Genomic DNA, 72,089 nt, shown 5'->3' with positions numbered 1-72,089 from the left:
TATACATAAAGTCATTTCTAATCAATATCTGTAATTATTTCCATGGTAAGACACATATTTGCATCACAGTTTTTCTGTATCATACTCTTTTAATGGATAAACCATTATTTAATATAGCTTCTGATATTTAATTACTATAAATATATTAAAAATTTTATATAAGCATCCTTATTTCCTTAGCTTAATATTATCAGAAGAGGAATTCCTGAGGCCTACATTTTAGAATTCTGAAGTGTATTGTTACATTTTGCTTCCAGTGTAATACAACTTGTTTATCATGAAAGCATTTGGGTCTTTCTTTGGTACTGCTGGGATTATGGGATCTGATGAATTTCACCCTTATTTCTTATTTGAGTTCTGAGTCAACTAAAGAGAGAAAGTAAGCAAGTAAATGAAGATTAAAATATTAGTTTTATTCTGTAAGTATTGAAAAGATGGCTTTGAATATCCCAGTAAGAAAATCTCAAGTTAGTGAGTTTTCTATTTCCCTAGATAGACAGTACTAGAAATCTAATTCCATCCTACTACTTGGGACAAACCATTTAAATGACTTTGAAGAGTCTGAAATATGTCTGTAGAAAAGGCAATGTAAAGAGGAAATGGAATAGGATGGATGTAATATATCACGTTGTTCAGTCACTAATTCATGTCTGCCATTTTGCGCCCCCATGGACTGCAGCGTGCCAAGTTTCCATGTCCTTCACTATCTCCTGAAGTTTGTTCAAACTCAGGTCCGTTGAGTCTGTGATGCCATCCAGCCATCTTGTCCTTTGTTGTCCCCTTCTCCTGCCTTCAATCTTTCCCAGAATCAGAGTATATTATGTGCTGTACTTAATTGCTCAGTCATGTCAGACTCTTTGCGACCTGAAGGACTGTAGACCACCATGCTCCTCGGTCCAAGGGGATTCTCCAGTCAATAATACTGGAGTGAGTTGCCATGCCCTCCTCCACGGAGGATATATCATATTCTTGTTCAAAATCCACCCATCTCAGGCAGAATAGGTAGAAGTCCAGAAATTGCACAAATAAATGATTGGAAGAAATGTCCAAATCTTAGCAATAAATAGGAAAGTGTCTGCCTTTCTTTACAATCTAATTGTAAATATATTCATCTAAAATAATTTAATTATCAGGAAAACGAAATTACTTTCTCCTTCAAGTTCAGACACTGTAAAGTGATACATAAACTGGCACGAATTAACATTTAAATAGTTAAATAGCTATTTAAATAAATAGCTATTTAAATAACATTAAATACTTATGGCACTGTTTAATATTAATTAAATTCCGTTCAGTTTCTAATAGATACTGAATAGCAGTCTTTTCGGAGAAAGCAATGGCACCCTACTCCAGTACTCTTGCTTGGAAAATCCCATGGACGGAGGAGCCTGGTGCTGCAGTCCCTGGGGTCACTGCGAGTCAGACACGACTGAGCGGCTTCACTTTCACTTTTCACTTTCATCATTGGAAAAGGAAATGGCAACCCACTCCAGTGTTCTTGCCTGGAGAATCCCAGGGACGGGGGAGCCTGGTGGGCTGCCCTCTATGGGGTCGCACAGAATCGGACAGGACTGAAGTGACTTAGCAGCAGCAGCAGCAGCAGTCTTTTGATTATATGCTGTTCCTTGATTTCTCCTCTGAAACGGCAGTCATATGATTGCTTAAATTATTTTAAATTAGTAAAATAAAATACTATACATGTGTTCATTGAATAATTGTATGACTCATGTATTTTCTAACTTCTGAAAATTATTATATAATAGGAAAAACCTCCACTTAGGGAGAATATGGAGAGTAGAGACCATATATTTCTTCCTAATATTTACCACATTTCCAGTAACTATTTTTCTTAATCAAATTGGCTTCATTTAAGCCAATGGTTAACAAATCATATGATTATACCCCTCAAGAGAGAAGATCAGTTCTCTTTAAGACTAAACAACTTCCACCTTTACCATTTTATTTTCGCATCATCAGTTCCTTTGAATATTTTTCTGGGTCTATGGTGGACATATTAGAATTTACTCCCAATATGGGTACTAAATAAATTGCCAAGGCCACTCTAAACCCATCAATTAAAATTTGTGTCCTAATATTTTTCCAGTGCCTAGTATTTAGATATTATATCTAATACACATCACCTAAGATCCAATGACAGTATAGATACTCTAGTGATGACCCTGAGGAATGGGATGGGGAGGGAGGTGGGAGGAGGGTTCAGGGTGGGGGACACATGTATACCCATGACTGATTCATGTCAATGTATGGCAAAAACCACTACGATATTGTAAAGTAATTAGCCTCCAATTAATGTAAATAAATTAGTTAAAAAAAACCTCCATAATGTTGATGTCCCAAGTTTAGATGATTAAATATTTTTCCAGTGTATAGGTTCATACAACTTATAGGTACAGATTTCTTAGAAAATATTCCTAGAATGTTAATTTGTGAAATAAAATTATTTAGCACCAGTGCATTAAAAGTGTAAAGAAGATTACAAATTCTCCCCAAGTTTCAATTCTGCTTTTTTCAGCAGCTTTATTGGGAGGTATAATTGATGTACAAAAGTGTGCACATGTAACATATACAATTTGATGAGTTTGCACTTATGCATACATCTGTGAAACCATTGCCACAGTCAAGGTAGATGACACATCCATCAGCCTCATTTGTAAGGAAAAGGTAGCTGATGTTTGGATAGAATTTGGATTTTTTTCTTTTCAAAGGTTAAAGCCTGGATTGGTATCTTCTAAACTGGATTAATTCCTTCAAGGACTTAAAACATGTGAGTCTAACTTGCCCACACTTAAAGAGTCTGAAGTGATAATAAAACAATGGAATATTATAGGACTCTTTCTATTCTTTATTTTCAGATAAAGGAAATTTACAGAAAAGAAAAACCTTAATCTTTTTAACTGTTATGCCAGGAAATATTACTTTTCCCCAGAAATTTTTCTTGTTTTAAAAATTCTCTCTATATTTAAATACTGTAAGGTTTTATTATTATCACAGAAAATGTGTATTTAACTTTTTAATCTATTTTATCTTTTATGCATTATTAATTACAGCACTTTCAAGAATACATATCATTATTTTTATTAGTTATAAAGGACACTTTATTACTTTTTTCTTTTAGTGTTGGTATACTGGTGATGAATTCACCTTGTTTTTGTTTTCCTGGAAATTTCTGTTTCACTTTTAACAATATATTGGTATATAGCACATTACTATCAGTGCAAAAAATTGAGTTTTACTGGTCAACTACTCTTTATAAATATAGACAACCATATAACCACCAACAATCAAAATAACTTTATTTTAACCTCTGCCAAGATTCAATCAAAAGTAGCTGCTATTCTAAGTTCTATTACCATATATTACATTGGCTTGCTTTTGAACTTCCTCTAAAATAATTAATACACTATGTATTTGTATGCATCTTCTTTTGTGCAATAAGTTTTGTTTGTGACATCCAAAATCCCTATCAAATTACCAATGGTGTTTTTCACAGAACTAGAATGAAAAGTGTTACAGGTTGTATGGAAACACAAAAGACCCTGATTAGCCAAAGCATTACTGAGAAAGGAAAAAAAAAAAAAAAGGCTGGAGGAATCAACCTTCTTTACTTCAGACTATACTACAAAGCCACAGTAATCAAGACAGTATCATACTGGCAAAGAAGCCAGAAATATAGATCAATAGAACAAGATAGAAAGCTCAGAAATAAATCCATCCACTTAGGGGCACCTTATCTTTGAAAAGAATGGAAAAATATACAGTGGAGAAAAGACTGCCTCTTCAGTAAACGGTGCTGGGAAAAGTGGACAGCTATGTGTTAAAAAAAAAAAAAAATTGAAATTAGAGCACTTCTTAACACCATACACAAAAATAAACTCAAAATGGATTAAGGACCTAAATGTAAGACCAGAAACTATAAAACTCTTAGAGGAAAATATAGGCAGGCAAGTTTGACATAAATTACAACAAGATCTTTTTACATTCATCTCTTAGACTAATGGAAACAAAAACAAAAGTAAACAGTTCAGTTCAGTTCAGTCGCTCAGTCGTGTTAGACTCTTTGCAACCCCATGAATCGCAGCACGCCAGGCCTCCCTGTCCAGCACCAATTCCCGGAGTTCACTCAGACTCATGTCCATCGAGTCAGTGATGCCATCCAGCCATCTCATCCTCTGTCGTCCCCTTCTCCTCCTGCCCCCAATCCCTCCCAGCATCGGAGTCTTTTCCAATGAGTCAACTCTTTGCATGAGGTAACCAAAGTACTGGAGTTTCAGCTTTAGCATCATTCCTTCCAAAGAAATCCCAGGGCTGATCTCCTTCAGAATGGACTGGTTGGATCTCCTTACACAATTGAGGTTAATTACTTTACAATATTGTATTGGTTTTGTCATACATCAACATGAATCCACCACAGGTATACACGTGTTCCCCATCATGAACCCCCCTCCTCTCTCCCTCCTTGTACCATCCCTCTGGGTTGTCCCATTGCACCAGCCCCAAGCATCCAGTATCATGCATCGAACCTGGACTGGCGACTCGTTTCATATATGATATTATACATGTAAGGAGTTTTATAGTAAAGATTCAAAGAGCAAGGCACGGTCAACTTGTGGACTTTCTTCTGATTGGATGTTGTTGAGGTAATGGGGAGTTAGCATTATCAGCCTTGTGGGTCTAAGGAGTCATGTAAGGTCAATGTACTTGTAAGCGGCACACAGTTAAATTCTTCCATATGGTGGGGGTTTCAGTATCTGAACAACAGGTCAAAGGACATGGTTCAAGATTATTTTCTATAGTCTTTCAGGAAGAACTAAATGTCCTTGATTTTGTTAAATGGGTAAAGTATCATTATTTTGTCTTGCTTGACTGTTATAATTCTGCATTTATTCACTGCTCTGATTCAATTTGTTCTTTGACTATTTTTTTTTTTTTTCTATAAACAAAAGTTAGACAGAGCACAAGGTTGGTGTTTTTTCAGGAGATCTCATAAGGTCTTGCTTAGTGACACTCCTAAGTTTTATGTCAAACTTAAATAAATTAAAAATTGAAGAAATATATACATGCATTTCAAAGTTATGTTTTCCTCAAGCACAGCTTATAAATTCTATACTTAGAAAGGGAAAAAGTTAAAAAATCAACTGTGACTGACCGATTCTAATGATTGCAGAACTTTGTGGTATCTGTTTGTGCTAATTTGCCATATAGTCTTTTAACTGGTTCTTAAGTTTTTGTTATTGCTTGTTTATTTCATTTTCCGCTCCACTTGGACCAAAGCACAGATTAAATAAAGCCATTTCTCTACAGTTTATTCTCTATTTCATTTCTTTCTGTTCTAATCTTTATTATTTTTCCTATACTTCTATATTATCTTGCTTTCCCATGTTTTAGGTTTAGCTTTTCCTTTGTCTAATTCCCCAAATTGTAAGGTTATGCTCTTGATTTAAGATCTCTCTTCTTTATTGATGGGTATTTACATACCTAAATATCCTTTGAGCACTGCTTTCTTGTCACTTGGGCCAGTTTTGAAAGTTATCCTTTGATTTACAGTCATCTTTAAGTATTTTCTAATTTCATTTGTGATTTCTTCTGTGGCTTATTAGTTGTTTATTTTGTTTTGTTTAAAATATTTTTTGTTTTATTTTATTTTATTTTTAACTTTACAATATTGTATTGGTTTTGCCATATTTTATTATTGATATCTGGCTTCATCTCATTGTAGTCAGAGTAAATACATTATATGATGTCAATGTATTAAATTTGTTGAGACTTGTTATGTGACCTTCGATGGAAGTGAGTAGAGAGGCCACTACCTTGGGGGCTAGAGATGCTGCTGCCACTGGGGGTGAAGAGACAACTTTTGCTGGATCGAATTCTGCAGTTAACCTTCAGCAGTTTCTGCCTTAAAGCTATAGGAGATGAGGCTCTCCTTCAGAGCAAAATGGAACCTTTAGGTCATAGGTTCTGCAATCATTAGAATCGGTCAGTCACAGTTGATTTTTTAACTTTTTCCCTTTCTAAGTATAGAATTTACAAGCTGTGCTTGCAGAAAACATAACTTTGAAATGCATGTATATATTTCTTCAATTTTTAATTTATTTAAGTTTGACATGGAGCTGGGAATTTGAATACCCTATCTCATCCTTTCCCTCACTACTTTTATTAATGACTTTAAGACTAACCACCCAAAGTCATTATATCCCTTAGTTTTCAAAACATGTTCAAAAATATCAGAGTCACTTAGCTTCTTCTTTTTTTTTTTATGTTTAGTGATTTATTAAGAGTTGTTCTTGTTGTTCAGTTTACCCAGTCACGTCTGACTCTTTTCAACCCCATGGACTGCAGCATGCCAGGCCTCTCTGTCCCTCACCATCTCCTGGAGTCTGCCCAAGTTCATGTTAATTGCATCGGTGATGCTGTCCAGCCATCTCATCCTCTGACACCCTCTTTTCCTTCTGTCCTTGATCTTTCCCAGCATCAGGGACTTTTCCGATGAGTTGTCTGTGCACATCAGATGACCAAAAATACTGGAGCTTCAGCTTCAGCATCAGTCCTTTCAGTGAATATTCAGGGTTGTTCTCCCTTAGGATTGACAGGTTTGATCTTGCTGTCCAAGTGACTTTCAGGAGTCTTCTCCAACACCACATTTTGAAGGCATCAATTCTTTGACATTCTGCTTTGTTTATGGTCCAGTTCTCAGAACTGTATGTGACCACTAGGAAGGCCATAGTCTTGACTATTTGGATCTTTATCAGCAGAGTATGTCTCTGCTTTTGAACACACTGTTGCTTCTTGATCCACATACAAGTTTCTCAAGAGGCAAGTGAGGTGGTCTGGTTTTTTAAAATTCTCTTTTAAGAATTTTTCAGAATTTGTCATGATCCACACAGTCAAAGGATTTATGGAAGTCATTGAAGCAGAAGTAGATGTTATTCTGGATTTCCTTGCATTTTCTGTGATCCAATGGGTTGTTTGATCTCTGGTTCCTCTGCCTTTTCTAAATCCAGCTTGTACATCTGGAAGTTCTCAGTTCACTTACTGCTGATTTTGAGCATAACCTTACTGGCATGTGAAATGCATGGAATTGTATGGAAATTTGAACATTCTTTAGCATTGCCCTTCTTGGGATTGTAATGAAAACTGACTTTTACCAGCCCTTGGCCGCTGATGAATTTTCCAAATTTGCTGGCATATTGAGTGCAGCATTTTAACAGCATAATCTTTTAGGATCTGAAATATCTTAGCTGGAATTCAATCACTTCCACTAGCTTTGTTCATAGTAATGCTTCCTAGTGCCCACTTGACTTCACACTCCAGGATGTCTGACTCATGTAGATGAGTGACACCATCAAGGTTATCCAGATCATTAAGACCCTTTTTGTATAGTTCTGTGTATTCTTGCCCCCTCTTCTTAATCTCTTCTGCTCCTCTTATGTCCTTACCATTTCTGTCCTTAATTGTGCCCATCCTTGCAGGAAGTGTTCCCCTGATATCTCCACTTTTCTTGAAGAGATCTCTAGTCTTTCCCATTCTACTGTTTTCATCCATTTCTTTGCATTGTTCATCTAAGAAGATCGTTTTTTTTTTTTTTATCTCTCCTTGCTTTTTTTTTTTTTTGACCTCTGCATTCACTGAGTATATCTTTTCCTTTCTTCCTTGCATTTTGATCCTCTTCTTTCCTCAGTTCAGTTCAGTCACTCAGTTGTGTCCGACTCTTTGTGACTCCATGGACTGCAGCACACCAGGCTTTCCTGTCCATCACCAACTCCTGGAGTTTGCTCAACTCATGTCCCTCAAGTTGGTGATGTCATCCAACTATCTCGTCCTCTGTCCTCCCCTCCTCCTGACTTCAATGTTTCCCAGCATCAGCGTCTTTTCCAATGAGTCGGTTCTTTGCATCAGGTAGCCAAAGTATTGGAGCTTCAGCACCAGTCTTTCCAGTGAATATTCAGGACTGATTTCCTTTAGGATTGATTGGTTTGATCTCCTTGCAGTCCTCAGCTCATTGTAAAGCCTCCTCAGACAACCACTTTGCCTTCCTGAATTTTTTCTTGGGGATGATTTTGTTCACTGCCTCCTGTACAATGTTACAGACCTCAATTGATAGTTCTTCAGGCACCCTAGCTATCAGATCTAATCCCTTGAATCTGTTCATCACCTCCACTGTATAATCATAAGGGATTTGATTTAGTTCATACCTGCATAGTCTAGTGGTTTTCCCTACTTTCTTCCATTCAAGCCTGAAGTTTGCAGTAAGGAGCTCATGATCTGAGTCACAGTCAGCTCCAGGTCTTGTTTTTTGCTGACTGTATAGAGTTTCTCTATCTTTGGCTGCAAAGAATATAATCAATTTGATTTCTGTATTGATTATCTGATGATATCCATGTGTAGAGTCATCTCATCATGGTAAAGGGTTTTGCATAACTCTATGAAGCTATGAGCCATGCTGTTCAGGGCCACCCAAGATGGATGGATCATAGTGAAGAATTGTGATGAATGTGGTCCACTGGAGGAGAGAATGACAAACCACTCCATTATTATTGTTCATGGGGAGAACCCCATGAACAGTATATAAAGTTTTATCTTCCAATTAAAAAAAAAATACTTGAGGCATATTGCAGTAGTTCTTTTTCAATGCAGTGTAATATCTCAGTGTACAATTATGCCAAAATTGATTGGTACTGCTGTTAATGTACACTGAAGATACCAGCTCTTGGTTAACTCCAATAATTGTGTACATTTGTGGTGGTAGCATACCTAAGATTCAGTTGTTAGTCATGCAGGATATTTTATAAAGTGCGAGTACCAATTGCACTCCTGTGAGAAGTGTGTAAGGTTTCTTATTTCTCCACATCTCCTTACGGGCTTCCCTAGTGGATCAGATGGTAAATAACCTGCCTGCAATGCTGAAGACCTGGGTTCAATTCCTGGGTTAGGAAGATCCCTTGGAGGAGGGCATGGCAACCCACTCCAATATTCTTGCCTGGAGAATCCCCATGAGAATGCACATCTCATTAAGAATCTTTATGGATGCCTCTTTGTCTGTCTATAGTCATATCTCATTTTCATATGCTTAATTGCCATTTAGTTTAGTTTTTTTTTTTTTTCACACCCTGCATGACAGACTTTATTTTCTTGGTCTCCAAAATCACTGCAGATGGTGACTGCAGTCATGAAATTAAAAGACACTTGTTCCTTGGAAGAAAAGCTATGATGAAACTGGATAGCATATTAAAAAGCAGAGACATTACTTTGCCAACAAAAGTCCAGATAGTCAAAGTTATTGTTTTTCCAATATCATGTATGGTTGTGAAATTTGGACCATAAAGAAAGCTGAGTGCCAAAGAGCTGTTGCTTTTAACTGTGGTGCTGGAGAAGACTCTTTAGAGTCCCTTGGACTGCAAGGAGATCAAACCAGTCAATCCTAAAGGAAATCCACTCTGTATATTCACTGGAAGGAATGATGCTGAAGCTCCAATACTTTGGCCACCTGATGCAAATAATTGACTCATTAGAAAAGACCCTGTTGCTGGGAAAGATTGAAGGCAGGAGGAGAAGGGGAGGACAGAGGATGAGATGGTTGGATTGCATCACTGACTCAATGGACATGAATTTGAGCAAGCTCCAGGAGATAGTGAAAGACAGGGAAGCCTGGCGTGCTGTAGTCCACGGGGTCATACAGTCGGACACAACTGAGTGACTGAACAACACAATGGAGTGAAAGATCTTAGTTCCCTGACCAAGAATGGACCTGTGCTTCTTACAGTGGAGTGTGCAGTCTTAACCACTGGACAAGCAGGAAAATCACAAGATATTTCTTTATGTGAAATACCTGCTGAAGATATTTTCTTTGCTTTTAAAATCGATGTTATTAGAGTATAATTTATACACAATGAATTGCAACCATTCTAAGTATAAAGTTTGAGAAATTTTGAAAAATACATCTATTTAAATAATCACCACACCACAAGTTGCTAAGACCTATGATAACTGTGTTTAATTTTTTTTTCAGTTTTTATTTTTTAATTTATTTACTTTAATTAGAGGGTAATTACTTTACAATATTGTATTGCTTTTGCCATACATCAACATGAATCCGCCACGGGTTTATGTGTGTTCCCAATCCTGAACCACCCTCCCACCTCCCTCTCCATACCATCCATACAGTATACTAATTCATATATATGGAATTTAGAAAGATGGAAACAATAACTGTGTTTAACTTTATGTGAAGCTGTATCATTTCATGTATGCCCAACAGCACTGCATGATAGTTCCAGTTGCTCTCTGTCCTCGTTATGACTTATATTTGACAATACAGTCTACATTCTAATTGTGACCATTCTAATGAGTGTTAGACTTGTTTCAATTTGAGTATTCTAATGTTAATGATATTGAGCTTCTTTCCATGTGCTAATTAATTTGCTATTCATGCAATTCCTTTGAAAGTGTCTGCTAAATTTTCCTGATAATTTTTATTTATTTGTGCTTTGATAGTAAATTGTTAAGGATGTTTGCATGTGTGATCATGAGGGGTTTTGGCCTACAATTTTAGTCTTATAATTTCTTTGCCTAGTATTTGTATCAGGTTTATATCAACTTCACAAAAGACTAAAAATGTATAATTTCTTCATGTGTTCTGAAACAATATTCATAGAATGCATTATTTATCCCTTTGATGGTATTCATCAACATCATTTTGAGTCAATATGATTTTGATGTTTTCTTTGGGAAAAGATTTTTAGATATTAATTCAATTACTAAAATTGAAAAGTACCCATATTTTCTGTTTACTTTTGGGTCACTTCTCAAATTTTATCTTTTAACTAACTATTCTATTTCATCTAAGTTTTTGACTATATTGGTTTAACATTCCTCATAATCTTCCCTTATTAATATGTTGATATCTGGAGAATCACCAGATGGATTGTAGCTAGACATATTGTGGTGATGATTTTACCATGTATAAAAATATAAAATCATTTTGTTGTACACTTGAAAGTAATAAATACTGTATATCAATTATAATTCAGTAAAAATGGCTTCCCCCCTATACCGATATTATGAAATATCTGGGAAAATCACTTAAAGAAGTAAAAGGAATGACTTGATCATGGTAGGGTCTCATTAAAGAATTGTGAGTGAAATATTTTGTTTCTCATAAAGCAATATTCAATAATTAGTTGTTTAGTATAAGAATGGAAGGGGAAATTAAAGATTAAATGGTTCTGAGATCAATCTGCTTGGTTATAAGCTAAGAAGTTACAATATAGTTTCTTGGCTTTATGTAAATGATAAGATAGATGTGTATCCTTTCAGTTGATTTATCAACATGTTTATTTTACTTTCTTAAGAGAAATGCAGCTTTTTTCAGTGAGTCATTAAAGGCTTGTTTAACTTGCTTATTCCTCAAAGTATATATAAAAGGATTCAGCATTGGTGATATGGAAGAAATAAGCAGTGACACACCTTTGTTAATATTTCCCTCTTTTGCAGATGGTTTGACATAGATGAAGATGCAGCTGCCGTAAGAGATGGAAAGTACAATCATGTGGGAAGAACAGGTAGAAAAGGCTTTTTTTCTTTGCTGAAGAGAAGGGAATTTTAGAATTGTCCTTATGATGTATATATAGGAGAAAACTACACATATGAGAGTGATGATGAGGATCAGTACAGAACAGGCTATTACCATCTGCTCAATTAACCATGTGTCTGAGCATGAGATCTTCAGGAGAGGTGATGCATCACAGGCAAAATGATCAATGACATTAGAATCACAGAATTCCAGATGAAAACCTAAGCTGAGTGGTGGGAGGATAGTCATAAGTGCCACCATCCAGCAGCAGATGATCATTGTTTTGCACAGTTTGTTGCTCATGATTGTCATATAATGCAAGGGTTTGCAGATGGCCACATAGCGATCATATGACATGGTCGCCAAGAGAAAAAATTCAGTTACTCCAAAAAGATATGTAAAAAATAATTGAATCGCACATGCATTATAAGTAATGGTTCTGTCCCCAGTTGATATATTGTATAGGAATCTTGGAATACAGGAGGTTGTAAATGAGATTTCTAAGAAAGAGAAATTTTGGAGGAAAAAATACATGGGTGTTTTAAGGTGAGGATCTACCAATGTTAGGGTAATGATGGTCAGATTACCAGTTATACTCAAAATGTAGGTGAGAAATAGAAAAATAAAAAGCAAAACTTGCAACTGAGGATCTTCTGTCAGTCCTAGAAGAATGAATACTGTTACAGTGGTGTGGTTTCCCATTATTGACTCCTGGATTTTGCCAAACCTACTTGTAAATGTCAGAAATGTTTGAACTGCAGAATTCAATGACATCAGCCAATAATGAACACTCTCTTGCTTATTTGGCTCATCCAGCATCCATGGTTTTTACTTGTTGATTTGAATGATACATTTCCTATTTTACAGTGAGCTGAGCCACCCAGTCTATTTATACATTATGACCAAAGGAAATTATTTTATAAATGTGAATTTGGAGATCCAACCAGTCCATCCTAAAGGAGATCAGTCCTGAGTATTCATTGGAAAGGCCGATGTTGAAGCTGAAACTCCAATACTTTGGCCACCTGATGTGAAGAGCTGACTCATTTGAAAAGACCCTGATGCTGGGAAAGATTGAGGGCAGGAGGAGAAGGGGATGACAGAGGATGAGATGTTTGGATGGCATCACGGACTCAATGGACATGAGCTTGGGTAAACTCTGGGAGTTGGTGATGGACAGGGAGGCCTGGCATGCTGCGGTTCATGGGGTTGCAAAGAGTTGGACATGACTGAACGACTAAACTGAAGTCAACTTTTGAATTACAGTCCAATTTTATATTTTTAGAAGTTTTTTTTTTTTTTTAGATTCCACATATAGTTGACAGCATAGGATGTTTTTCTTTCTCTGTTTAACTTATTTCACAAAGCTTTGAACAATGTCTTTCCCACTTTTTTCTCAGCAAGTAAATCCTGTCTTCTGCTACTATTGATCTAGTCGACTGGGTGAAGTGTCCACAGCTGACAGACCCCCATCGCAGACAGGAATATTAATTAAGGCTCAGGGTAGATAAAACTTGATGGAAGACTGATACCCTCTTGGGCAGTGCATTGTCATCTGTTGGTGACCATAACTCACAATGCGAATCTCTGTCTTTTTAAAGTCCTTTTTCACCACCAGTAGTTCCCTTTATTGGAGAAGACAATGGCACCCCACTCCAGTACCCTTGCCTGGAAAATCCCATGGACAGAGGAGCCTGGTAGTCTGCAGTCCATGGGGTCGCTAGGAGTCAGACACAACAGAGCGACTTCACTTTCACTTTTCACTTTCATGCATTGGAGAAGGAAATGGCAACCCACTCCAGTGTTCTTGCCTGGAGAATCCCAGGGACAGGGAAGCCTGGTGGGCTGCCGTCTATGGGGTTGCACAGAGTCAGACATGACTGAAGTGACTTAGCAGCAGCAGCAGCAGTTCCCTTCATATTTGATTCAGTTTTGCTTGGGTCTTAAAACAATTTCATCTTTAAAAATCAATCTTTTGCTTTTATCTGCATTCAGTCTAACGTAAGTATTAAATGTTTATTAATGATCACATATTCAAATTGACTAAAATCTGCCTTAAGAATTTAACTTTCACAAAATATTTTAATTTTGCAAAAGATCAAAAATGAATAAAATCTCTGCTATTGATGTGTGCAGGTGTGCAATGGATTTTATTTTTGTGTTTCTTTGGGGATTTTATTTCTGAATATTCAGCAAAAATCCTATTAATGGTTTCTAAGAGCCATCATTCTAGTAAAATGACTGTGGGTTATTCCTGTCAAATTCTAACATTGGTATTCATTGCAGTGTTTGGCTATTTAAATATTACATGGAAGAGAAGGATAAATTGGAAGATTGGGACTGACATAAATGCACCACTATATATGAAATAGATAATGAGCTTCTGCTTAGTTGTGTCCAACTCTTTGCGACCCTATGGACTGTAGCCTGCCAGGGTCCTCTGTCTATGGGGATTATCCAGGCAAGAATACTGGTGTGGGTTGCAATGACCTCCTCCAGGGGATCTTCCCAATCCAGGGATCAAATCCAGATCTCCCACATTGCAGGCAGATTCTTTACCAACTGAGCCACTAGGGAAGCCCAAAAATACTGGAGTTATACTGGAGTTGGTAGACTATCTCTTCTCCAGGTTATCTTACTGATCCAAGAATTGAACTGGGGTCTTTTTCATTGCAGGAGGATTCTTTACCAGCTGAGCTACCAGGGAAGCCCAGATAAGTAGTAAGGATTTATTGTATAGCACAGGGAACTCTTCTAAATACTCTGCAATGGCCTATATGAGAAAAGGATCTTAAAAAGTGTGGATATATGTATATGTTTAATTGATTCATTTTGCTGTACAGCAGAAACTAACACAACAATGTAAATAAACTGTACTCCAATAAAAATTTTTTTAAAAGTGAATTAAAAATTCTAACACTTTGCTTAGAGAAATCTATCATAACATTCCTCACCCACCTCCCACTTTCTGCTAGAATACACATGTACATACTGTGTATATAACTGAAGCAGCAAACATTTTCATACTTACCCTTTAAGCAGTAAATTATTTCTTGGCACCTGTTGATAGTTTATTTGAAGATACACACGCTGAACAGGAATATGCTAGAGGAAACGTGTGACTGCTAGGTTTTCTTAGGGAACCACACTCAGCTAGAAAATCCCTGAAAATGCTCAGAGCTCTCCTATACCATACAGAGCTTCCTCTGTGAGAGGTCCTGTGCCATTTTACTCTGAGAATATACGTTCTTCTCTTGCTAGCTAAAAGGAAGGAATGTCTTGTCTAAAGGGCTAGGTGTACCATGGGTGACTAAAGAATTAGAGATAATTGATCTGCTGAACTTGTTGATCAGGAAAACGTATTTGGGACCAAATATTATGGTTAGTTAATTTATGTATCCCATTCATAACAATAGTCAATAGAATCAACAAACAAAAGAGTCCTTAGAGACCCAGGTTTAAAAGTCACTAAGGGATAAAAAGTTTTGGCATCCAACCTCACACAGGTAGCAGTGAGGACAGTGCCTTTGAGAACAAAAAAATGCAACAATTGCATTAGACACACCAAGATGGTGCAAGATAATAGAAGTCAAGTGATATAATATTTGATGTTTTCCTTGCAGTAGTAGTAAGGCAATGCAATTGGCATAAGAAGACTTCTGCCACTTTCTTCAGTATCTCATGGATACTATGAAAAATATGAAGGTAGAAAGGAAAAAAGAATGACATAGAGATTGCCATCACAGATTATTTTACAAAAGTAATGTCAGAGATTTTCCAACTCAAGCAAAAGTACATAAGTAAATTTGTAAAAACTATTGTGATCTACCATTTACATGCAATCTATCTTTAATTATCCTCATACAGATATTTTATACTAATTTTTCATGACAGAATTTATGTGGTTTTAATGTTTTTAATAATAAGTACCATGAGTTTGGAAACTTCTATTGTTTATATTTCTTCTTTTTATAATAAAAATGTTGCTCTAAGTTTTTATATATCTTTATACATGTGATTGCTTATGTACACAAGACCAAAGGAGGCAGTCTTAGTTTTAGGTAGAAAAGTTTTTATATTTGCATAGTTTTTAATATATATTTCACACTAGATGTATTAAAAATATATTTGGTCTCAATCTCAGAGAAGAAATTACTAGAATGAATGTGATTGGATAGATGATCTTCATAGTTTTTTTAAAAAGTCTTAGCATCTTTGTACCAGAAAGAGTTATCTTCAACTACACAAAAATAGATGATTAATAGAGAGTTCAGTTCATAATTTTGTTTTCCTTAGTCTAATTAGACTTCCTTAGTCTAATATCTATAGAGGACCCTGGGAAGAATTGCTTCCAATAATGATTATAGGAATCAGAGAATCAAAAACTAATACTGCTATAGCAACAGACTATTGAGAGGGTGTGTGACTTTAAGAAAAAAGCCAGCAATGTGCACTTACCTCATTGAATGCTTTCTTATTTGTATACTCCAGCTACTATCACTTCTTTGCTTTTTTTTTTTTCATTTTATAAAACACACTGTTAATTTACTGTCAATATTTATTGAGAACCTACTCTATATTCTGTGCCCTGTATCTCTTCAGGTTGAGGTGACTTTGGCTGAAAATGAAAGCCTACTTTTATGCAAATTCAGGGCATATGGCATTGTGATGACTCAGCTAAATGGCATCAGAGAGACATTGTCCAGCTTTGGGGACAACAGCTTGCATTTATGGCACATGAAAAAATTTAGTCAAATGATGGGCAGATCATTCAGGTGCCTTGACTAGGAATAGTAGACATAGGGTGTATACTCCTGTGACTTGACTTTGAATTATGCATATACAACCATGGGAGTTGTAAATAAATCCATTTTTCTCAGGAAAGGTTGAAGTGAAATTCAATATTTACAGAAGTTTGTGTGCTAAACAAAATTTTCTATTAAGTGGCAAAGGAACTTAGTTCCCCATATGTGATAAAACATTGAACTGGTTCTAACGTTAGTTGTCAGGGAAGTGTGTAATTTCCTCAGTTCTGTCTCATCACAACAAAAATTTGAAGTGATGGGCCAGCATTACAGCCCTTGGACAGACCATGTCGCAATTCTCGGACAGATCAATGTTACAGCTCCGTGTTACAGCTCAGTTTAATTTAGAAAATAAAGGAAAATACATCCTTGAGGCGTTAGGGCATGCCAACCCAAAAGACATGAAGAAGAGAGAGAGAGAGAGCATGTGCATGCAAGAGAGCGAGACTGACCCAAAAGACTTGAAGAATAGAAAGAGAGTGCGTGAGAGAGAGAGAGCGCCCACGAGGGAGAGAGCGAAGGGAGAAGGAGAGAAACCTCTGGCCCTTTAGCTTCTCTTTTCATGTTTTTTTCTCCTCCCCTGGGCCTGCCCTATGTAAATTGGGCTAGCCAGGAGTGCTGTTTGTTCTACCTGATGTCCTCACTCCAGTCCTTTGGTCTTCCTTTGTTCTATTTTCGCAGGCTTTTCCCTTCCTTGTCTTTTAGCCACTGCCATTCTGGACTCTTTTTTCCTATTCTAACTACATAACATTCCCCTCTCAAGAGGTGAGAGGCCCAATTCTTTGGGATTAGGGGTGTCAAGGTCTTTCTGGTTACTTCCTGCTGAACTGGGATGGCGAGGGGCATTGGGCCTCCCCTTCTTGCTAGTCTCAGGCCTCAGAGTCCTTGTAGCGGTGTCCTTCTAAGGGTGAGTGATATTTTCTGTGGTCAGCTGTAGTTCTGCATATCCTTGTTGAACTGGCATTGCATGTTGTAGCTTGTTGACTTGGGCAGAAACAAAACCGGTTAGACAATTGATAGTACATGGAGCAATCATTAGCAGCATCAATATGATGATAACAAGCACTAGTAGGGGCATTAGCCAACTCCAAATTTCTGTCACCAGGAGGATTCCCCCAAAGAGAGATTGTAGCCACCCCGAGAACTCTCCAGCTCGTTCTTTGAGGTCCAGAAGGTCTGAATGATTTTCTTGAGGACTGTGAGACTTTCTTTAACTTAGCTGGAGGTATTTACCCAGAAACAACATGTCTCATTCAAGATGGCTCAAGTTCCTCCTTGTTCAGGGATCAGAAGATTTATCTCCTGTCTGTTTTGGAGTGCAACCCCTGCCAAGCTGTGTTGGCTCTTTAGAGCTGTCCTGAGAAGTCTTATCCCCAGAACTTGATTTTGGGGGTGTTCATTAAAATGGCACTCATCTGTAGTTCTGAATAGGTATCTGAGATCTCCCAGGGCCTCATAGGTGTATTGAGTGTCCTCTTCTGTTTTCTTCCACAGCTTGACTTGTGAGTAGTGAATCCAGGAGTCATGTCCTGGTACCTTGACTGCTGTGGGGGTAGAAAGTATTACAGGGTAGGGGCCCTTCCATTGGGCTGGAGTTGAGCCTTTGGGGACCCATCTTTCCAGACTTTAATTAGGACTTGGGTACCTAGAACATATAGCAGTGACTCTTTAGAATCTTTTGAGTCCTGGTTGACACCCCACAAGCGTATATCTTGTTGGAATTGCCCAATGGCCATGGTATAAGACCAGAGGGTCTGAGCCTCTGGATCTAGGAAGAGGTCATTGACATAAACAAAAGGTCTCCCATATAGCATCTATAAGGATGAAGACCAACCTGTTTCTTAGTGGCTATATGGGTGTGGAGGACATTGGTAAAGCCTCCTTCCATCCCAGGGAAGTCTCTGGGTTATCTTTTTTGTTGCTGATTTTAAGAATTGGTTGGCTCTTTCTACTTTTCCTAAAGACAGAGGCCTCTAGCACAATGGAGATAATAAGTAATGCCTAATGCTTTAGAGACCCCTTGGGTGACCTTAGAAGTAAATGATATCCCGTTGTCACTATGTAATGACCTGGGCAGACCAAATCTCAGAATGATTTCTTGGAGCAGTTTTTTTTTTTTTTTTTTTTTACCATCTCAGCTTTTTCAGTCCAGGTGGGAAAGTCTTCAATCCATCCTGTGAATGTATCTATCATGACTAATAGGTCATGACTTATACCTGGGTGAAGTACATCTGCCAGTCTTGTCCTGGGTAGGTCCCACATCGTTGGATAGGCTGGGCCAGCTGGGGTCTTCGAGCTCCTTTGGGGTTGTTTAATTGGGAAGTGGGACAAGAGGAGACCACTTGCCTTATAGTCATTTGGAGGCCTGTTCCTCTGAAGGACCTTTTTAGTAATCTTTGGAGGGCCTCTTCCCCTAAAAGAGTGGTGGCATGTAAAGAGTTAACCAAATTCCACTGGAGGTTCTCAGGTAGAAAAAAGAGTCCCTCCTTTTGGAACAACCCTGTATGATCTTCTTGAAAGCTCTCACTCTTAGCTTTGAGTCTCACCTTCAGTATATGAAGGAGTTTCTGGCAAATTAGTCTGTGGAACTAGGGTGTCAATCCTTATTAGGTCATTGTTCTGTAATGCTCGTCTCTTAGCTGCCTAATCAACTGCTTGGTTCCCTTGTGCCACTTCCGTGATCTCTTTTTGTTGTCCTTTACAGTGGGAGACTGAAACCTCAGTGGGTAGATGAACTGCCTCCAAGAGTCTAAGGATTTGATCACCATATTTGATTGGGGACCCTCGGGTTGTCAAGTGGCCTCTTTCTTTCCAAATAGCAGCATGTGCATGTAGCACCAGAAAGGCATACTTGAAATCAATGTAATTGGCTACTCTTTTTCCTTTTTCCAGCTCTAAAGTTCAAGTCAGGGCTATGAGCTCAGCTAATTGGGCTGAAGTACCTGGTGGCAAATGTTTAGCCTCTATGGTCTCAAAATTGGAGACTACTGTATATTTGTCTCTTCTTTTTTCCATCCAAGACAAAGCTGCTTTCATCAGTGTACCATATTTCCTCAGGATTGGTCAGAGGATCTTCCGACAATCCCTCTCAGGGTTTTGTTCAGTGGCCCAAGGTTTTTAGGCAAGAGTGAAAGGGGAGAGAGCCCTTGGGGGTAGGCAGGAGGGTGGCTGGGTTAAGAATCTCAAAAGGGTATATAGTGAGGCCTGGATTTTCCATCAGCACTAGATATCTGAGGATTTTTTGATCAGACATCCATAAATGGCCTCTCCAGTTTAGGAGTTGTTTCACTTGGTGACTAGTAAAAATAGTCAGTTTGCCTTTAAAAGAGAGTTTTAAAAGATCTTCCATCAGGACTGCAATAGCTGCAAGATTTCGAAGGCAGGGAGTGATTTCTTCCCAATAAGGGAGGACAGTCAGGGACCGCTAGAAACTGGTGGGAAAATATTTGTCCATCCCAGCAACAAGTGTTCAGGTGAATCTTTTTGTAAATGTTTTTTTCCTGTAGCACCCCAAATTGTATAGGTTTGGGAGGAGAAGGCTCTGGAGTAGGAGGTCAGGACAGAGTAGGTAGCCTGTGTGTCTACCAAGAAATTCTTGGACCTACCTGCCACATCCAGTTGCACCCTTCACTCCAGTCCCATGATGGTTATCTGTGACAGGCGGGTTGGCTGGAGCAGGCCGCTTCAGTCCTGTTGAACCATCGTGAGGGAAAGCTTGGCACTTGACCTTGAGGCTCTTGGGTCCCAAGGGCAGAGTGCCACCCAGTGTCCCAGTTGTGGTATTTGTAACAAGCCATTTTAGGAGACTTGTCACAGGTGTGGAAACTCTTTGACTCAATGCCCCGCATGTCTACAGATTAGGCATTTGCTTCGTGCTTTGTCCTTCAAGGACTTGGGGTTTGCCATAGCACTTCCCTGGAGGGCTGCCAGTATCTGGCCATGCCTTGTCTCTTTCTTTTTCTCCCTCTCCTGGGCCTCCCTCTCCTGTTCTCTGTTACAAAAGTTATTGGTGGCTGGCTGGACCATCTCATCTAAAGAGGCAGCAGGGTCCTGCTGCTGTAGCTGTTATAATTTTATCTTGATGTCTGATGCACATTGGGACAGGAATTTGTCCTTTAAAGTCACCTGTCCCTTGTAGGAGTCTAAGTCCAGATTAGTAAAGTTTTGGAAGGCCTCTTTTAGCCTTTCTAGAAAGGCCATGGGTTTCTCATTGGGCTCCTGAGTTATTGCTGAGATTGGGCACAGTCCCACAAGTAACAGGCTTCCTTCTATTTCCATGGGTGGACTTCTTTAGGGGTGAGTCTTTCTGAAGCTTATCCTACCCAGTACTGTTGCAACCTGAGAGCAGGGCATCCCTGGGTCAGGGTGCAGATCCTCAGGCAAGCTGAGGCATGGCAGCCTCCTGGAGACTAAATCCTTGGGCAGGTCGAGGCATATTGACTTCCTGGGACTCCTGGACTGGCAGACCTCTAAGCAGGTTGAGGCGTGACAACCTTTCGAGGACCAGATACCTAGGCAGATCAAAGCATTTTGACCTTCTGGGACCCAGCTCCTGCCCACCCCCTCCCTCCCCCGGACTGGTGGATCCCTGAGCACGTTGAGGCATGACAACCTCTCATAGACAAGATCCCTAGGAAGTTTGAGGCAGGTCAACTTCCTGGGATCCTGGGCTGATGGACCTCCAAGTAGGCTGAGGTGTGACAACCTCCTGGGGACTGAATCCCTAGGCAGATCGACCTCCTGGAACCCCTGGGCTGGAGTTGGGCATCCCCAAGGTCTCCAGCATGACCAGTGCTGGGTAGGATTAAGGGGTTGCAATTTTAACTTATTGCCAGTTTGTTCACCACAGATGCGAATAGATATCATGATGAAAGCAATCCAAGCCTGTGCCCAGGGACTGGGAACCTGGTGAAACAGTCATAAGCCTTATCCTCTTACTACTATAAAGGATTGTAAGTTTCTGATTTCCTCCCATAGTCCTCTATAAGAGCAGTTTAGGGTGTCTCCAATGGTAAACATTCCATTGTCATAGACCCACTTTAGGTAATAACAGAAGTAAAAACAAAGGAGTGGGTTATCTGGCCCTGTTAGGGGGATTAATGTGTTTTAATAATAAGCAGGGTGAAGCAATGTTGCCCACAAGGGGGCAGGGTCCTGGTTGTAGGAGTTAGTAATTGGCTTAAGAACAAATTGATAAGAGGCAATAAACCAGATGTTCCATAAAAGTGGAGTGGAGATGCTGGGAGGGATTGGGGGCAAGAGAAGAAGGGGACGACAGAGGATGAGATGGCTTGATGGCATCACTGACTCGATGGACGTGAGTCTGAGTGAACTCCGGGAGTTGGTGATGGACAGGGAGGCCTGGCGTGCTGCAATTCATGGAGTCGCAAAGAGTCGGACACGACTGAGCGACTGATCTGATCTGATCTGACGCTTGTAACATTAGGAGAAGGATGGTAAGGTTTTGGGCCTGAACAGCCTGCAGGGCTAACCCCCAAAGTGGCAAACATTATCCCTGGAAGCCCAATTGCCTTTGAAGGGATGCCAACAGACAGACTTCTAGCAAGCATTGTGTGCCTGTCTCCCACCCTAGCAGGTTCACTGAGAGATGCTGATGTTGCACATGTTGTAGGAAACATGGAAGATGAAGGCCTGATTATCTAGAGGGATTGGATATTATACAGTATTTCCCTCCCAAGGGCCAGCTATTTTCTGGTTGTCCCTCCAGAAGATTGTAGAGGCAACATTGTGAGCCTGGATGGGCTCAGGAAAAGAGCATGAAACAGGAGGGAAGGAGGCAGGGCACAACTTTTGAAAGAATGACATAGCACAAGGGCATGAATTTTTGCAATGAGACATCAGAGCCTGAGATTCATTAGGTCCTGAAGCTAGGCATCATGGGTTTTGGCAGGGCTCAAGTCCCGGGAGAGAGGAGCTGGAGGATGGGAGGAAAAATTAGTGGGAAAAACTTGCCAAGGAATCCCCTTCATAACCTGCCAAAAAATCTGCTAAATCCCTGACCTGTGCTCACAGTTTTCATTGGCCTGATCCTTGGCACAAAGAAGATTAAGGATAGGAGAACCCCCACTGGCTTGGGTAACAGCTATCGGGGCTCAGCAGATAATGGAGCCTTTGGGACATACTGAGAAGTAGCCTCTCCAGCGTCCCTCAATTGTATCCACTTACACTTGCCTGTTCACAGGGTAGTTCAAGGAAAGAAGAAACAAGAGGTTGTAAAGGAATTAAGATTTTGCTAGATATATGTCCTTCCAGCCACAGGAGCAAGGACTGCCTACCTTAACCGGAGGTCTTCTGGAATGTGAGACAGCTGTGTGAGCTTTCTGCTGAGTTCGCTTTTCCCTGTCCTGGTTTTCAGCATGCTGGGCTTCTTGTCACTTCCCCTGCACTGGGTTTTCTTTGCATTCAGCTTCCAATGTGGGAGCTTTTGTGGAGTTGGTCTCCTGCTGTGCTTGGCCTCCTCCTTGCAGGGGCATGCCAAGGTTGTTTCAGCCAGGTTACATCGGAGTCAGGGCACCATAGATGTCAGAGGAACATATAATTTCCTCGGTTCTGTCTCATCACAGCAAAAATTTGAAGTGACGGACCAGGATTACAGCCCCCAGACAGATCGTGTCACAGCTCTCAGACAAATCAGTGTTACAGCTCCGTTTAATTCAGAAAATAAAGGAAAATACATCCTCAAGGTGTGAGAGCATGCCGACCCAAAAGACGTGAACAGAAGAGAGAGAGAGAGAGAGAGAGAGAGAGAGAGAGCGAGCAGAAAGAGTGGGAGAGAGCGGGAGACAACAGGAGAGAGACCCCCGTCACTTTGGCTCCCTTTTTATATGTTTTTTCCTCCTCCCCCTGGGCCTGCCCTATGTAAATTGGGCTAGCAAGGAGTGCTTTTTGTTCTACCTGAGGTCCTCACTCCAGTCCTCGGATCTTCCTTTTTTTCTATTTTTGTAGGCTTTTCCCTTCCTTGTCTTTTAGCCACCGCCATTCTAGAATCCTTTTTCCTATTCTAACTATCTAACACAGTTATTCTGAGAAGGCAATGGCACCCAACTCCAGTACTCTTGTCTGGAAAATCACATGGGTGGAAGAGCCTGGTGGGCTGCAGTCCACGGGTCGCTAGGAGTTGGACACGACTGATCGACTTCACTTTCACTTTTCACTTTCATTCACTGGAGAAGGAAATGGCAATCCACTCCAGTGTTCTTGCCTGGAGAATCCCAGGGATGGGGGAGCCTGGTGGGTTGCCATCTGTGAGGTCGCACAGAGCTGGACACGACTGAAGTGACTTAGCAGCAGCAGCAGCAACATAGTTGTTAGTGTGAGCTCTAGGTGGACAGAATATATAGTCTTTCCCAAATTCTCACCCTTCAAAGTGTTCAGGAGCAAAGGGGAAGATTATAGAGGGATGAGCTAATTGGATTCTTTTAGGTGGTCCATAAGTTTAGTTGGTAAAGAATCCACCTGCAATTCAGGAGATACAGGAGACACCAGGAGTTTGATTCCTGGGTCAGGAAGATCCCCTAAAGGAGGGTATGGCAACAACTGAGCAAAGCAATGAAAAAAAAGTGTAAGAGCTAACTCCCAGGAAAAATCTGGGGAGATGAAGAGAACATGAGCTGCTTAGAAAACTATCTCTCATTATTTCTTCCCAAATAATACAAAATACAAAAGTAAATTCTATACTGTTTGCATGAGAAGTCACTTCAGTCATGTCTGACTTTGTGCGGCCCTATGGACTGTAGCCTGCCAGACTCTTCATTCCATGGGATTCTCCAGGCAAGAATACTTGAGTAGGCTGCCATGACCTCCTCCAGGAGATCTTCCCAACCCAGGGATCAAACTAATCTCCTGCATTGCAGGTGGAATCTTAACTGATGAGCCACTAGGGAAGTCCCTATTTCCACACCAGAGGTGGGCAAACATTTTCTGTAAAAAGCCAGAAAGTAAACAGTTTTGGCCTTTGGGACCATGAGGTCTCTGTTAAAATTTCTCAACTTTATTGTTAAAAGCAGTCTTAGATATTAAGCAAATGAGTTGGAGTGAACATGATCCAATAAAACTTTGTTTATGAGAAGAACTGTGGATTGATTTTACCCTCAGGCTTTAATATTTTTGACACTTGCCCAGAATGTAGTCCTGACTCTTAAGTGGCTCTCCCAGTGTTCAACTGGAAGCCTGTGGTTGAGAAGATATTCATTCATAAGTTGTCTTTACTTTGGCTGGGCCAAAACTCCAAGCCCACTGACTGTTTGGCCCCTACTATCTCTGTCAAACTTTCAGCCTTATCACTGGTGAACACGGACTACACTTGCTCTGCATGTGTTCAGTTAGCCAAAGATACCGGGGGAACTTCTGTTCAGATTCCAGCTGTCCTTATTTAGATTCTAGCAGCTCTAACTGGAGGATACTAACCACTTCAGCTGGATCCTTTTTTTTTTTTTTTAATGTTTTTTTAATATCAAGTATAATTGCTTTAAAATGTTGTGTTAGTTTCTACTGTACAACAGTTTGCATCAGCTATCCCCTTCCTCTTAAGCCTCTTTCCAAAACCCCTTTCCTAGCCTACTGTTCAACAGAGTACTGAGTTGAGCTCCCTGTGCTGTATAGCAGCTTCCCACGAGCTACCTATTTTACACATAGTAGGGGATACATGTTAATGCTACTGTCTCAATTTGTTCCACCACCTCTTTCCTTCATTGTGTCCACATGTTCATTCGTCACATCTGTGTCTCTAGTTCTGTCCTGCAAATAGATTCATCAGTACCATTTTTCTAGATTCCACATATGTATTAATGTGTGATATTTGTTTTTCTCCTCCTGACTTGTTTCACTCAGTGACAGAGTCTAGGTTCTTCCACACCACTAAATGACCCAATTTCATTCTTTTCCATGGTTGAGTAATATTTCATTGTATATATGTACACACGATGGTGTAATCACTGACCTAGAGCCAGACATCCTGGAACGTAAAGTCAAGTAGGCCTTAGAAAGCATCACTATGAATAAAGCTAGTGGAGGTGATGGAATTCCAGTTGAGCTATTCCAAATCCTGAAAGATGATGCTGTGAAAGTGCTGCACTCAATATGCCAGCACATTTGGAAAACTCAACAGTGGCCACAGGACTGGAAAAAGTCAGTTTTCATTCCAATCCTAAATAAAGCCAATGCCAAAGAATGCTCAAACTACCGCACAATTGCACTCATCTCACACGCTAGTAAAGTAATGCTCAAAATTCTCCAAGCCAGGCTTCAGCAATATATGAACCGTGAACTTCCTGATGTTCAAGCTGGTTTTAGAAAAGGCAGAGGAACCAGAGATCAAATTGCCAACATCCACTGGATCATAGAAAAAGCAAGAGAATTCCAGAAAAACATCTATTTCTGCTTTATTGACTATGCTAAAGCCTCTGACTGTGTGGATCACAATAAACTGTAGAAAATTCTTCAAGAGATGGGAATACCAGACCACCTGATCTGCCTCTTGAGAAATTTGTATGCAGGCCAGGAAGCAACAGTTAGAACCGGACATGGAACAACAGACTGGTTCCAAATAGGAAAAGGAGTTCGTCAACGCTGTATACTGTCACCCTGTTTATTTAACTTATATGCAGAGTAAATCATGAGAAATGCTGGACTGGAAGAAACACAAACTGGAATCAAGATTGCCGGGAGAAATATCAATAACCTCAGATATGCAAATGACACCACCCTTATGGCAGAAAGTGAAGAGGAACTCAAAAGCCTCTTGATGAAAGTGAAAGTGGAGAGTGAAAAGGTTGGCTTAAAGCTCAACATTCAAAAAACGAAGATCATGGCATCCGGTCCCACCACTTCATGGGAAATAGATGGGGAAACAGTGGAAACACTGTCAGACTTTATTTTTCTGGGCTCCAAAATCACTACAGATGGTGACTGCAGCCATGAAATTAAAAGATGCTTACTCCTTGGAAGGAAAGTTATGACCAACCTGGATAGCATATTCAAAAGCAGAGACATTACTTTGCCAACAAAGGTTCGTCTAGTCAAGGCTATGGTTTTTCCTGTGGTCATGTATGGATGTGAGAGTTGGACTGTGAAGAAGGCTGAGGGCTGAAGAATTGATGCTTTTGAACTGTGGTGTTGGAGAAGACTCTTGAGAGTCCCTTGGACTGCAAGGAGATCCAACCAGTGCATTCTGAAGGAGATCAGCCCTGGGATTTCTTTGGAAGGAATGATGCTAAAGCTGAAACTCCAGTACTTTGGCCACCTCATGCGAAGAGTTGACTCATTGGAAAAAATTCTGATGCTTGGAGGGATTGGGGGCAGGAGGAGAAGGGGACGACAGAGGATGAGATGGCTTGATGGCATCACTTACTCGATGGACGTGAGTCTCAGTGAACTCCAGGAGTTGGTGATGGACAGGGAGGCCTGGCATGCTGCGGTTCATGGGGTCGCAAGGAGTCGGACATGACTGAGCGACTGATCTGAGCTGGTCTGATCTGAACTTCTTTATTCATTCATCTTTTAATGGACATATAGGTTGCCATCATGTCCTGGCTATTGTGAATAGTATGGCAATGAATAGCAGTGTACGAGTGTCTTTTTGAATTACGGTTTTCTTAGGGTATAAGCCTAGTCATGGGATTTGTTGGTAACATGGTAGTTTTGTTCATAGTTTCTTAAGAAGCATCCACACTATTCTCCACAATGGTTGTATCAACTTATATTCCCATGAACAAAGCAAAAGTTTTCCCTTTTCTCTACATTCTCTCCAGCATTTATTGCTTGTAGACTTTTTTTGATGATGACGATTTGACTGGTGTGATGTGACACCTCACTGTGGTTTCGATTTGCATTTCTCTCATAATGAGTGATGTTAAGCATCTTTTCATGCATTTGTTGGCCATCTGTGTGTTGTCTTTGAAGAAATGTCTGTCTAGGTCTTCTCTCATTTTTTGGTTGGGTTGTTTGTGTTTTGATATTGAACTGCATAAACTGCTTATGTATTTTGGAGGTCAGTACTTTGTGATGGTTCATTTGCAAATATTTTCTCCCATTCTGAGGGTTGTCTTTTCTTACTTGTGGTTTTCTTTTCTGGGCAAACACTCTAAGTTTAATTAGGTCCCGTTTGTTTGTTTTTGTTTTTGTTTTAATTACTCTAGGAGACAGGTTTAAAAGATCTTGTTGTGATTTATGTCAGAGTATTCTGCCTAAATTTTCCTCTAGGAGTTTTATAGTATCCAGTTTTACCCTTAGGTGTTTAATGCATTTAAATACTACTTTTGTGTGTGGTTGCCAATAGCCACCACGGGAGATCCCACCCATGACAAAGGTCATGCGGAAGAGACCTGACAGGCAAAGGCAGATCAGGCCTCGAGGGACCTCCTGAATCTGGTCGAGCATCTATCCCCAAACCAAAATCTGTCTACTGTTTATTATATTATGCCTTCCACCAACTCTTCTGTCATTAACAGGGGGCTATCCCAATCACCTTTCTCTGGAAAAAAATCAACTTAGGGCTTTAGTTAATAAGTCTCCTGGGCACCCCTCTGATGGCTTTCTAGCTTGCCTGACAGGCTTATCTAGACTCTTGCAGCTACGCATGTGACTGTTCACAGCCTCCCAACCATGAGAGACACGGGAAGCCTAAAACATTCTAGAAATATAGAGACTTTCAAAGAAATATAGAGTAGTGCTTGTGTAGGATTTCATTGCTAAGCCAATGCTTGCTGCCAAGTTCCCATATCCCTTATCCATTGTGCACCTGGCAGTGCATTAGTTAACATAGTTGGAATGTAAGAAAAACAAGTAGCAGCCTTGGAATTAACCACATCAGACCTTTGAGCTAATTGGTTCTTTCTTTGTTGTAACTTACTGCACCTTAGCTCTGTTAGAATGTAACTCTGTTTAGCATTTTCTGAGGCTGACATAGATTAGAAATATAAATAAAAAGCACTTCAAGGGAAAATAAGTTTTATGGGTGAGCAGCCTTTATCAAAAGAGGGTCATAAAATGTCCACAGGCCCCCAAGGCCAGAAGATATTGTACACAACATTGTTTATGGGAAAGGTGTGCAGAAAAAATCCTGGTTTTGATAAACAGATTTAATATTTGGGCTGACTCTGTATGACTTTGCATCTTTCATTTCCCTCTTTGTATAAGTCAAGGTATAAAAGTTCCTTTTGAAAATAAAGTTGTGGGCCTTGCTCACCCATAACTTGGTCTCCCCATGTCGTTCTTTTTTTTCCTTTTCCCTCCTTTTCTCTCTCTGTTCTTCCTTCAGGATGACTCCTTGGGGCACAAGGGCTCTCTGAGTTCACTTTTTTGCCTGGGCTTCTAAGACCCGATCGAGAAGGTGCCCTGCATCTTCACTAGGGAGGGGGCGTCTTGCATCCTCACCCCACCGAGAGGGCGCCTGTGGCCTCCATGAACAGAACAAGTTCCGTGCCAGATACTTTATTGGCTTTCTGTGCTTATCAAGGGAGATCAAGCCCTGCTCTCTGCTTTGCTATCCTTTCGCCTAGGTCGTCATCCTGAGGGTACCCCTGGATCCTGCTGGCGCTAGACCCCAGCATGTGGTATTAGAGAATGTTATAATTTCATTCTTTACATGCAGTTGTTTCTCTGTTGTATATTTTGCCTCCTTTGTCCTAGATTAACATCAATATGTACATGGGCTAATGTGACATTTCTTACTTGAATTCTTTAAATATTTTCACAAATTTTTGAAATATTTTCAAAAATTCTTTAAATATTTTCACAGCATCAGTTTGATTTACTCCCACACCAAATTTATTTTTCTTCTTTCAGTTTAACTCTGGATCAATACATTGGATTGAAGTGGATGTGAAAAGAATCTAGAATTCAGCACAGGATGCAGTTTTAAACTTCTTGAGTTTATTAAATTATTTTTTAAATGATGGAAGCTTATCAAAAAGACAGAGCACAAGCTTAAAGGGTTTCTTGTTGAACACATCTAGAACAAAATGAGAATCATATGAGAAACAAAGCTATGCTTTATAACTCATAGAATAAGATAAAAATATGATGTGAAATGAATAAATATATAAAAACTACAAAAACTTTTCTTATAGTCACATGTGAACCAACAAACATAGATGTAATGATGGAATTAGAAAATCTCTATAGGTGAAAACCAATATAAAAATAATTTGATGAGGAACAACTTATTCTTCATTCTCAAATTATTGCTTACATTTAAAATAAGAAGAACCCATAGCAATACCTGGAACACCTCCTAGGTTTCAGGATGACTAATCTTCAAAAAAGTCCCAAAATGATGAATATTGGCAAGGATGTATAGAAATACAAACTTAAAAACGTTTCAAACTTGTGTTTCCAGATGGCAAAGTTGGAGGACATGGAACTCACCTCCTCAACTAGGATCACATTGAAAACACAACATATAGAATGATTCTCATTCTGAAGGTTAACTGGAGACAGGCAGGAGTCATGTACAACCAAGGTTGCAAAACAGATCCATGCAGAACTGGGTAGGAATGGAAAAGAAGCAAGACCAAACTTATAGGGAATGAGCCAGCTAAGACCCAACCCTTGGGCCTTTTGCGTCAGGAACTTGGGACCTGACCCAACTCCCAATAGGCAATGATGGCCTCTGAGCAGAAGAGAAACCCTATCTCATACCTGGCTCCAGCCCTAGCTCCTCTTCTCCAGCTCTACCTTCTACCAAGTTAAGATGAGGTTGTTAGGCTGGGCTCTGTTCCAGTATCACAAGCGGTCTTATTAAAAGGGTAAATTTTGATGCAAGACAGACACACATAATGAGAAGATGATATAAAGACAGAAACATGAAGGAAGAAGATGGCCAGGTGATAATGGAGGCAGAAACTAGAGATATGTGGTGAGGGAACACGAAAGACACCGATTGCACCAATAGCTCAGAGAGAGGCACGGAAGAGCCACTTCCTCAGCTTCCTCTTCTTCAGTAGAAACTGATATCTTGATTTGTGAATTCTAGCATCCAGAACTGTTAGACAATGTATTTCTGTTGTCTTATTCTACCATTGTGTTATATTGCTATGAAAGCAAACTAATGAGTGTGAAGGTGCCAAGTCTCTCCAGTCGTATCTGACTCTGTGTGACCCCATCGACTGTAGCCCACTAGGGTTCTTTGTCTATGGGATTCTCCAGGCAAGAATACTGGAGTGGGTTGCCATGCCTTCCTCCAGGGAGCAACCTAATAAAGCATCTAAAAAGAGAACTTCAAAGTACATGTAGCAAAAAAAAAATAACATAATAAGTGAAAAATTAAAAAAAAATCTACATTTACAGTTGGAAAATTAAGTACTACTCACTCAGTAGCAGATAGAAATACTAGACAGATAGTCAATAAGGATATAAAATGTCCCAATAACCCATCAACCAACTGAAACTAAATGTCATTAGCAGAATGTGCTATATAATAACAGGATACATGGTAAGGTCTCTGGGCAGGTCTGACATGAATGCAGGAATTCATGAGAGAGTTAGAGAAGAGCAGACCTTAATAACATATATAAGCATATGCATATTTCAAGATGAACCCTGAACCAGAGACCCATGGCTCAAACAACAACAGCAACAAAGAAAAACCGTTTTAGCAAAGGTTTAAATTACTAAACTGAATGTTCAGCCATACAACATAAGACAAGACTAAGCTTGTAGTTTGAGTCTCAAATAATTTATTGCTAGCTTAAAAAAAATCATTCACATTTTCCAGGTGAATAAAATAGAATTCAGAGTTTATGTAGTATAATATTCAAAACATGAGGATAGAATCCAAAACCACAGACTATATAAAGAATGGGTAAAATGTGACCTATTCAAAAAAAAAAAATCATTTACTGAAGTGACATCTTGCAGGTGCCAAGTCCTGAGGACTCAGATATTGATAGAATTACACAGAGATTTTAAATCAATCTATACAACTGTGCTATGAGATAAAGGAAGATCAGGAAAATCAAAGATTTCTCAGAATAGAAAGAGAAAACATGTAGTATTAAAAGGAAAATGTTAGAAATGAAAAAATGCTGTATGTTTCTGAAGAAAGTCACACTTTGGGCTTAATTATTGGATAAAGATTTCAGAAGAAAAAGGTGATACATTGAAAATTACAACAATAGAAACTGTATAATCCTTATAAAAGGGCGAAGTGAACTTTTTAATTTACAAAGATACTGGGGCCAATGGTCAGTGTTGAAGTCTATCATATGTGTAACTTGGATACAAGAGGAAGAGAAGGTGAGAATGGGACAGAAAAAAGGTAAGAATAATTTATGGCTGGAAATTTTCCAAAATGTTAGGATAGAAGTAAATTTATATATTTAAGAAGTTTAATCAACTCATAAAAGTGATGTTCAAAGAAAATTACACACAGACATATTAAAATCAAAGCACTAGGGACTTCCCTGGTGGTTCAATGGTTAAGACTCTGAGCTGTCAGGGCAGGGGCCATGGGCTTGATCCCTGGTCAGGGAACTAAGATCTCACATGCCCTGGAGTGTGACCAAATGATTAAAATTTAGCTTTTCCCAGGTGGCGCTAGTGGTAAAAAACCCACCTGCCTATGCAGGAGACATAAGAGATGTGGGTTCTATCCCTGGGTCAGGAAGATCCCCTGGAGAAGGAAATGGCAATCCACTCCAATATTCTTGCCTGGAGAGTCCCCATGGACAGTGGAGCCTGGTGGGCTACCGTCTAAATAGAGTTGAAAAGAGTCGGACACAACTGAAGCGACTTAGCATGCACATACAGAGGCTATTAACCAGATTTAGAACATTGGGCTTCCCTGGTGGCTCAGATGGTAAAGAATCTGCCCACAATGTGGGAGACCTGGGTTCGATCCCTGGGTTAGGAAGATCCCCTGGAGAAGGGAACAGCTACCCACTCTGGTATTCTTGCCTGGAGAATTTCATGGACAGAGGAGCCTGGCAGGCTACAGTCCATGGGGTTGCAAAGAGTAGGACACAACTGAGTGACTTTCACTTTTCATAGAGAAAGCATTTAAAAATGTTTCTATAAAACAAACTGAAATAAAAATACATGAACATGAATAAATATAAAATATATGTAAACATAAATATAAAAATGTGTATTAAAATGTAAATGAAATAGAATAAGATCATAAATAAATATAGAACTAAAAAGGCCCACGAGAAACAACCTAAATGTCCACTAACAGATGAATGGATAAAGAAGATGTAGCATATATATCCAATTAGATTTTAGTCATAAAAAATGAAATAATGCCATATGCAGCAACACGGATGTAGATGGAGATTATCATACTAAGTGAAGTAAGTCAGAAAGAGAAAGACAAATACCATATGATAGCACTTATATGTGGAATTAAAAATATAACACCTATGAACTTATCTCCCATATAAAAACAGACATACACAGAGAGCAGACATGGTTTTCAAGTGGGGAGAAGAGTGGGAGAAGGATAGTACAAGAGTCTGGGATTAGCAGACACAAACTAGTATATACATAGAATGGATAAACAACAAGGTCCTATTTATAGCACAGGGAACTATATCCTATGATAAACCATAATGGAAAAAAAATATGAAAAAGTTTGCATATGTGTGTATAACTGAACCACTTTACAGCAGAAATTAATACAACAGTAAATCACCTATACTTCAGTTTTTTAAAAAGGCCCATGAAATGTATAAACAGAAGAATCATAAAGATCTGGAAGGTATATCTGAAAACTATCAACAGTACATTTTCACTTTGCCTTTTCTTTGGATAAAATATTTTTTCTCTATTATTATGTGAATTGTTTACACTGACATTTAATTGTGCTTCCCTGATAGTTCAGTTGGTAGAGAATTCGCCTGCAATTCAGGAGACCCCAGTTCGATTCCTGGGTAGGGAAGATCCGCTGGAGAAGGGATAGGCTACCCACTCCAGTATTCTTGGGCTTCCCCTGAGGCTCAGTTATCTCAGCTGGTAAAGAATCCGCCTGCAATGCAGGAGACCTGGGCTTGATCCCTGGGTTGGGAAGATACCCTGGAGAAGGGAAAGGCTACCCGCTCCAGCATTCTGGCCTGGAGAATTCTCTGGACTGTATAGTCCATGGGGAGCAAAGAGTCTGATACAACTGAGTGACTTTGACTTTCACTTTCAACCATTGGTGATAGTTTAGTTGCTAAGTCGTGTCTGACTCTTGCAACACTATGGACAGAGGAGCCTGGCAGGCTATAGTCCTTGGGATTCTGTAGGCAAGAATACTTGTGTGGGTTGCCATTTCCTTCTCCAGGGGATTCACCCAGCCCAGGAATCGAATCTGGGTCTCCTGCATTGTAGGCGGATTCTTTACCAAATGAGCTTTAAGGGAAGCCCACATTCAACCATTAATTACAAATATTACAAGTTTAATAAACTGGAAACATTGTCATTATCATCTTAAGATGCTTCACAAAATTTTAAAATAAAATAACAGATGTTTACCTTTTGTCTTATAATCTGATACTAATTATTGCATACCTGGCCTCCTCTGATGCTAATGTTATTTACAGGCACCTCTCTGAGGACATTTTCCCCAGGCCTGTGTTCTCTTATCTGTCACCGAAGTCTATTACACAAGAGACTCATTAGTAACATTTAAGACACGTTTGCTTTGTTTCACTTAATTGAAAATTGGGTCAATTTTTTTAAAGGGTAATTCTGTCAGTTTAGAAATATGTTCCTCTGCCAGAAATATCAGAATATCAACTTTCCCAAGAACAGAGAGAGATCCCTACCTAGCCATTTAAACTACTGTTAGCTCTGCAGTTCCAGAGTAAAGACTTCAGGGATTCAGTGGGAGGCAGGCCTTCTGTTGAGAAAAATCTTCATCTTGTGTGGGTGGAGGACAACTTACTGAAAACTCATCAGCAGCAGAGCCCTCTGTGAGTAGGAGTCTCTGCTCCTAAGAATGGGCAGAGACCACCCTCCTCTCTGTCCACCATAAGACCTTCCTGGGTGACTTCTTTTTTCACCCTTTGCAACTTTGGGGTTCAGGGAACATCAGAGGTTATGACTATCAAAGAAATATTTTAAAATCATTTCCTGTCCCTTTTCTGAATTCTAGAATGATGCTTTCCTCTGAGGTAAGTATCTCTACCGAAATAACTCATATGATTTGTCATTTTAATATTTTATGAAAGGTTTCAACAACTACTTATAAAGTGCGGCCTCTTAATATGTTTGGCAAATATAGGGCAACCATTGATAAGCTATTTTTATGTATCAATATGGTGAAGTTCATCTAAATACAAAGGAAGTTTAGAGAAATGCACCTACATGTTCTCTGCCATAAGCTCTCCCTCATTTTAAACAAAATCTGTGTGTAATATACGTGAATTGAGTGACTTATTTGCTTACAAGTCAGTGACTCCATCCCCTAATAGTCTTTCATATTGTAATGAAAATTCAGTATTTTAACATCTATATCAGTATAAGTGTCAATTAGTTTCGTTGAAGTGTTAAGAAGGTGAAATACCAAGGACTGAAAAAAATAGTGATAAATTTGGAATAAAAGATTAGTCTCTTTCCTCAGGACACACAGGTTAGCTCCTTGAGAGAGTCAGATAGCTGGAGTTGGGGTAATAGCACTAAGTGGAGGCATCTAGACTGCAGAGAGAATTCATTCTTTTCCAACCACTGGAAATGCTGTGTTGTTTCTGTATGACCTTTAAGCTCCTGTTGAGGTGGGGAGGCTAACTTTTAGGCAAAACTTTTTCTTTTTTTTTCTGTTTTTCTATAAACACTTTAGGCTAAATGGGAGTAGGTACCAAGCAAGAGCTTAAATTTACCTTTATTAATGATAAGAACGGGAATTCTGTAAGGCAACCAAGTGAAACTCCAGGTAACCATTTAAGTGAAGCCTCTGTGTCAAATGCCTTTTGATTCAGTAACATAGGAAAGTGATGAGGTATCTAGATAACAACTGAAGGATAGAAAACATTTCATTTAGCTGTTATGGAAGTAATCAGAGTGTGTGTGTCTGTGGGTGTGTGTGTGCATGTGCGTGTGTTATGTGCTCAGTCTTGTTGGACTTTTTGTTACCCCATAGAATGTAGCTGCCAGATTCTTCTATCAGTGGAATTTTCCAGGCAAGAATACTGGAGTGGTTGCCATTTCCTACCCCAGGAAATCTTCCTGACCCAGGGATCACACCTGCTTCTCTTGAGTCTCTTTCATTGGAGGCAGATTCTTTACCAATGAGCCACCTGGGAAGCCCTGAGTAATCAGAGAATGCAACATATATAATATTTTTTGATCAAAAAAAATTTTAAATAACCTTTTTTTGGTCTAGGACTAGGTATATCAGGTAGCATTTTGTGTACTGCCAGAAAGTAAATAATTATTTTATTTATTTTATTATTATTTTTTTAATTTAATAAGTTTATTAATTAATTATTAATAATTATTTTAATATCTTAAAGATCTCATTTTTAAAATGAAGTGGAATTGACAACAGAGATTATATATGGCATATATAATGAATGTACATTTTAATATCATTTATACTTCAATGAAGCTAAAACACAGAAGAATTCAATTGACTGTTTTTAGGAAAAAATTGGGGAACCATCTTGGGATTACATACTTCTGTTAAAAAATGGACCAAAAAGAGAACGGAAATTTCACTAACTGATAAACTGCTTATTCTGAGTCACAACTGTACATATAAAATTTATTAATTTTACAACAAATATATTTATTGAGCTCTTGACAAACTTTAAATAGGGCTTGTGTCCGACTCTGTGAGACCCCACAGACAGCAGCCCACCAGGTTCCTCCGTCCCTGGGATTTTGCAGGCAAGAACACTAGAGTGGGTTGCCATTTTCTTCTTCAATGCATGAAACTGAAAAGTGAAAGTGAAGTTGCTCAGTCGTGTCGGACTCTTTGCGACCCCATGGACTGCAGCCTACCAGGCTCCTCCATCCATGGGATTTTCCGGGCAAGAATACTGGAGTGGGGTGCCATTGCTGCTGCTGCTGCTGCTGCTGCTGCTAAGTCACTTCAGTTGTGTCCGACTCTGTGTGACCCCATAGAGAGCAGCCCACCAGGCTCCGCCATCCCTGGGATTCTCCAGGCAATAACAGTGGAGTGGATTGCCATTTCCTTCTCCAGTGCGTGAAACTGAAAAGTGAAAGTGAAGTCGCTCAGTCGTGTCCAACTCACAGCGACTACACGACTGCAGCCCACCAGGCTCCTCCGTCCATGGGATTTTCCAGGCAAGAGTACTGGAGTAGGGTGCCATTGCCTTTTCCTAAATAGGGCTAGCTGCTGTGGATTCTCAATGAACAAGACATAATCCAATATCAATAAAGTTACAGTCACATATTTAGTGGTAACAAAGACTTAAGCATAGTGATCTAGAGGGGCAAAAAAGAGAGTCAAATAACTTACACAATGAATTTTCAAGATTTTTTTTTTTGCAGGAAGTGATTCTAAGCCAAAAGTTGAAAAACCTACAAGTTCCATATCAGTCTAGTGAAGGAAAGAGTAGGGGTGGGAAGCTGGTAATGAACAGAGTCATATCATGAAACAGACTCCACTCAAACTTGTAGATGCTCTTTTGGTGTGTAAAGTGAATGTTCCCCTGTGGTGAAAGCACTTTGAAGATCTGTTTCATAGGTAACATTTCTTTCTAAAGGAGGACTTCCTCATCACAAGAGTGTACTATTAGGGGGTCAAAATCTCCAATTTTGGAGTCTTATTAGTTGGGTCTTATTAGTTGACATTATAAGTTTGGCTTTTAGGTATAGACAGGATCCATGCAATTCAGATATTGCTGATTAATATTAATCCACAGCTTTAACTGTCAAAATTCATTTCAAATGATATCCTATATACTTATAGATAGAATAAAATGGACATCAGCCAAAATACAGCTAAAGAAGAACAAACGATTGGAAGAGAGGATGTATTATTCCAGACAAATAATCCATGTAAAGACTTGCCTCAGCCTACTGCCTGGCATATGGAAAGTGCTCAATGATTGCTGGTGCTTTACCCATTTTCTTTCTTTTTTATTCCTGTTTTGTCAGTTTTTCATTATGAAATAACTTTTTACTTACAGAAGAACTGAAAATATAGCACAGACAGTTCCCAGATATCCTTCACCCATCTCTCCCTAATAGTAGCAGTTTGCATAATCTTAATGGAATTATTAATACTGAGGAATTAACACTGTATACAAATACTAATAACTAATAACTTACAGATGTAAGGATGGGTCCAGGTCGTGGGCAGACAGCAAAGATTCCACCATCTCCACAGCAAGTCCCTCACTCTCTAGGTGCCCAGACCAGGGCTGTAGCAATGGAGCCACATGCTAGATCCCTATCGGAGAAACTGATGCCTGGGGACTGAGCATGTACAACCTGCTGGCCAACCTCATTGCTCACTGAGAGTCCCTAGAGGCATTGGAAAGAGAAGCTTTGTGGCTCTGGCTTGAAGGGTCTGAGTGGAGAGGAGGATTAATTGAAAAAATAAAATAATAATATTAAAATAATTAAATCAAATATAAATTTGATTTGGATTTTCCCACTTTATCCACTAATGTCAATTTTCTGTTGCACGATTCAAGTTACTACTTGAAACAGAGTTGTCATGTGTCCTTGGTCTCCTCCAACCTGTGTTTCATCCTGTCTCCCATGTCTTTCATGACTTTGGAAGTACAATCAATTGAGGTTAAATTCTTCAGGGTTTTTTCACTGATACTAATTTACTCAATATTGAGGCAGGTAATTTGTTTATGTAGTACTTATCAAACATTGTGTTCTATTACAGTGAAATGCAGGGAAAGTCAGACACTGATGTAGAAGCTTCAAGATAAATAGCAAAACTGGAAAGCAATGTGGGTTATTTGCATGATAATCCTGATATCAAAAATAAAATGAAATAACTCTTTTTTCATTAGATTAACAACAAACATTCAAATACTGCACACTTGGCCTCCAGGCTCTGTATAAAATATCAGTCTCAGCCATTGATTTGCATTTAACAGGGACCCACACTTTAAGCAGCTTGCAAGCTCACTTGAACCTGTGAGTAGTGAAGAATTATTTGGAGCAAAAGGTCATTAGAAAACCCACAAAATCATATCATATGGATGATCCTTTCTAATTATATAGCTAAATACATTTCAGACAATAGAGCACAGAGTTTAGATTAATTGAAAAATAGAGATTAGAGAGCATATGGGGGGGGTATGAAAATATGGACTCTAGTGCAAACTTATTCCAGAAAAACATGATCTGGAGGATTTCTGTAATGCACATCAAAAAAACCTGAAAATTCCAAAGTTTTGGCAGGTCACTGACACATCAAAGAGGAAAATGACTATTCATTGACTTGATTGGATTTTATTTTAACCAGTGGCCATGGCCTCATGATTTCATATAGGTTTTCTCAGTTCAATGTCACTTGAATTTCTGAGGAGTTTGAGGAGAAGCACAAGTCAGCAGTGAGAAACTGTACATTATCTACATTCATACTCCTGGGACTGACAGATGATCCTCCAATGCAGGTTCTGATTTTTATGTTTCTGTTTGTTTCCTATACATTGAGTATACTGGGAACCTGACCATCCTTATACTCACTTTAGTAGATTCTCGCCTTAAAACTGCCATGTAGTTTTTCCTTAAATGCTTATTCTTTTTCAAAATCTTATTAATTACAGCCTCATTCCCAGATTCTTATACAGCTTATCAACTGGGGACAAGACTATTTCCTATAATGCTTGTGCTGCTCAATTACTTTTTGTCATTCTTTTCGGAGCAAAAATATTTTTTCTCCTGGCAATCATATCCTATGATGGCTATGTGGCCATCTGCAAACCCTTACATTATGCAGCCATCATGGGCAGCAGAGTCTGTGGAAGATTTGTTTGTTGCTGTTGGATAGCAGGTTGTCTGGTTATATTCCCACCACTTTGCCTGAGCTTAAATCTGGAATTCTGTGACTATCATGTCATTGATCATTTTGTCTGTGATGCTTCTCCTGTGCTAAAGATGTCTTGTTCAGACACATGGTTCATAGAACAGAAGGCTGTTGTCCTTGCTGTGTTGACTGACATCTTGACATTTCTGTGTGTAGTTATATCTTATATGCACATCACCAGGACCATCATAAACCTCCCTTCTACCCAGCAAAAGATGAAGGCCTTTTCTACCCGTTCTTCTCACATGATTGTGGTTTATATCACCTGTGGCAGTTGTATTTTCATCTATGTCAAACCTTCAGCAAAGGATGAAGTGACAATTAATAAGTGTGTGTCAGTGATTACTACTTCAGTTGCCCCCATGTTAAACCCATTCATTTATACACTGAGGAACAAGCAAGTGAAACAAGCTTTTACAGATTTAATCAACAGAATTTCATTGATGTCAAAGAAGTAAAGCAATGTTGAAGAAAAGCATAAATATATAAACTTAAAAAGAGCAGTGGGCCTTAAGGTCACAATCTTCATTTCTTAACTATACTCTGGTCTATTGTCTAGAAATAGTAACATGCTTTTATAGTTATTGCTGAATCTTGGACCCCAAATAATCTTTTCAAAGCTTGCTGAAATAAGCATGGTAGGTCATTTCAACCCTTGTTGAAAATAACCTTTCTTCAAGATGATGAATCATATCAAGAGAACATGAAAATAGATTTTTAGGAATATGGGCTGTCCTAAACTCTATCTTGGTTCTGATCAACTATTAAATCTTATGTGAAAAAAATACTGAATTCTTGAATTGATAGGAAAATAATAGAGTGATAGTATTCATTGTTTTTTTCTAGTACAGACATTCAAAAGACGTAAATATGATTTCAATCACTCTTAAGCAGGAATTAATTATTGAAAACAATAATGAGTTAATTTGAGCAAAAAGGAATGGGTTTTAACACAGAAGGGGAAAATATATGAGTTTAGAAACCTGGAGATTCACATATACCCTGTAAAAGAAACATGAAAGCCCGAAGATTTAAAGTTTAGATTCACTAAATTCTCTCTAAAGTGAAAAGCACTGCCTCTACATTAATTCATTATCAAGGTAGCAATGATCTGATAAACTCTGCTGAGGCAATAAAGTAATCTTTATGTTGATAAAGAAAGTCTAATGCTGAATACATAATACAATGCAAGTCATAAATATGGCTAAATTAAACCAACAAGAGCCAATAAATCTCAGCAAAATACAGTTCTAGACTTAAAGAGAATTAAACAAGCAAAATACAAGGAAGCCTTGGGCTATACAAGAAATCCAATATGAAGGCATATTGTCCTCTCAAAGATCATCTTTAACATTGAAAAAACAGAAGGTATAATCTTCACTATTTCTCAAAGATCATCTTTAACATTGAAAAAATGGAAGGTATAATCTTCACTATTTCTCAAAGAAAGATGTCCTACATTTGGTTATTTTTTACCTTACTAAATTTTGCATTTCTCACCAAAAACTTCAATCGTCCAGACTGGAATGTTTTTGACTTTCATTTATAGACCTGTGTTCTAGGTGTCTCCTCTTACAAAGATTTCCTTCCCTGCACCCTTTCCTAGCTGTCTGTTTGGAGTCCCTCACATGTGCACCTATCACATTCTGCAGTTATTTACTATGAAATAACAAATCATTCCCAGATCAGTGGTTTTAAACTTGAGTTTCTGTGTCACTGGGTGTTTCTGCCAATTTTAGCAGACATCAGCTGATCTAGGCTGGGTTCATAGGATTGTCGTTAAGGATGCCCAAGTCTTCTTATCTAGTTAGGCTTCATTCACAATTTTAGTAGTTTAATGACTCCTTACTAAGATAACTGAGATCTCTTCTAGATGGTGCTTTATTCTCTAGATAGTATTTTGGGAAGATCATGGGGCTCCAAGGAAGAGAATAGAATCATGCAACAATCCAGAGTCTTAGACTCAATGTCTCTACCACATTCTATTCACCAGACTAGTCACAGGACCAAACAAGATTCAAGGGAGAGAAATGGAATGCACAAGTTTAAAAGGGTTCCAGTTGAATACATCTAGGAATGAATACATAAAATCCAGTTGAATTGACAATCACATGATAAATAAAGCAGTGTTTTATTTTTCATAGAATAAGATAAAAATGCTTGATGTAAAAGTGAATGAATATATAAAGGAAAACTAGTTCATAGTCATGTATGAACTAAAAAGCATAGACATAACGATAGAGTTAGAAAATCTCAATAGATGTGAAAGCTAACAGGTAAATGCTTGATGAGGAACAAGATAGTTATATATGTATATATTCTTATATATATTCACTATCAAATTACTACTGTAACATTAATCCTATCAATCAATCTCTTTTGGCCTCATAATAAAATTTAAGTGTATGAGAATCTTTCTGATATTTCCAGTAGCAAATCATACAATTTACCTAATTTCTTGCCCTATCCCACCAGTATAATGATTCTGGACACTATCAAGATATAATACACCGTAATGATAAACAGGTCAGTCTACAGCATCAGGCAACTAATTTATGTCTCCTTTTTTTCTTTTCATCAAACTTATCTAGTTGTACGTTTCACAAAAGGCTATGCTTAAATTCCCTGTGGAAATTCCCATGTGCTAGTCCTTCTCTCCTTAATGATGTCTCTATTTGAACTCTCTCCAGTCTCCTCTTTCTTTTTTCCTGAATTTTTATTTGGAGACCATTTCTACCAGCAATCCATGTCTAATACTTCAAAATGGAGTTAATCTTTCCTGTAACTCTTCCCACTGTAACCTATGATTATCTTCAGTTCAGTTCAGTCGCTCAGTCATGTCCAACTCTTCGCGACCCCATGAATAACAGCACACCAGGCCTCCCTGTCCATCACCAGCTCGCGGAGTTCACTCAGACTCACGTCCATCGAGTCAGTGATGCCATCAAGCCATCTCATCCTCTGTCGTCCCCTTCTCCTCCTGCCCCCAATCCCTCCAGCATTAGAGTCTTTTCCAATGAGTCAACTCTTCACATGAGGTGGCCAAAGTACTGGAGTTTCAGCTTTCCCATCATTCCTTCCAAAGAAATCCCAGGGCTGATCTCCTTCAGAATGCACTGGTTGGATCTCCTTGCAGTCCAAGGGACTCTCAAGAGTCTTCCTTGCAGTCCAAGGGACTCTCAAGAGTCTTCTCCAAAACCATAGTTCAAAAGCATCAATTCTTCGGTGCTCAGCCTTCTTCACAGTCCAACTCTCACATCCATACATGACCACAGGAAAAACCATAGCCTTGACTAGACGGACCTTTGTTGGCAAAGTAATGTCTCTGCTTTTCAATATGTTATCTAGGTTGGTCATAATTTTCCTTCCCAAGGAGTAAGTGTCTTTTAATTTCATGGGTGCAGTCACCATCTGCAGTGATTTTGGAGCCCCAAAAAATAAAGTCTGACACTGTTTCCACTGTTTCCCCATCTATTTCCCATGAAGTGATGGGACCGGATGCCATGATCTTTATTTTCTGAATGTTGAGCTTTAAGCCAAGTTTTTCATTCTCCACTTTCACTTTCATCAAGAGGCTTTTTAGTTCCTCTTCACTTTCTGCCCTAAGGGTGGTGTCATCTGCATATCTGAGGTTATTGATATTTCTCCTGGCAATCTAGATTCCAGCTTGTGTTTCTTTACATTCTAGGAATCAGTGAACTAAAATGGACTGAAATGGGTGAATTTAACTCAGATGCCCATTATATCTACTACTGTGGGCAGGAATCCCTCAGAAGAAATGGAGTAGCCATCATTGTCAACAGAAGAGTCTGTAATGCAGTACTTGGATGCAATCTCAAAAACGACAGAATGATCTCTGTTCATTTCCAAGGCAAACCATTCAATATCACAGTAATCCAAGTCTATGCCCCAACCAGTAACACTGAAGAAGCTGAAGTTGAATGGTTCTATGAAGACCTACAAGACCCTTTAGAAGATGTCCTTTTCATTACAGGTGACTGGAATGCAAAAGTAGGAAGTCAAGAAACACCTGGAGTAACAGGCAAATTTGGCCTTGGAATATGGAATAAAGCAGGGCAAAGACTAATAGAGTTTTGCCAAGAAAATGCACTGGTCATAGCAAACATCCTCTTTCAACAACACAAGAGATGACTGTACACATGGACATCCCCAGATGCTCAACACCGAAATCAGATTGATTATATTCTTTGCAGCCAAAGATGGAGAAGCTCTATACAGTCAACAAAACAAGACCAGGAGCTGACTGTGGCTCAGATCATGAACTCCTTATTATCAAATTCAGACTTAAATTGAAGAAAGTAGGGAAAACCACTAGACCATTCAGGTATGACCTAAATCAAATCCCTTATGATTACACAGTGAAAGTGAGAAACAGATTTAAGGGCCTAGATCTGATAGAGAGAGTGCCTGATGAACTATAGATGGAGATTCATGACATTGTACAGGAGACAGGGATCAAGACCATCCCCACAGAAAATAAATGCAAAAAAGCAAAATGGCTGTCTGGGGAGGCCTTACAAATAGCTGTGAAAAGAAGAGAAGCAAAAAGCAAAGGAGAAAAGGAAAGATATAAGCACCTGAATGCAGAGTCACAAAGAATAGCAAGAATAGATAAGAAAGCCTTCCTCAGTGATCAATGCAAAGAAAGAGGAAAACAACAAAATGGGAAGCACTAGAGATCTCTTCAAGAAAATCAGAGATACCAAGGGGACATTTCATGCAAAGATGGGCTCGATAAAGGACAGAAATGTTATGGACCTAACAGAAGCAGAAGATATTAAGAAGAGGTGGCAAGAATACACAGAAGAACTGTACAAAAAAGATCTTCACTACCCAGATAATCACGATGGTGTGATCACTGACCTAGAGGCAGACATCCTGGAATGTGAAGTCAAGTGGGCCTTAGAAAGCATCACTATGAACAAAGCTAGTGGAAGTGATGGAATTCCAGTTGAGCTATTTCAAATCCTGAAAGATGATGCTCTGAAAGTGCTGCACTCAATATGCCAGCAAATTTGGAAAACTCAGCAGTGGCCACAGGACTGGAAAAGGTCAGTTTTCATTCCAATCCCAAAGAAAGGTAATGCCAAAGAATGCTCAAACTACCGCACAATTGCATTCATCTCACATGCTAGTAAAGTAATGCTCAAAATTCTCCAAGCCAAGCTTCAGCAATAAGCGAACCGTGAACTGCTTGATGTTCAAGCTGGTTTTAGAAAAGGCAGAAGAACCAGAGATAAAATTGCCAACATCTGCTGGATCATGGAAAAAGCAAGAGAGTTCCAGAAAAACATCTATTACTGCTTTATTGACTATGCCAAAGCCTTTCATTGTGTGGATCACAATAAAATGGAAAATTCTGAAAGAGATGGGAATACCAGACCACCTGACCTGCCTCTTGAGAAATCCTTATGCAGGTCAGGAAGCAACAGTTAGAACAGAACACGGAACAACAGACTTGTTCCAAATAGGAAAAGGAGTATGTCAAGGCTGTATATTATCACCCTGCTTATTTAACTTATATATGATTATCTTACAGCAGCTTATATGACTAGATTTCCAGCCTTGTTGGTAAATTTAATTTTAAGCATTATGTCCTCATCAGCATCTTATTGCCAAGGGCACAGTCACTGTTCATCCAAAGTTTATAGAAATAATCAAAGAGTGAATTTTATTTTTGCCTTTATAGACCAAGAACAAGTTATAATTTTAAAACTATTTTAAATAATGTAAGTCAACATAACTTTAATAATTAAATAACAAAACTGTTTTAAATAGCATTTAGAAAGAAGATTTTTTTTTCTATTAAAGTTAGTCAGGAAAAAAAAAAAAAACTGCACTGACATTTGAGACTAAATTTAATGTTATGGAAACATGACCCCAAATCCCCGTATTGCTTTCCTATGGACTAAAAAGTAAAAGTTTACTTTTTAAAAGTAAACTTCCTGTGCTTTTTGCAGTTTCTAGAATTAGACTGCCTGAATTCTTATTCCACTTTGCTCCTTTTAGTCTCAGTTTACTAAATAACCTCTAGTTCAAAAAAATGTTTTAAGCATTCATTCTATAATCCACACAGAGACTTTGGCAGAAAGCAAATTAAAGCCTCAACCTCTAACTCTTTCTCTTTTTAATGTTCCTCTCTGTTCTCATATTCTTTTATTTGACCCCCAAATTACTCAGAAGTTATGTTAATGCATCTGAGTGCTAAGCAATGGCCACTGTGACAAATGGATTTTCTTTTCTGCATTCTCCATGAAGCAGGAGAATTTTGGTGACTGGGTATGTGCAATGTTCTGTTAACAGGTAATTAATGCCAGAGTTACCAACTCTGCAGTTCTGCATAGAATGTACTAGGTGTTCAACATTTCTTTCTCAGCCACAATTTATTTATTAATAGCATGGGAAGATATTTCCATTTGTAAATATCACAAGCTTTCTTACTTTCCTCCATGCTGAGGTAGAAAAGGATTTCCCATGGAGAACATCATTAGTTATATAAATGGCTTTCACTTATTTGCTATAAATTACACCCATAAAAAAACTGAATGTGTTTTTTTGTGTGTGTGTGTTTTGTTAATTTAGGTAAGTTTTTCCATTGAGACCAAAACAACTGACAGCATCTATCTTCTACATTTAGGAAAGTACCTATAGGTGTATTGGTACCATCAAAAGAAAGAAGTACTGGTCCAGGCTCGGGAGAAATACTCATCTGATATTCTGACACCCTTTTAGATAAGATCCCATAGAAAGTGACACTTCTGAAACAAAGCTAGAAAATTCATAAGCCCTTGAGATTTCACTGTGGCAACGAAACTCAAAGCAGTATCCAATTTTTAAAACTCTCCCATTCTAATTAACTCATCACATCCACAATTCTCTTCTGTCATATCTAGATGTTAATGAATGTTGATGAAGTGTTTTAATTCAGGTGTATTTCCTATTTAACAGAAAATTGATATTTCCTGTTTACTTCCATGATTACTTACATGTAATAGCTCAGTAATCACTGATGACAACATTGCAGATATCTGGTATTCTAATGAAGAATAAAATAGTTATATCTTGGTATAAATATTGATTAGTGACAGTGACACTATCAAACACATCACTTCTGATTGTCCCTTCAATTATTCTGTTCGAGTGAGTACACATTAATTATTCAAGACAGATTTCTTGAAAACTTATTATGTGATTGGTACAAATCTACTCCTGAACTTAAAAATACTAAACAGGAATGAACCCATGTCTCAATTGATGGGTGTAATAAATACCTCCAGTGAGTCTAATCCCTTCACATGTTAATTTTCTAGAAAAAAATAATATCAGACAGGATTATTTTCTTTTCTTGAGATATCCAAATTAATTATTGCTTTATCTTTAAACATAAATCTGATATTTTATAGATATGAAGTAAATAGAATGGGAAGGAAGAGAAAAACTGATATTACCAAAAAAGAAAATACTTACTCTTATGAAAGACAATCATACCTTTAGTTGAATATGAAATTCTTCTAGTCCCAAGATGAAACTGAATGTATAAGTGAAGTCAGTACATTCATAAGTAACTCTTTCATGAACCCATCCACATTCTCACAACATTTTGGGGAACAGAGATGATTATCTGAGTTTTCAGTTGATTTAGCAGACATGGATGCTCTTTAGGCTTCCCTGGTGGCTCAGACAGTAAAGCATCTGCCTGCAATGCAGGAGATCCCGGTTCAGTACCTGGATTGGGAAGAGCCTCTGGAAAAGGGAATATCTACCCACTCCAATATTCTTGCCTAGAGAATTCTAGGACAGAGGAGCCTGATAGGCTTCAGTCCATGGGGTCACAAAGCATCAGACACGACTGAGTCACTAACACTGACTAACACTGGACACTCTTCAGAGATCCTATTCCAATTTAAGTCTAGGAAAAAAACTTACATCACAATCCTGAAAGAAAAACACATTTATTTTAAATTTCTGAGAAATGTAAGATTATTTTTAGAAGATTTTGAAAGAGATAATTTCTGAATTCTCTGGACAAAGAAAGATTTTTCACAATGAAGTAAAACGAATGTTTTATTGTCCCAATATCTTATAGATGAGCAGAGGTCCTCTGTGTAAATAAATAAAGGGCCCTTGTGACCAAAGTTTTAACATGACTAATGAATATAATATGAACTGAATATTGGCAGAAGCTAACAGTGGCATCACTGGAAACCATGTCCTTGGAGATAATAAGATGCAACAACCTTACTGGACATATTCCAAGAGCATAACAATTGTCTGATGGAAAGACATAATTCTGGCTCCTCTTCAACTCTTAGAAAAATGTGTAAGTATACATGAAAGTAATATACATAGTTACAAGTCAAAAAAGTGACTATTTTCCATGTTAATGAGTACAGACTTGCATTGTAATTTTTCTTCATAGTATAGTATTCGCACTAAAGGGAAAAGATAAGGTTTAAAAAGGTTAGAAATACTACACAAATTAAATATTGAGAAAAACATTTTATAATCTTGGAACTGAAGCAGGAGAATCAATGCATGTCCTCACAATGTTGGACTCAACAAGTTGAAGAAGTACTTAATTAAATTGGAAAGTATACTTCCATTTGACTTTGCTTTTCACTATTTGCTTAGTTTTGAAACCAGATTACATGTTATCTTGTAGATTTTTGTCCCAAGAAAAGATCATACAAAGATTACTCTGTTATAGCTCTATGTGACTTAACCAGTTTAGTATCCATTAGAAAAAAATTTCAGGAGTCACAAGCCTTTATCTTATGAATGCTTCTTTGAAGCAGCTTTACCATTCTACTGGTTCCATTGTCCAGTTGATTACAAACTTTTGTTTGTGTTCATTTACTAATTGTATGAGTCAAATTTCTTAATTTTTTGAAAATTATACATGAATAAGCTGTACCTCCTCATGGAAGAGTATCAGGAGTAGAGGATAGCTATTTTTATAGTAATCACCAGATACCCTAGCTTAACCAAACAGGCTTAAGCATTCTAAAGTTAATGATGGGTGTGGCTCTCATGTTCAAGGGAGAATATTTTCTTCTATAAGAGAGAACTGTTTTCACCTTCCCAGTTTTAGCTTCTGAGTAGCATACCTTTTGAATATCTTTCTGGTACTTATGTAGAGCATTTTAGAATTTCCTTCAAATTAGAATATTTGCCTGGGTTTATGCCATAGGGTTGCAAAGAGTTGGACATGATTGAGCAACTAACACTTTGACTTTTCACTTTTTTTAAACCATGAAGAACAAGCAACTGAAACAAGCTTTTACAGCCTTATTTAAAGGAATTTTATTGATCTCAGAGAAGTAAAGGAATGTCAAAACTGAGAATTAAGTTTATCATGATACAGCAGGCCTTATGTGTTTAATCTTACATTATTAATTCTTTTATCTCTTCCTTGAACTCAGTGTATTCCTACTATAATACTTATTGCATCATTATTAATGAATAAAGAATACAATTTTATCATTCATTTCTTTGTCATTGCAAGTAAACTTTTTCCAAAGTGACATTTCTCCAAATTGAGACTTTGCCTCAACTCAGACTAGTCTCACAAGAGTGTAAAAACTATTTTAGATTAAAAACAGAACAACAACAACAAAAAAAATTGAATTATTGGCTTTACATGAAAACAAAGTGCTATACCTCAAACCTTCTTGCAATTCAAATATCCAAATGACAACATGAAAAAAGCATAAATATTAGTCTTATTGTCAATCAGAAGCAAGATAATTTTTAAAAATTAAGAAAGCCAGAATCTGTTCAGTTCAGTTCAGTTCAGTCACTCAGTCGTATCCGACTTTTTGTGACCCCATGAATCGCAGCAGGCCAGACCTCCCTGTCTATCACCAACTCCCAGAGTTCATTCAAACTCATGTCCATCGAGTCAGTGATGCCATCCAGCCATCTCATCCTCTGTCATCCCCTTTTCCTCCTGCCCCCAATCCCTTCCAGCATCAGAGTCTTTTCCAATGAGTCAACTCTTCGCATGAGGTGGCCAAAGTACCAGAGTTTCAGCTTTAGCATCATTCCCTCCAAAGAACACTCAGGACTGATCTCCTTTAGAATGGACTGGCTGGATCTCCTTGCAGTCCAAGGGACTCTCAAGGGTCTTCTCCAACACCACAGTTCAAAAGTATCAATTCTTCAGCTCTCAGCTTTCTTCATAGTCCAACTCTCACATCCCTAAATGACCACTGGAAAAACCACAGCCTTGACTAGACAGACCTGTGTTGGCAAAGTAATGTCTCTGCTTTTGAATATGCTATCTAGGTTGGTCATAACTTTCCTTCCAAGGAGTAAGTATCTTTTAATTTCATGGCTGCAGTCACCATCTGCAGTGATTTTGGAGCCCCCCAAAATAAAGTCTGACACTGTTTCCACTGTTTCCCCATCTATTTCCCATGAAGTGATGGGACCAGATGCCATGATCTTAGTTTTCTGAATGCTGACCTTTAAGCCAACTTTTTCACTCTCCTCTTTCACTTTCATCAAGAGGCTTTTTAGTTCCTCTTCACTTTCTGCCATAAGGATAATCTAGTACAAAAAATAAGTGTATTTTAACACTGAAGAGGAAAACATACAAGCTTTGAAACCTGGAAAAAACTAGCTTGGAAAAGAAAACTTTAAATTCCCCAAATTCAGAATTTAGATTCACTAGATTTTCTCCAAAATGAAAGAACACAATCTTTCACAAACTGACAATCTAGACTGCATTGATCTGAGAAACTGTCAAGACAACAAAGTGATCTTTAGGATGACAAATCAGGACAATTACTGAAATATACAATAAAATCCAATTCCATAATGTAGCTAAATTAAGCCAACAAGGAGTGAGAAAATCTCAGCTAAATATAAACACACATCAACAAAACAACCAGCAAAGTATACAGAAGTTTCTGTTTATAGAAGAGGAGCCCATTAGAAATTTTCAATGAGATTATTAGGGAAAAAAATCTTCAAAATTAAGGAATGAAATGTGTAACCTTCACAGATATTTCTTAAAGTTTTTTTTTTTTTTTTTTTTTTTACATTTGGTTAATTTTGTTTTATAATCTTTCACATTTCTCCCTCTAGACCCCAGTCCTCAATGGTGCAGACTGGAATATTCTCAACTTTTATATCTTTCATTTTGACATCTATGCTCATGGTGTCAGTTCTTAAAAGCATTCTCTTCCTTGTGTGCTTCTCTAGACTTCTTATGTACTCTAGGACTGTGTTTGGAACCTCTCATGTATGCCTCTGTTATCTAGCATGAGATAATAAATCTCTCCAAAAACCAGTGGTTCAACTGACCATTTTCTGTGTAAGCTGAGTGTCTCTGCTGCTCTGGGGAGAGATTAGTTGATCTTGGTTGGATTTATTCATAGGATTCTCATTATGCATGACTGGGTTTTGCCAGACAGGTTAGGCTTCATTCACAACTTTAGTACTTTAATGAGTCATTACTAAGATAACTGAGCTCTCTTCCAGATGGTGCTTTATCCTCTAGACAATGTTTGATCACATGGTAAGGTCATGGGCCTCCAAGGAAGAGAATGGAAGCATCCAAAGCTCCAAAGGCTTAGACTCAATATCCCTTCTACCACATTCTATTCATCAGACTAGTCACAGGACCAGCCAGGACCTAAGGGAAAGAAATTGAATCACTTATTGATGAAACGAGCTAAAGAGACATAGTGCAGTGACTAGACAGAGGCAGGATCAGTCGTTTTTGCTATCTCCTTTTCATAGACATGATATATTCCAGTCAACTGATGTTATGTTTTACAATACCTTGTCTATTTTGTCTGCAATATGCTATTTTGTCCCTAGTATGCAGGTGGATCCTAGGTAGAAATGGCACCTGGGGCTGCTCTTCAAATTGGTTTTCAATAAGTTATGGTTGAATAAATTCCCTAGAAAACAATAAAGAACAGACTTTAGAAGAAGAAAAGACTACAGTGACTCTAACTTTGATCAGTGATGATACATAAGTCAATAATCTGGGTGTTATTTACTTGAATTTAAAACTTGAATTGATTCATAACTAAAGTGCTGTGCAAACCTTTCTTAGAAAGAAATAAAATGCTTTAATTCTAAATATTTGTAATGTTTTGAGATTCAGTTTAAAAATTACTTTTATTATTCTTTCATTTTTTATATTTTATTATAGCAATAAAGTCATTTTAATCTTTTGACAAATTTTTCAAACTAACAATATAGATTTATTACCACACAGCTCCATTTTCAATATTTATTCCAATTTTAGATACTTTGATATTATTTTGTTTGAAATAACTTGCATAAAAGCCCAATATAAAAATCTTTATTTATTTATTTGCTTATTGGGATACAAAACACATAACATAAAATTTGCCGCCCTGACCATTTATAAGTTTATGGTTTGGTACTGTTAAGTATTATCACACTGTTATGAGACATCTCCAGAAATTTACATTCTTCAAATTTGAAACTCTGTTCTCATTAAACTCCTGAGGGTCCCTTGGACTGCAAGGAGATCAAACCAGTCAATCCTACAGGACTTCAACCCTGAATATTCATTGGAAGGACTGATGCTAAAGCTGAAGGTCCAAAACTTTGGCCACCTTATTCAAAAAGCCAATTCATTGGAAAAGATCCTGATGCTGAGAAAGACTGAGGGCAGGGGCAGAAGAGGTCAACAGAGGATGAGATGGTTGGATGGCATCACTGATTCAATAGACATGAGTTTGAGCAAACTCCCGGAGATAGTGAAGGACAGGGAAGCCTGGTGTACTGCAGTTCATGGGGTTGCAAAGAGTAGGGCATGACTTAGCAACTGAACAACAACTCTCATTAAATAACTGTCCTTTACTCCCTTCCATCAGGCCCTGGTAAACATCATTCTGCTTTTCTGTTGCTATGAATTTGAGTCCTTTAGATACGTCATATAAGTGGAATCATACAGTTGCTGTGGTTCTGAGGCTCACTTATTTCACTAAGCATAAGGTACTCAAGGTTTTTTCACACTGTAACATGACACAGGATTTCCTCACTTTTTAAGTGTGAATAATAATCCACTGTATGTATTAATATATACCCCATTTTGTTTATCCATTCATTGATGAACATTTTGGTTGTTCCCACCTTTGGGTTATTGAATATGTAAGCATGGTGTACAAATATCTCTTTGAGACATTGCTTCCAATTCTTTTGGATACCTGTCCAGAAGTAGGACTATTCATTTGGTAGTTCTGTTTTTTTTTTTTTTTTTTTTTGTTTAATTACTACAAATTAGTTACACAAGCTCAATTTATAAAATATTTAAAAAAATTAAACTTAATACCCAGTCCCTCAGGCCCAATGCCCAAGGATATGGACAAACTGCCAGGGATGGAAAGCAGATCCAGAGGAGGAAGGATAGAGGAAACTGAGGGGTCTCCATGGCATCGTGACGGTCACCCACTCCACAGCACCTTGCCTCTCACCTGCCACGCATTGTCAGAAGGGAGTCCTGCGGTGGCCAGTATGTCACCAGGTCCTTAAAGCCCTGGGCTTTATGAGCTAGCTGCCTTGCTCTGCTGCCTATTTCCTACTTTAGTTTGTTTGTTCTCTGTTTACTGGGGAGTGGGGCAGATGGAAACAGCAAACCCAGTATGGGCAACATCTAGGCCATGTCCAAGGTTGGCCAAAGTAGAAAGACTGGCCTCCCAGCAGGGCAGAAAGTTGAGCAGTGGTTCCAAGTCTATATCTTCCTTGCTTGTTGCTTTTTAAAATTCTGAAATTGTTTTAAGCAATACAGTTTTTTAGACCAACCTGTTATTAGACTTTAAATTTTTCTTTACTGATTTTTTGAAGTTAAACAAACAAACAAAAAAGAAAATTAAACAAAAAACCTACCACTCTTATTTTCCCCAACTTGATCCATGAGAGTCCCCTTGCACTCCCCTTTGCTTTTGCATTTGATCATTCCCCCCTTTTCCTTCAGCTTGGAGCATCTATGTCTAGTGTCTGTGAAGTGATGTCTTATCAGTGTCTCAGGATAAGAAATGGCAATCATTCCATCAGGTGCTGGAAACTGGTTAGCCTCGAGACAAGGGTTTCTAGGGCCACAGGTCAGGATGTGTATTTAGTTACAGGGTCCCAGAAACCCTTCTCCTGGCTACCACAAGCAATGGCTTCTTTTCTGGGCTAAGGAGCCAGACCTGGACTGTTTCCTCAGAGGCAGGGGCCCTGCAGACTCTGCTGGGGCTTCCTCTTTGACCAGAGCTGGGCTCCCTTGAGACTTGAAGACTTCAGGCTGCCCTGTAAGATGAGCCACCATGATCCTGCCTCTACCGACTCACATGATGCCTGGTCCCTCTGCCTAATCCAGTACCACATCTGGCCTCTCTTCTCTGGGCCTGCACCCCTCAATGGGCTACAGCCTGCTCAGGGATCAGTTGCAGGCTTAAAGGGAAGCTATGAATCAGGCCAGAGCTTGCTTCAAGTCCAATAAAAAAGTTGTCTTACTGGTGGAGGTTAGTCTTCCAAATCCTGGAGCCAGCCCTGCCAGCCAAAGGATTATTTTTGTCCTTTGGTGACCATTGTTTTCTTTCTCTGAAATGTCTTAGTGATAATGTTGTTGACTCAGATTTACATGAAAAAACAAAAACAAAACACACACACACACACACACACACACACAAAAACTATCTCTTGAGTGACAGACCTCCTGGTCTATTCCTTTCTGAGGAATCTTGTGGGAAAAGAATATTGTAGCTCCTGCTCTGTTTACATGTCTCTGTGGAGAAAGAAATCCTGCCTGCCCTGGGGTGTTGGGTGTTTTTGTCTGTGTTGCCATCCCAGGCCTGTGATAGGGGGTTGTGGCTACATTGTAATGTCTGGGTCGTGTCTGGGGAGTCCTTCCTGCCTGCCCAGCCATGGACTAGCCACGCTCTTAAAGAGGCTGACATTTCCATCCTATGATGCAGGGCACAGGGAGCATCACCTCCCATGACACCATCTTCAGGAGCTCTGGTGACATGCACATCCATGGGCCTCCCCCTGGGCTACCTACCTGAGGCCCACCTCTACCCACAGTCCTGCACAGGAGTTGAGTAAACAAGATGTCTCTGAGCCCATGTCCCCAAAGGGTTGGCCAAGGGCTGCCGGCCAACCTGACTGCATCAGTCCTGCATGACCAAGTGATAGTTGGCGGCTCTGCTACCCAGGACTTCTACTACATCCCACCCTGCCATCTGGCAAGGAATGGGCCCTTTTTTGTGAATTTACTACCTGTGGAAATGTGACCAATTAGTGTGAAATGCATGTTTAGGAAATGTTAGATACTGTATTTGAACCAATAAATGTGAATCCTTCTGCAAATAAATAAATAAACTTAATTTCTATTTCTTTCTTGCTTTGTGGTGGTGATTTAGTCATTAAGTTGTGTCCAACTCTTGCAAACCTATACCTGTAGCCCACCAGACTCTTCATCTATGGGATTTCTCATGCAAGAATGCTGGAATGGGCTTCCATTTCCTTTTCCAGGGGATTTCCTCACCCAGGGAATGAACATGACTCTCCTGAACTGCAAGTGAAATGAAGTGAAAGTCGCTCAGCCACGTCCCACTCTTTGTGACCACCTGAACAATACAGTCCATGGAATTCTCCAGGCAAGAATACTGGAGTGGGTAGTCATTCCCTTCTCCAGGGGATCTTCCCAACAAAGGGATTGATTCCAGGTCTCCTGCATTTCCGGCAGATTCTTTACCAGCTAAGCCACCAGGGAAGCCCCTCCTGTACTGCAGGGAGATTCTTAACTGACTGAACCATCAGGGGATGTGTTATTGAAATTCATTATAGGGCGTCATCTCAGTATATCTGTGTTGCTGTTCTCTGTCCAAATTTGTATTAATTCTATGGCACTTGTAGCTTTGATGTGATTGGAGTAGAGGGATGTCTGTATCCATTAGATACAGAGACATCCATCATATTTCTGGTTCTCAGTTACCTATTTGCATGCATCACTCTGTGATGCCTCTTGTTCCTCTTGTTCATTTTCCTCTTCAAGTTCAGTTGTTCTCTGTGTAAGTTTTAAGACACTTTCATATTCCTGTGACATACTGTGAAAAATTGTGAGATATCTGAGATTCTTTACCTCCATGTCACTGCTTCAGTTCAGTTCAGTTCAGTCACACAGTCATGTCCAACTCTGCAGCTCCATGAACTGCAGCACGCCAGGCCTCCCTGTCTATTACCAATTCCCAGAGTTTACTCAAACGCATCTCCATTGAGTCAGTGATGCCATCCAACCATCTCATCCTCTGTCGTCCCCTTCTTCTCCTGCCTTCATTCTTTCCCAGTATCAGGGTCTTTTTAAATGAGTCACCTCTTTGAATCAGGTGGCCAAAATACTGGAATTTCAGGTTCAACATCAGTCCCTCCAATGAACACCCATGACTGATCTCCCTTAGAATGGACTGTTGGATTTCCTTGTAGTCCAAGAGATTTTCAAGAGCCTTCTCCAAAACCACAATTCAAAAGCATCAATTCTTCTGTGCTGGGCATTAAAAAAGTCATTTATGTCAAATGGGACCTAATTAAAATTAAAAGCTTCTGCACAACAAAAGAAACTATAAGCAAGGTGAAAAGGCAGCCTTCAGAATGGGAGAAAATAATAGCAAATGAAGAAACTGACAAACAACTAATCTCAAAAATATACAAGCAACTCCTACAGCTCAATTCCAGAAAAATAAATGACCCAATAAAAAAATGGGTCAAAGAACTAAATAGACGTTTCTCTAAAGAAGACATACAGATGGCTAACAAACAGATGCTCAACATCACTCATAATCAGATAAATGCAAATCAAAACCACAATGAGGTACCATTTCATGCCAGTCAGAATGGCTGTGATCCAAAAGTCTACAAGCAATAAATGCTGGAGAGGGTGTGGAGAAAAGGGAACCCTCTTACACTGTTGGTGGGAATGCAAACTAGAACAGCCACTATGGAGAACAGTGTGGAGATTCCTTAAAAAACTGGAAATAGAACTGCCTTATGATCCAGCAATCCCACTGCTGGGCATACACACTGAGGAAACCAGAAGGGAAAGAGACACGTGTACCCCAATGTTCATTGCAGCACTGTTCATAGTAGCCAGGACATGGAAGCAACCTAGATGTCCATCAGCAGATGAATGGATAAGAAAGCAGTGGTACATATACACAATGGAGTATTACTCAGCCATTAAAAGGAATACATTTGAATCAGTTCTAATGAGGTGGATGAAACTGGAGCAAATTATACAGAGTGAACTAAGCCAGAAAGAAAAACACCAATACAGTATACTAAAGCATATATATGGAATTTAGAAAGATGGTAATGATAACCCTGTATGCAAGACAGCAAAAGAGACACAGATGTATAGAACAGTCTTTTGGACTCTGTGGGAGAGGGAGAGGGTGGGATGATTTGAGAGAATGGCATTGAAATATGTATAATATCATATAAGAAATGAATCATCAGTCCTTGTTCGATGCAGGATACAGGATGCTTGGGGCTGGTGCACTGGGATGACCCAGAGGGATGGTATGGGGAGGGACGTGGGAGGGGTTTTCAGAATTGGGAACACGTGTACACCTGTGGCGGATTCATGTTGATGTATGGCAAAACCAATACATTGTAAAGTAATTAGCTTCCAACTAAAATAAATAAATTAAAAAAATACATATATCTATGTCAATCTTAGAGCTTCCCAGGTGGTGCTAGTGGTAAAGAACCTGCCTCCTCATGCAGGAAATGTAAGAGATGCTGATTCAGTTCCTGGGTCTGGAAGATCCCCTGGAGAAAGAAATGACAAGCCACTGCAGCATTCCTACCTGGATAATTCCATGTACAGAGGAGCCTGGCAGGCTAGTCAACGGAGTCACAAAGAGCTGGACATGACTGAAGCGACTTAGCACATGCACATGTGAATCTTAAGAGCAGGAAAGTGTGATTAGGCTTTCCAAGTTTTTTTTAATCTATGTTCAAGAAACAGCTAAGTATTGCCTATTGATATTCTACTTATATATCCATATGGGAAAGAAATCCAGAAATCTGTCAAGTTTCCTTCTTTGCTTGTGTTAATATCTGTGGAGGCTGGCACAGAACCTCCAACCTTATTTAGAACCACTAAAATCTCACAATTATTCTCCAGTTCTCTTGTCCTCTGTTAAAGAGATTTAATAAAATCTCTGAGGATGAATAAGCATTCTGCCCACAGAATAAAATGCATATTGATCAAAAATATTTCATTAATCTTACAGTTTTATACCCTTGAAATACAAATCCCAAGAGTGTGCTCTATCATCACAGCTCTTGATTAAAGCTGAAATTTAGCTGTGTCTAAATAAGAGATGATATAAATGGTTCAAGGAAAGATCTAGCATGGAAAGGTCATTTACAAGTACTTTAAAATCTTTGTGCTCCAAGAAAACATTGGGATGTATTCATCATATCTGGGCTTTCTTGAAAATAATTTTGTTTGTATTGGTTTAAAAAGACTGGATAGGGGTCCAAAAATATATATTTTGAGTATGTGAGTATGTGTTTGAAATATTTCAACACTGATATAAGGCAACCTAAGTGAATTAATGTTGTGAGATAAGAAAAGGAATAAATGAGGAAGGTATTAAGGGCACACATATAATAAGACCAGGTGAAAAACTAAAGGGGAGGAGAAAAAAAAAAAGAAATATAGAATGCTACTCTAAGAAATTTAGGACTTACAGGGAAGGAGTGAAAACAGTGAGTATCACATTTAAAATCTTGAAATATGCATTATGAGCACAACATAAAATTCATTGGTTTTGTCGCCAGAAATCCATCTCAAAAGAATATTTTTCCCTCTTCTGAGTTTCTTCTCTCTCAGATTTCCACACAGTTTGTGAGGAAGTGTGGAGCTAGGAATGAGAAACCATACAACAGTCACCACATTCATCCTCTGGGGACTGATAGATGACCCACAGCTGCAGATTCTGACTTTCATATTTCTACTCAACACCTACATGTTGAGTGTAATTGGAAACCTGGCCATCCACATCCTCATATTGGTCGATTCCCACCTTAAAACTGTGATGTATTTTTTTTCTCCAAAATTTTTCCTTCTTAATAATCTCATTCACTTCTACCTGCACTCCTAGATTCTTGTACAGTATATCATCAGGTGATAGGACCATTACCTATAATGCTTGTATGCCAACTATTTTTTAAAGACCTGTTTGGAATAACAGACTTTTTTCTCTTGGCTGCCATGCCTTACGGTTGTTATGCAGCCATCTGCAGACCCCTGCATTACATGACCATCATGAACCACAGGGTCTGCAAAACACTCATCTTCTGCCGTTGGATGACCACTGTGTTGATCATGATCCCACCATTTAGCTTGGAACTGAGCTTGGAATTCTATGACTCTAATGTTCTTGACCACTTTTTCTGTGATGCTAAACCTGTCCTGAATATCACATGCTCAGATACATGGTTCATGGAGAAGATTGTTATCATCTGTTCTGCATTAATCCTTATAATGACTCTCATGTTTGTGGTTTGGTCCTATGTTAAGTATTATCCAAACAATTCTAAAATTTCCCTCTGCCCAGCAATGGAAAAAGGCATTTTCCACCTGTTCTTCCCACATGATTGTGTTTCCATTACTTATGGAGGCTGTATATTTATCTATATCAAAAATTCAGGAAAAGATGAAATGGAAATTAATAAGGGTGTGTCAATATTAACAACTTCCATCTCCCCCATGCTAAATCCATTTATCTATACCCCGAGAAACAAACAAGTGAAACAAGACTTTAATGAATTAGTCAGAAAAAATACATTCTTTTAAAGGAGTTATGAGGAAGCAACAGTTAGAACTGTACATGGAACAACAGACTGGTTCCAAATAGGAAAAGGAGTATGTCAAGGCTGTATACTGTCACCCTGCTTATTTAACTTGTATGCAGAGTACATCATGAGAAATGCTGGGCTGGAAGGAGCACAAGCTGGAATCAAGATTGCTGGGAGAAATATCAATAACCTCAGACAAACAGATGACACCACCCTTATGGCAGAAAGTGAAGAAGAACTAAAGGGCCTCTTGATGAATGTGAAAGAGAAGAGCTTAAAACTCAACATTCAGAAAACTAAGATCATGGCATCTTGTTCCATCACTTCATGGCAGTTAGGGAAACAGTGGAAACAGTGATTGACCTTATTTTTCTGGGCTCCAAAATCACTGCAGATGGTGATTACAGCCATGAAATTAAAAGACACTTAGTCCTTGGAAGGAAAGTTGTGACCAACCTAGACAGCATATTAAAAAGCAGAGACATTACTTTGTCAACAAAGGTCCGTTTAGTCAAGGCTGTGGTTTTTCCAGTGGTCATGTATGGATGTGAGAGTTGGCCTATAAAGAAAGCTGAGCACTGAAGAATTGATGCTTTTGAACTATGGTGTTGGAGAAGACTCTTGAGAGTCCCTTGGACTGCAAAGAGATCCAACCAGTCCATCATAAAGAGATCAGTCCTGGGTGTTCATCAGAAGGATTGATGTTGAAGCTGAAACTGCAATACTTTGGCCACCTGATGCAAAGAGTTGACTCATTTGAAAAGACCTTGATGTTGGGAAAGATTGAGGGCAGGAGGAGAAGGGGATGACAGAGGATAAGATGGTTGGATGGCATCACTGACTCAATGGACATGGGTTTGGTTGGACTCCGGGTGTTGGTGATGTACAGGGAGGCCTGGCGTGCTGCAGTTCATGGGGTCGCAAAGAGTCAGACACAACTCAGTGACTAAACTGAACTGAAGGGCCTGAAGCAGTTTTGAGCTACTTCTTTTCTTGTGTTAGACTTTGTATATTAAAACAATCTTTCAGTTCAGTTCAGTTCAGTAGCTCAGTTGTGTCTGACCCTTTGTGACCCCATGAACTGCAGCATGCCAGGCCTCTCTGTCCATCACCAACTCCTGGAGTCCACCCAAACCCATGTCCATTGAGTCGGTGATTTCATCCAACCATCTTATCCTCTGTCATCCCCTTCTCCTCCTGCCCAAAAACTCAATTTTTTAATAAATTAATAATTTAGCAATAATACCAGAGAAGGCAATGGCAACCCACTCCAGTACTCTTGCCTGGCAAATCCCATGGATGGAGGAGCCTAGTAGGCTGCAGTCCATGTGGTCACTAGGAGTTGGACACGACTGAGTGATTTCACTTTCACTTTTCACTTTCACACACTGGAGAAGGAAACGGCAACCCACTCCAGTGTTCTTGCCTGGAGAATGCCAGGGATGGGGATCCTGGTGGGCTGCCGTCTCTGGGGTCGCACAGAGTTGGACATGACTGAAGCAACTTAGCAGCAGCAGCAGCAACAATAATAACATATTATTAAATTAATAGCCAATATTAATAAAACAAGGTGTAGCTTAATATTTATTAGGGAGTTATGCCCTTGGATTATAACATTTAGGAGACTTGCACTGGTACAAAAAAATAAGAAAGTAAGACAATTTGATATTAGTAATTTTAAGGTCTCTCTATCATATAAGTTGTAACAAATAAAAAAGAAGGTGTCATAGTTTCCTGTGTCAGCTTTACAGAACTAATGGACACCCATATAGCTGATAAAATATTTCAGAGTGTGTCCATAAGGGTGTTCTGGGAAGGATTAGCATTTGAATCTATAGACTGGTTAAAGAAAATAGCCCTCAAAAAAGCAGGTGGGCATCCTCCAATTTGTTGAAGGCCTGACTAGAAGAAAAAGGCAGAGGAAAGGTGAATATGGTCTCCACTTGAAACTGGGCAGCATCTTATCTTGCTTTGGCGTTGTCAGTTCTGGTTCATGGGGCTTCAATCTTGGACCAGGATTTCTAAGATTGGCACCTTGGTTTTGTTTATTTGTATTTTTTGCCTTGCTGTGTGTCATAGATGGATTGAACCTTCACCCCCTGTAGTGGCAGTGCAGAATCTTAACCATTGGAACACCAGAGATGTCCAGGCCCCCAGGTTTTAAAGCCTTCAAACTTGTTTTCCTTGTGGCTTAGCTGGTAAAGAATCCATATGCAATGCAGGAAACCTGGGTTTGATCCCTGTGTTGGGAAGATCTCCTGGAGAAGGGAAAGAGTACCCACTCCAGTATTCTTGCCTGGAGATTCCATGGACTATATAGTCCATGGGGTCACAAGAGTTGGACACGACTGAGTGATGTTCACATTTACTTTTTCAAACTTGAAATAGAACTTAAATCATGAATTTTCCTGGTTCTCCAGTTTGCAGATGGCAGCTTGTTGGATTTCTCAGACTCCATGATCATGTGTTTCAATTACTGTGATAAATCTCACCCTATATCTATCAATTCAGTTCAGTTACTCAGTCGTGTCTGACTCTTTGAGACTCAGTGGACTGCAGCACGCCAGGCTTCCCTGTCCATCACTTACTGTTGGAACTTGCTCAAACTCAAGTCCATTGAGTCGGTGATGCCATCCAACCATCTCAACCTCTGTCATCTCCTTCTCCTCCCACCTTCAATCATTCCCAGTATCAGGGTCTTTTCCAGTGAGTCAACTCTTTGCATCATATGGCCAAAGTATTGCAGTTTCAGCTTCAACATCAGTCCTTCCAGTGGATATTCAGGAGTGATTTCCATTAGTATGGACTGTTGCATCTCTTTGCAGTCCAAAAAACTCTCAAGAGTCTTCTCCAACATCACAGTTCAAAAGCATCAATTATTTGGTGTTCAGCTTTCTTTATAAGTCAACTCTCACATCCATACATGACTACTGAAAAATCATAGCTTTGACTAGACGGACCTTTGTTGGCAGAGTAATGTCTCAGCCTTTTTTTTTTTTTTTTTAAGTTTTAATAAAAAAAAATAAAAGTTGTCTCTGATTTTTAATATGCTGTCTAGGTTAGTCATAACTTCCCTTCCAAGGAGTAAGCATCTAATTTCATGGCTGCAATCACCATCTGCAGTGATTTTGGAGCCCTCCCAAATACAGTCTGTCACAGTTTCCATTGTTTCCCCATCTATTTATCATGAAGTGATGGGATCAGATGCCATGATCTTAGTTTTTTGAATGTTGAGTTTTAAGCCAACTTTTCCACTCTCCTCTTTCACTTTCACCAAGAGGCTCTTCAGTTCTTCTTTGCTTTCTGCCATTAGGCCATTGTCATCTGCATATCTGAGGTTATTGATATATCTCCTGGCAATCTTGATTCCAGCTGTGCTTCCTCTATCCCAGCATTCCTCATGATGTAGTCTGCATATAATTTAAATAAGCAGGGTGACAATATACAGCCTTGATGTATCCTTTCCTGATTTTGAACCAGTCTGTTGTTCCATATCCAGTTCCAACTGTTGCTTCTTGACCTGCATACAGATTTCTCAGGAGACAGGTCCGGTGGTCTGGTAGTCCCATCTCTTTCAGAATTTTCCACAGTTTGTTGCGATCCACACAGTCAAAGGCTTTTGCATAGTCAATAAAGCAGAAGTATATGTTTTTTCTGGAACTCACCTGCTTTTTTGATGATCCAACGGATGTTGGCAACTTGATCTCTGGTTCCTCTGCTTTTTCTAAATCCAGCTTGAACATCTGGAAGTTCACGGTTCATGTACTGTTGAAGCTTGGCATGGAGAATTTTGAGCATTACTTTACTAGCATGTGAGATGAGTGCAATTGTGCAGTAGTTTGAGCATTCTTTGGCATTGCCTTTCTTTGGGATTGGAGTGAAAACTGACCTTTTCCAGTCCTGTGGCCACTGCTGAGTTTTCCAAATTTGTTGGCATATTGCGTGCAGCACTTTTACAGCACCATCTTTTAGGATTTGAAAGAGCTCAACTGGAATTCTATCACCGCCACTATCCTTTTTTGTAGTGATGTTTCCTAAGGCCCACTTGACTTCACATTCCAGGATGTCTGTCTCTAGGTGAGTGATCACACCATCATGATTATCTGGGTCATGAAGATTTTTTTTGTACAGTTCTTCTGTGTATTCTTGCCACCTTTTCTTAACATCTTCTGATTCTGTTAAATCCATATCATTTCTGTTCTTTGTTGTGCCCATCTTTGCATGAAATGTTTCCTTGGTATCTCTAATTTTCTTGAAAAGATCTCTAGTCTTTCCCATTCTATGTTTTCCTCTATTTCTTTGCATTGATTGCAAAGGAAGGCTTTCTGATCTCTCCTTGCTATTCTTTGGAACTCTGCCTTCAGATGGATATATCTTTCCTTCTTTTGCTTTCACTTCTCTTCTTTTCACAGCTATTTGTAAGGCCTCCTCAGACTACTATTTTTTCTTTTTGCATTTCTTCTTCTTGGGGACAGTCTTGATCACTGCTTCCTGTACAATGTCATGAACCTCCATCCATAGTTCTCAGGCCCTGTGTCTATCAGATATAATCACTTGAATCTATTTGCCACTTCTAGTGTATAATCATTAGGGATTTGATTTAGGTCATACCTGAATGATCTAGTGGTTTCCCCCACTTTCTTCAATTCAAGTCTGAATTTGGCAATAAGGATTTCATGACCTGAGCTACAGTCAGCTCCTAGTCTTGTCTTTGCTTACTGTGTAGAGCTTCTCCATCTTTGGCTGCAAAGATTATAATCATCTGGTGAGGTCCATGTGTAGAGTCTTATTTTGTGTTTTCAGAGATCGTGTTTGCTATGACCAGTGCATTCTCTTGGGAAAACTCTGTAAGCCTTTGCCCTGCTTCATTCATTTGCTATGACCAGTGCATTCTCTTAGAAAAACTCTATTAGCATTTTCCCTGCTTCATTTTGTACTTCAAGGCCCAATTTACTTGTTACTCCAGGTGTTTCTCGACTTCCTACTTTTGCATTCCAGTCCCTATAATGAAAAGGACATCTGTTTTGGGTGTTAGTTCTAAGAGATCTTGTAGGTCTTCATAGAACCATTCAACTTCAACTTCCTCAGCATTATTGTCTTGGACATAGACTTGGATTACTGTGATATTGAATGGTTTGCCTTGGAAATGAACAGAGATCATGTATACCTATATCTATACCTATATATAATTTATATCTCCTATTTGTTATGGTTATGTACAGTTTACTGTTTATTCAGATTACATATATCCTATTGGTTCATTTTCTCCAGAAAACTGATTAATACAAATATTGTTACCAAGAAAATTCCAGATGAACAGAATTTTAAGGATGAGGTTGGTGAATTTATTCTGGGGTTTCTGGAATGGTTCTCCAAGCTGATTAGATTTAAAGATGCTAATAACTTTATTTCCCATAATAAAGAGAGCCCTGATAGTCTATGGCATGCACTATCACGTAATATATCTATATGGGCTACTCTATAATAAATCTCATCCTGTAACTATACCTATTTCTAATTTGTATCTCCTATTTGTTATGCCTATGTGCAGTTTACTCTTCAGGAGATAATTGGAAACTTCAAGGGAGCATTCCACCCAAAGATGGGCACAGTAAACGATTCAAATGATAGAGACCAGTAAATGCTGAATGGATCAAGAAGAGATGGAAAGAATACATGGAAGAACTGTATAAAAAAGATATTAATGAACCAGGTTATGATGATGGTGTGGTTAGTCACCCAGAGCCCCAGGCATTCTGGAGTGTGAATCCAAGTGGGCCTTAAGAAGCATAACTGTTAATAAAGCTAGTGGATGCAATGAAATTCCATCAGAACTGTTCAAATTCCTAAAGGAGGATGCTATCAAGGTTCTGCATTCAGTATGCCAGCAAATCTGGAAGACCCAGCAGTGGCACAGGACTGGAAAAGGTCAATCCTTATCCCAATTCCCAAGAAGGGTAGTACCAAGTAATGTGCTAATCATAGAACAATTGCACTCATCCCCCATGCTAGTAAGATCATGCTTAAAATCTTACATGCTGGGCTTCAGCATCATGTGAACCAATAACTTCCAGATGTCCTAGCTGCGTTTAGAAAAGAAAGACGACCTAGAGATCAAGTTGTCAACATTTGCTGGATAATAGAGAAAGAAAGGGAATTTCAGAATTTCTATCTCTGTTTCATTGACTATGCTAAAGCTTCTGACTGTGTGGATCATGAAAAACTGTGGAAAACTCTTAGAGAGATGGGACTACCAGGCCATCTTACCTGTATCCTGAGAAACCTGTATGCAAGTCAAGAAAAAACAGTTAGAACCCTGTGTGGAACAACTGATTGGTTCAAGATGAAGAAAGGAATAGGGCAGGGCTGTCTGCTCTCACCTTGTTTGTTTATATGCTGAGCACATCATGAGAAATGCCCCGCTGGATGAGTTATAAGCCTAAATCAAGATAGGCAGGAGAAACATCAACAATCTCAGATATGCAGATAATACCACTGTAATGGCAGAACGTGAAGCGGAATTGAAGAACCTCTTGATGACAGTGAAGGAGGAGAGTGAAAGAGCCAGCTTAGGGCTAAATATTAAAAAAAAAAACAAAAACAAACTAAGATCATGGCATTCAGCCCCAATGCTGCATTGCAAATGGAAGGGGAAAAGGTGGAAGTAGTGACAGACTTACTCTTCTTGGGCTCCAAAATCACCGTGAATGGTGACTGCAGCCTTGAAATCAGAAGACGATTGCTTCTTGGCAGTATAAGTGATGACAAATGTAGACAGTGTGTTGAAAAGCAGAGACATTACTCTGCTGACAAAGATCTATTTAGTCAAGGCTACAGTCTTCCCACTGATCATGTATGGTTGTGAGACCTGGACGGTAAAGATGGAAGAATGCCAAAGAATTTATGCTTTTGAACTGTAGTGCTGGAGAAGACTCCTGAAAGTCCCTTGGACAGCAAGGAGATCAAATCTGTCAATCCTAAGGGAGATTAACCCTGAATACTCACTGAAAGGACTGATGCTGAAGCTGAAGCTTAAGCTCCAGTATTTTGGTCATCTGATGTGCACAGATGACTCATTGGAAAAATTTCTGCTGCTGGTAAAGATTGGGGCAGAAGAAGAAGAGGGCAACAGAAGATTAGATGACTGGACAGCATCACTGATGAAATGAAGTGAACTTGGGCAAACTCCAAGAGGAAGATGGTGAGGGACAGGGAGGCCTGGCATGCTGCAGTCCATGGGGTCACAAAGAGTAAGACACGACTGGGTGACTGAACAACAACAACTCTTAATAAACCACTAAAAAGAAACAAGAAGCCAAGTGACTCTGTGTTTGATATTTTTGAACATGTTTTTAAAACTAAGGGATATAATGACTTTGAGTGGTTGTTCCTAAAGTCATTAATAAAAGTAGTGAGGGAAAGGATGAGTTACGGGATTCAAATTCCCAGCTTATGTACTGCATGTATGACCTAAGAGATTTCATTTTGCTCTATAGCTTCAGGGCTGAAATTGATGAAGGTTAACTGCAGAATCTGATCCAACAAAAGTTGCCTCTCTACCCTCAGTGGCAGTGGCATCTGCAGCCCCAGAGGTAGTGGCCTCTCTACTCACTTTCATCTGAGGTCATAAAACAAGTCTCAACAAACTTAATAAATTGACATCACATAAAGTATCTTCTCTGACTACAATGAGGTGAAGCTAGATATTAATGAAAATGAAAATGAAAAATTTACAAATATGTGAATATTTTAAACAACACAAAATAGAAACCAATAAGCCACAGAAGAATCAGCCACCCACTACTGATTTTTTTTAACTTTTCCCTTTCTAAGTCTAGAATTTATAGGTTGTGCTTGGGGAAAACATAATCTTCAAATTAATGTATATATTTCTTCAATCAATTTTTAGCTCATTCCAATTTGACATAAAACTTGAGTGTCACTTAAGTTATGAGACCTTCTGAGAAAAACCCCACCCATGTGCTATGTCTACATTTTGTCTGTAGAAAAAATTAATCAAAGAACAAATTGAATCCGAGCAGTGAATAAATGAGAATGAAAGAAAAACAGTCAACAAGATGAAATAATGATACTTTACCCATTAAATAAAGTCAAGGACCTTTAGTTCTTCCTGAAGGACTATAGATAATAGTCTTGAACCATGTCCTTTGACCTGTTGTTCAGATACTGAAACCCCCACCATGTGGAAGAATTTAACTGTGTGCTGCTCACAAGCACATTGACTTCACGTGACTCCTTAGAACCAGAAGGTTGACAATGCTAATTCCCCATTACTCCACCACCATCCAATCAGAAGAAAGTCCACAAGCTGATCATTCATTGTTCTTTGAAATTTTACTATAAAACTCCTTACTACCCTCTTCAGGTGGGGACACACACTTTTGAGAATAGTAAGCCAGCAACAGTTAGAACTGGACATGGAACAGACTGGTTCAAAATAGGAAAAGGAGTACATCAAGGCTGAATTTTGTCACCCTGCTTATTTAACATATATGCAGAGTACATCATGTGAAACGCTGGGCTGGAAGAAGCACAAGCTGGAATCAAGATTGCCAGGAGAAATCTCAATAACCTCAGATATGCAGATGACACCACCCTTATGGCAGAAAGTGAGGAGGAACTAAAAAGCCTCTTGATGAAAGTGAAAGAGGAGAGTGAAAAAGTTGGCTTAATGCTCAACATTCAGAAAACTAAGATCATGGCATCTGGTCCCATCACTTCATGGGAAATAGATGGGGAAACAGTGTCAGACTTTATTTTTGGGGTCTCCAAAATCAGTGCAGATAGTGATTGCAGCCATGAAATTAAAAGATGCTTACTCCTTGGAAGAAAAGTTATGACCAACTTAGATAGCATATTAAAAACAAAGACATTACTTTGCCAACAAAGGTCCTTCTAACCAAGGCTATGGTTTTTCCAGTGGTCATGTATGGATGCGAGAGTTGGACTGTGAAGAAAGCTGACAGCTGAAGAATTGATGCTGTTAAACTGTGGTGTTGGAGAAGACTCTTGAGAGTCCCTTGGACTGCAAGGAGATCCAACCAGTCCATTCTAAAGGAGATCAGTCCTGGGTGTTCTTTGGAAGGACTGATGCTAAGGCTGAAATTCCAATACTTTGGCCACCTCATGCAAAGAGTTGAGTCATTGGAAAAACTCTGATGCTTGGAAGGATTGGGGGCAGGAGGAGAAGGGGACGACAGAGGATGAGATGGCTGGATGGCATCACCGACTCGATGGACATTATTTTGGGTGAACTCCGGAAATTGGTGATCAACAGGGAGGCCTGGTATGCTGCAGTTCATGGGGTCACAAAGAGTGGGACATGACTTAGCAACTGAACTGAACTGAATCCCCTTTACCTGAAAAAGCAATGAGCTATTTCTACTTCATCCAAAACTCTGTCTCTAAATATTTTTTTAAAGCCATCTTCACACTAATGCTTTTTTTTAAATTTATTTTTTAATTGAAGGATAACTGGTTTACAAAATTTTGTTATTTCTTTAAAACCTCAATGTGAGTCAGCCATAGGTATACATATATCCCCTCCCACCAGTGTACAGAGGACAAATTTTGGTGTTAAGAGAGTGGTGATATACGACTGTCTTAACTCTCTCCTCTCTCAATTTGTATTGCTTTATTTCTATTATGAAGCATTATTTTGCATTTTGAAATTTCATATCTTCAAAAGTGTGAAGTGTGTATGTTCACACTGTAATCACATTGCTAAATAATACATTTGTATGTGATTGTGTGCATGGATGTGCTTGTGTGTGTGTGCACTCAGTCATGTTCAATTCTTTGTGACCCTATGGACTGAAGCCTGCCAGGCTCCTCTGTCCATGGAATTTTTCAGGCAAGAATATTGGAGCAGGCTGCCATTTTCTACTCCAGGGGATTTACCAGATTCAGGGATTGAACATGCATTTCTTGTGTCTCCTGCATTGGCAAGCAGATTCTTTACCACTGCTTCCTGGTTAGCCCAAATAATACCTTTACATTTTTTTTTTTTTAGAATAGCCATCATTTTGTTTTATTTTATTTATTTATTTTTAATATAAATTTATTTATTTTAATTGGAGGCTAATTACTTTAAATGTTGTATTGGTTTTGTCATACATTGGCATGAATCCAGCATGGGTGTACATGTGTTCCCCATCCTGAACTCCCCTCCTGCTTCCGTCCCCATCCAATCCCTCTGGATCATCCCAGTGCACCAGCCCTGCACACCCTGTATCATGCATTGAACCTGGACTGGTGATTCGTTTCACATACGATAATATACATGTTTCAATGCCATTCTCCCAAATCATCCCACCCTCGACCTCTCCCACAGAGTCCAAAAGACTGTTCTATATATCTGTGTCTCTTTTGCTGTCTCACATACAGGGTTATCATTACCATCTTTCTAAATTCCATATATACGCATTATTATACTGTGTTGGTGTTTTTCTTTCTGGCTTACTTCACTCTGTATAATCGGCTCCAGTTTCATCCACCTCATTAGAACTGATTCAAATGTATTTTTTCAATTAAAACACCCCACTATATTTTTATAGTTATGTTGTCATTGTAGACTATTTTATGCATTAGAGTCTTAAGTGATGTTTTTTAAAAATTATACATGTATACTTTTTTCCCCCACTAGCACTTATTTTATTTTATTTCTTTTAAAGAGTTTGCTTAAATCAATAAACAGAAATCCCTTGCATTCCTATACACTAATAATGAGAAAATAGAAAGAGAAATTAAGGAAACAATTCCATTCACCATTGCAATGAAAAGAATAAAATGCTTAGGAATATATCTACCTAAATAAACTAAAGACCTATATATAGAAAACTATAAAACACTGATGAAAGAAATCAAAGAGGACACTAATAGATGGAGAAATATACCATCTTCATGGATCAGAAGAATCAATATAGTGAAAATGAGTATACTACCCAAAGCAATCTATAGATTCAATTCCATCCCTATCAAGCTACCAACGGTATTCTTCACAGAGCCAGAATAAATAATTTCACAATTTGTATGGAAATACAAAAAACCTCAAATAGCCAAAGCAATCTTGAGAAAGAAGAATGGAACTGGAGGAATCAACCTGCCTGACTTCAGGCTCTACTACAAAGCCACAGTCATCAAGACAGTATGGTACTGGCACAAAGACAGACATATAGATCAATGGAACAAAATAGAAAGCCCAGAGATAAACCCACGCACCTATGGACGCCTTATCTTTGACAAAGGAGGCAAGAATATACAACGGCTTAAAGACAATCTCTTTAACAAGTGGTGCTGGGAAAACTGGTCAACCACTTGTAAAAGAATGAAACTAGAACGCTTTCTAACACCATACACAAAAATAAACTCAAAATGGATTAAAGATCTAAACATAAGACCAAAAACTATAAAACTCTTAGAGGAGAACATAGGCAAACACTCTCTGACATACATCACAGCAGGATCCTCTGTGACCCACCTCCAAGAATATTGGAAATAAGAGCAAAAATAAACAAATGGGACCTAATTAAACTTAAAAGCTTCTGCACAACAAAGGAAACTATAAGCAAGGTGAAAAGACAGCCTTCAGAATGGGAGAAAATAATAGCAAATGAAGCAACTGACATACAACTAATCTCAAAAAATACACAAGCAGTTTCATCCACCTCAGAAACATGTAAAATATCATGTATGAAACGAGATGCCAGTCCAGGTTCAATGCACGATACTGGATGCTTGGGGCTGGTGCACTGGGACGACCCAGAGGGATGGTGTGGGGAGGGAGGAGGGAGGGGGGGTTCAGGATGGGGAACACATGTATACCCGTGGTGGATTCATTTTGATGTTTGGCAGAACTAATACAATTATGTAAAGTTTGAGAATAGAATAAAATTAATTAAAAAAAAATACACAAGCAACTCGTACAGCTCAATTCCAGAAAAAATAAATGACCCAATCAAAAAATGGGCCAAAGAACTAAATAGACATTTCTCCAAAGAAGACATACAGATGGCTAACAAACACATGAAAAGATGCTCAACATCACTCATTATCCGAGAAATGCAAATCAAAACCACAATGAGGTACCATTTCATGCCAGTCAGAATTGCTGCGATCCAAAAGTCTACAAGCAATAAATGCTGAAGAGGATGTGGAGAAAAGGGAACACTCTTACTGTTGGTGGGAATGCAAACTAGTACAGCCACTATGGAGAGCAGTGTGGAGATTCCTTAAAAAATTGGATATAGAACTGCCATATGACCTAGCAATTCCACTGCTGGGCATACACACTGAGGAAACCAGAAGGGAAAGAGACACGTGTACCCCAATGTTGATCGCAGCACAGTTTATAATAGCCAGGGCATGGAAGCAACCTAGATGTCCATCAGCAGATGAATGGATAAGAAAGCTGTGGTACATATACACAATGTAGTATTACTCAGCCATTAAAAACAATACATTTGAATCAGTTCTAATGAGGTGGATGAAACTGGAGCCGATTATACAGAGTGAAGTAAGCCAGAAAGAAAAACACCAACACAGTATACTAACGCATATATATGGAATTTAGAAAGATGGTAATGACAACCCTGTATGTGAGACAGCAAAAGAGACACTGATGTATAGAACAGTTTTTTGGATTCTGTGGGAGAGGGGGGGAGTTATTTGGGAGAATGGCATTAAAATATGTATAATATCATATGTGAAACGAATCACCAGTCCAGGTTCTAAGCAGAATACAGGAAGCTTGGGGCTGGTGCACTGGGATGACCCAGAGGGATGGTATGGGGAGGGAGTTGGGAGGGGGGTTCAGGATTGGGAACACGTGTACACCTGTGGCACATGCATG

The 72,089-nt window shown here is 38.9% G+C and overlaps 1 protein-coding gene and 2 pseudogenes across 1 annotated transcript; 2 read left to right on the top strand and 1 right to left on the bottom strand.

Annotated features, from left to right (window-relative positions):
* Positions 1–11,356: 11,356 nt before the first annotated feature.
* On the bottom strand, positions 11,357–12,292 carry LOC102272011 (olfactory receptor 6C68). Its single transcript, XM_005899015.2, has one exon. The coding sequence runs from the start codon at positions 12,290–12,292 to the stop codon at positions 11,357–11,359; it is 936 nt and encodes a 311-aa protein (XP_005899077.1).
* A 9,644-nt stretch (positions 12,293–21,936) lies between these two features.
* LOC102273724 (olfactory receptor 6C2-like) lies at positions 21,937–39,813 on the top strand (annotated as a pseudogene).
* An 18,474-nt stretch (positions 39,814–58,287) lies between these two features.
* Positions 58,288–59,216, top strand: LOC138987885 (olfactory receptor 6C2-like; annotated as a pseudogene).
* Positions 59,217–72,089: the final 12,873 nt, after the last annotated feature.

Source organism: Bos mutus, chromosome 5 (genome assembly GCF_027580195.1).
Source record: "Bos mutus isolate GX-2022 chromosome 5, NWIPB_WYAK_1.1, whole genome shotgun sequence".
Taxonomy (NCBI): domain Eukaryota; kingdom Metazoa; phylum Chordata; class Mammalia; order Artiodactyla; family Bovidae; genus Bos; species Bos mutus.
Note: the sequence above shows the minus strand (reverse complement) of the source record. Positions and strands in the feature narration are given on the sequence as shown.

Bases quoted from the DNA above. Each gene is read 5' to 3' on its own strand.
- LOC102272011 (XM_005899015.2), bottom strand. From the start codon at position 12,292: ATGGGAAACCACACCACTGTAACAGTATTCATTCTTCTAGGACTGACA.